At 48.2% G+C, this 71844-nt stretch overlaps 2 protein-coding genes across 3 annotated transcripts in view; both read right to left on the reverse strand.

Moving 5' to 3' along the window:
- Nucleotides 1–28744: 28744 nt before the first annotated feature.
- slitrk6 (SLIT and NTRK-like family, member 6) lies at nt 28745–45663 on the reverse strand. The gene is made up of 2 exons (XM_076051320.1): nt 45040–45663; nt 28745–33111 (listed from the first exon to the last, which is right to left on the reverse strand). Exon 2 carries the CDS (start codon nt 33094–33096, stop codon nt 30562–30564), a length of 2535 nt encoding a protein of 844 aa, XP_075907435.1. The 5' UTR covers nt 33097–33111; nt 45040–45663; the 3' UTR covers nt 28745–30561.
- Nucleotides 45664–66881: 21218 nt separating this feature from the next.
- The window catches only part of LOC142904876 (interleukin-1 receptor accessory protein-like 1), a 130870-nt gene continuing 125907 nt past the window's right edge, over nt 66882–71844 (reverse strand). Inside the window, exons 11-12 of one of the 2 annotated variants that reach the window (XM_076051249.1) lie at nt 70932–70976; nt 66882–69095 (exon numbers count right to left, since the gene is read on the reverse strand). In XM_076051249.1, the coding sequence (XP_075907364.1) occupies nt 68299–69095; nt 70932–70976 (842 nt within the window). In that variant the 3' untranslated portion in view covers nt 66882–68298. The remainder of the gene's footprint in view (nt 69096–70931; nt 70977–71844) is intronic. The other variant, XM_076051250.1, reaches the window with a different exon arrangement.

A 71844-nucleotide genomic window follows, 5' to 3' on the forward strand; every position in this document is an offset into this window, starting at 1 on the left:
TGAGTTGCAGACGGCCGGGACGAGCAGTTCAAGGACTCTCGGCGGTGTCGGAGAATAAATGAAAAGCCTCGTCCCATATTCACACATCCATCGGAGACCAGATGGGTCGATAAAGGCGAGGGGAGGGAGGGGCGCAGCCCAGAGATTCAGCACTTTGATGCTTCTTTGAAAAATGGAGGACGGCGCCAACGTTTCTGTGTTTCTCCAGGCCACGTTATGACTTTGCCAATACCGCCGCACTGCAAGTGAGCTATGAACACAAAGACTGAGGGAAGGGGGCGGGGTGGGTATTTTCTTGACGCGTGAAAGTCACCAATAAGAACGCAATACGGAAAACACACTTTTCTTTGGACAATCCGATGATATTTTACATAAAGCTCAGAGACAGTTGGTGCATCATGTTCACCACGTGGCTGATTGTGAGATGAGGCTGAAACTCTGCCGTGGACTTACAGCTAGTGGCAATGTCTAAAACAGTGGGACGTTGGGCACAGCATCCTAAAAAAGGCCCAGCAGGTGCATGGGGATGAGTTTTTTGAGTATTTGGCCAATTTTTGTCTGAGCATTCAAGGGACCAAGCCCAGAGTAGTTCCACCTCAAGGCCGCCATGGCCGAGGGGGTGGAGATCGGTTATTCCAAAGGTCAAAAAGTGACAGAAGTTGACTTTGTGTGTCCCAAAATATACTCAAACCACATTATCCCCCGGAACGTTACCTCGCAAAACCCAACATTCAACCATAACAATTTAAAATACAAACTGCTTCCTCAAGAGCAGGACTGAGGAGTGAGAGAGTGTTGTTAGTTGACCCTCCGCTCCCTTTAAATCCACTGTTTATGCTTATGAGAGATAAAAAAGAAAGCCGTTACCTTCCAATGACTTTTTTGCTTTGGTCTTATTTAGACTGTCCGTGACTGCGTACCTGAGCTATCTGGGCCACAGTAAACCTTTCAAGGGGACCCTCCCTTTCCGTTTACTCCCTTGGCTCCACTAACAATCACAAGACGAGGAGAAATGAATTCATCCTCCCCACAGCTGAGCTGCAAACAGGACATGCTTGCTCGGAGCGTCTCGGTTTGTATTTAAGGCTCCGCAAACAAGCCATACTGGGTGGACAGCACGCCATCAAACACACACACACACACACAAACGCGGGTGTCTAATTCCACCCCCCCGCCAATCTTATTACTGAAGCTGCACCGTATTACTAGGGGGGGAAATTATCATAAGAATTAGGATCTGTCTTTTTGCAGGTAAGCCCATTTCCTGTGGCTTCGTTTACATTTTGTCAGGGTGCAATCAAGAGAGATTTGACTCGCGGTCGGGACAAAATGTTCCCCCGTCCTTGATGATGTTGTTGTTGTTCTTGTTATTCAATGAGGCTACATTTATACAAAAGCGAGCACTGTGTGCTTATCGCCAATAATAAATGCCTTAAAGTAAAAATACTTATGTAAACACTTTTGCAACAAGGTCGTCACCCTTCGCTTCCAAATGCGCAACAGTCAACAGCCTCCTTACTAAATTAAATTTTATAAGTGTTACTTGGTAGCTTTTTCTTTTTTTTTTTCAAACTTCTGCAACTTTGTTTTTCCTCTTTTTTGCTGTCTTGACACTTGGTAACCTTGTGCAGCCAGCGGAGCAGCGAATGATTTCACACTTCTTCAAGGCCCTTTTCTAAAGCTGCATGCCGCTGTGGCCCATTTGCTCACCTCTGCAGGCTACTTTTTCAAGTGTAGGAGTCTCTTTGTAAGGGGCTTACGTTGCGTCACTTGAGCCCACAATACACTGAAGTTATATAATGGGCTCTACGTACATTAATTTTTGAACTCTCCCTGAACTGAGCCAAGCAATTGGGGCTAAACCTAAACAAACTTTACGTTCTTTGCACATAAGATGCCATTCGTGCCACAACGGTCTGTTTGAGTGGCTACATCCGCACGCCACACTCCAGTTCAACCGATAAAAACATGTTGACATTCACGTGTGGCGTGGGCCTCGCGGACCTTATTTGACTTCAAGTGATAATCACTTAAGAAAATAAAAGCCGAAAAACTACTCCAGAAACTACCCCTTGCACGGAATGGCGGTTGGTCGCTGCCAAGAGTTGACGCGATGAGCAACAGGGAGCGTTTTCCAGTTGCTCTGCGCGCCTGAAAAAAAAGGTAGAAGAAACGAGTCAAAGGAGGATTGTTATCTACAACAAGGCCGGATTTAAAACTCCAAGACGCAGAAGATGTCTGATAGCAAGAGACGCAAGCCAAGATCTTCTTGGGCATGGCGAGGTAGTCTCACTGTGATAGGTCAAGGAGAGAACAAATTGTGGATAGAAACCAACCATTATTTAACTCTCAAACTGTGACGCGCACTCATCACTCACACTGACTTGTTGACTTCAGCCCTCCGCGGGCACTTAAACACCAATGGCTTTGGCTGTGCATTAACCTCAGGTGACGGTACCTGCCCACTATTGATTCCAAAGGGGCTGCCTGGACCTCCTTTGCAGGCGGCCATACTGATGAGAAAGTGGCTGAAGACGCAGGTGTGATTAATAAAAAAATGTTTGGGGATAGTTTCTGTTAAGTCTGAAAAGACTTTGGAGTCAGGCAGCAGGTCTTTTGAAAACAAGGAGTACGGCACGCTAGGCTAGCCTGAAAGAGCACCATCATGTAAATAAGCACTTGTGTCAGGAGGGGATATTAGGTCAGGTGTTGCAATGAAACTGTTGTCGTCTTTGATTCTGGCACTTTAAGCTGCGTGATAACATTGTTGCTTCCCTCATTACCTCAGCTGGCCACATATCACTCACAATTACCTACACTGTCAATTCCCTCATGACCCAGATTGAGCTGCAAAGTGGTTTCAAGGGGCTAATATTTCACCAACCACTCAACAAGTAACTTGCGGGACCTTTTGCTATGTATACAATCATTTGCATGATTATTTATACTGGGAATATGCAACACATGCACACAGCAGGTGACAATCTCCTGGGAAGAGAAAAAAAAATAAAGGATTTGAATAGCAAATAGGTTCTGGTGTTGTCGCCGCCCGGGGAGGAGGTGATGTTTTGACAAGAGTCAAAAGGAATGACAAGTGAAGGCAGCACGGAAGCGAAGGAGACGAGGCAGCAGGGTGGAGGGAGAGCGAGGTGGTCACGAACTGCAGGGGGAACGGAACAATGGGGAGGACTGTAAACGTATGTGCTGATGCAGGGGGAGCGAGGGGAGAAACGAAAGATGGCGAAATGCACTTTTTCTGGCTCCGAAAGAGAGCGGCGGGACAAACTAATGACTGCTCCACAGCGGGGGCGGGGGAGGGGTGGGAGGAGGAGGAGGGCAAAACAAAGACAAAACTGTATGTGGGAGAAAAGATAAAAAAGCAATACCAACAAGGAGAGAGGAGTGGTCTTGGGAGATCGGACAGTGATTAAGAGACGACGAGGGACAAAGGGGAAGAGACAGAGCTCGCCTTGCCGGCTCGCTGGCACTGCCTGCAGGTCCCTGATGTCCAGAGGTAATTGTGCTAAGGGATTGCTCTGCAGACGTCGGAGGGGGGGGGGCAGTATTCTTTTGCGTAGGGCTGGCGCACCAGCTTCCAAATAATCCAAACACAAGAGCCCTCGCGTAATCCCATCGGATGTGTCGCTTGGAGCGCGTAACCAGGAATCAAACTGGACTCAAGGACACCTCCAAAGTGGAGCTCGTCAAAAAGGAGAAGAGGGCACTGTGCTTCCCTCCGGAATCTCCCATAAGTCATTGACAACTGTTTGGAAGGGAGTCCAACACGGTGGTGTAGTGGTTAGCACTGCCGTCTCACGGAAGGAAGGTTGTGGGTCCGATTCCCGGGGTCTCCTGGGGGCCTTTCTCTTGGACGTTCTCCATGTATCTGCTGGGTTCTCTCCATGTTCTCCCGCTTCCTCCTACTCTCCAAAAACACGCATGTGAGGTGAATTGGAAACTCTGAATTGACTGTAGGTATGTGTGTGAGAGCCCTTTGCCTTCACCCTATGACAGCTGGGAGAGGCTCCAGCAGACCCCCGCAATGATGAGTGCAGGAGCAAGAGAGTGTTGAAAATGGATGGATGGGTGGATGGGTGGATGGATGGATGGATGGATGGATGGATGGATGGATGAATGAAAGGGAGTCCATTCGAAAACCAGTTGCCCGACTGAAGCAGAAGTGTGCTAATGCCTAACGGGATTACAGACAAGCATGGATGTCATCTCTCTCTCTCAAATTGGCGAGTAAAAGATGTAAAACATACATACTTGTCTCCTCCAGGCATGGGCTTTGTTTACAAGCCCGGGGGCAGAATCCATTCGAGACATTGAACCTGACGGCTTGAAGTCTGTCTAAACCTTGAAAAATGTCTCAACCCCTGCAGTCAAACTTGGGAAGAAGCATCATGGATGCGACCAACTCCTTGCATGTACGTTTTGGCGTGTCTATCGCCAAACCTGCACGTCACGCCTCAGCTCCTGCAACTCCTCCGCGCGATCATAACTGATGTGTTCCATTAAGCTGGACCGCTACCTGCAGCCCTGTAATTAAAATTTTAATCAAGGACAGAACAATTAGTTGGGCATGTAGAGCTCGCCCCGTGCAAAGATGCCAGGGAAGTTTCCATCAAGGGCACTGTGGACAATCCAATGCACTGCAGAAATTGATGATGCAGGTTTTAAAAATAAACCAAGAAAGACAAGAGACGTTCTTGTTTTCAAACTTCTGCCATGAGATGTTTTTGCATCTTATTACTCAACTCGCCTCCTTCTGCTTCTCTCTGAACTTGAGGACCTCTCGACGTTGCTGCCATTACTCACTCACGTCTCCCTATTTTTACACAATGGGCCTGGAATAGTTCTAGGAAAAGCCGGTTGCATGCGGAGATTTTCTTGTCACGCTGGCACCGTGAGATCAGTTATGCTGATGTCAGAGAGCGGCTGTACCCGGGCTTCTGAGGTGAGTAAACAAAAAAAAAACGAACAAATGAACAAACCTCCAATTGGCCTTGCGGGCTGCATTTTGAAAACTGATGCCTTCCAAGGCGGTAGGTGCAAAGTGATAATCGCTACAGGCTGCTAAACACACAGGCAGTCTGTTTGGGCAGCCGTGTGCCATGTTCAGCCTCCCAGGAAGCCAAGCGACAGTAGGTGGCTGCCAGACAATACCAGCTGCCTGACAGGGAGCGAGAGCCGCACAGGGCCAGTCTGTCGGACGCTCCGAGGATTCAGCCTCGCATGCGGTCAAGAACAGCAGATTGCCTTTAGAGTGCCATATGCCTGCGTGACAACAGAGCGAAATTGAAAAATATATACCTACTATAGGGACAGGTTATTGAGTTATCTCTTATTTCCTGGCGCCGCGTCTCTGCTGAGAGGCTGGAGTGGCTTTTGTCGTTCCTCTGCTGCACTGCCGCCAGTAGGCTGCGGATCTGCTCAGTATGCAAAGATTTTACAGACACAGAAATCTTTAGTTGTGCTGCGCCTTGCGTGGAAAAGAGGAGTAAATATAGCCGCTGAAACATCAGCGAATGATGCAAAGAGCGATGGATTTGGAAACCTGGGGTCATTTCCCAATAATCTGTGTAAAGTGCCGAGTTCCGTTTGGTATGGTGGTCCCAGTTGCTGCGACCCTTTCACTCCTAATCACACATCGAATGGATTCAGGTCACTTCTGACTGTTTTCAAAAACATTTTCAGGATGTGGTTTTACATTGGGCAAATCCTTCAACCACTTCAAGCTCGGCGAAATCGAGCCTCTTTGAAGACGGCCACGGCTGATGCGCTCAGATGAAGATAAGCGGTGGAAACAAATATTAGGGTCCAAGAAATCCCCTCGCATTCGCCGTGGTTGACATTCAATTAGCGGCACCAACAGATGGGCCACTGTGTTTTTAAAGCGAACTGGGACAAGACACACATTGGAGGGGAGGAGTTGCGCTTTACCTGGTAAAGAATTTGGAAAAATGTCCAACCGTAGAGGCGTGTAATCCCTTCATTCTGGGAAACTCGGGAAACGTCAACAGAGCTCATCAACATAAAACAGCTCAACTCAACCGGTGGGTCGCTGCCCAAAAGTGGGTCACAGCGCGGTTTTAATTGGACAAATTACATTTTGACACAAGGGGGAGAGAAGCTAATGAGCCATAAATGCATAAAAAATGTAATCTCATTTAAAAAAAAACGATGCGACGCATTGATTAAAAGTGCCTCGCGCACGAGTTCTCCTTGGTTTGAGGTTCAGCAGAAGATGGTCAGAGGCAAAGGGTCGCAGCGCGGGGCAAACAACATTCCACTTCCTGCAGTCAAGTTAGGACTTCCTCCATCGTGTCCGGACGCGCAACGGCGCTAGCTCGTATTTGTGCTGAGCAGTGCACTGCAGCTCGCCATTCATCGGGAATAGCAACGTTATTCTTGAGAAGACAAGGCCGACAGTGGAGGATGTTCAGGACACCCAGGCAATCTCCCCCCAATCTGCCCCCCCCCCCCTCCCCCCCGTCGCGTCAAGGCACTGATGCAAGGAGAGTTATTGAAACCAGTAGAGGGGCTCTCGCCCCGTTTTAGCTTTCACTTTTTTTCTTCCCCCGGCACTTCCCAGTCACACTTCTATCTGTGGCAATCTACCAGGAAAAACGTCCAAATCCTGTCTTGATGGCCGCGTCAATTTTTTTTCTTTTTTTTTTTTTCCTGTTGAAACACTGTCATCCCTTCAAACATCCATCTCCTGTCGATGGTTAAATCCTTTTATTTTTTTGCCGCTGAGTGCCGCTTCAAACCATCTCTCTCTGAGAGAGTGGACACAAGGAAATGACCTCGTGGATTTCAAGACTGGGACAGGCAGGCACGGGAGCAGTCAGTCTTTTAGTTTTTTTTTTTGGTCAATGAAAAAAAACACAACAACATGAAAAATATCGTCAGTCTGGCTCAAGCTAGCAGATTTGCATCAGTGTGAAAACCCCAGGAAAAAGAAGAAAAAAAAACATCCCAATCCTTTTCCAGCCTGGTGGACTAGAGCTGCAAGGACACGGCTCCTTGTGAGCGGGACAAAACAACCACAGACAGACAGACCGTGTAACTTTAAGGTTGCCTGCAGGAAGTTGCCAGGTTCAGCGGGGTGACTCCTCCCGGAGGGAAGTGGACTTGCGGGGAGGGCAGCTGTGGAAAGTCATGTGAAAGAGCTTCACCACAAAGACAACAAACAAGAGCAAAAAAAAAAAAAATTAATTACTTGGATCTTATCTCCGTACATGCATTAAGCCGACCAGATTACATCTGACCTGCGGTGAGGAAGGGGAGACGTACAGTGTCCCGCTATCCGCCAAATCCCCCGTCGAGGTCGCTTCAATATCAGTGGAGCCTAATTGGGCATAAATATTTTAATCAGGCAGAGTCGAGCCGATGGAAAGGAGAACATTTTTGACGCTGCGTGCTGACTTCCAAGGCTGCTTCTGGGGGAATCTCACCCATTCCGCAGCGGCCGTCCTGCCCGCGACTGTCAGCCCACCGACCAGCGGCAGGAATGCGACGCCGAGCTCGGCAGAACGACTCCCCGGCGACGACACATGCACAACTATTTACTTTCAGTGTCCGCCATGAATGATTAAAGCATCCTGGAACTTTGTCGCGCGGGCGCGTTTCCAGCGCGGCATTGTAGCAGACGCTAATGCGAGGCGAACCCTCACCTCCACCTGGGGGGGGAGTAGCGGGCGGAGGGGGGAGGAGGACGCCATCCTGAAATATTTAATGTATTCCTTCCTTTTTGTTTCCCGCGGCCTCGGCTTTATGCGAAGGGACAGGGAGCTTCGCTCGCACTTCCACACAGGAAGGAAGTCCGGCGCGACCGAACCCGAGGGGAGAGAGAGAGAGGGAGGGAGGTGACGTGGTAGAGGTGGGGTGAGGGTGGCGGGGGGGAGAAGAGCCCAAAGGTACAGCAGTGCGTGTAAGAGTCTGCGTTGGATTATACACATTCGGACCTGGGAGCGGTCCCAGTGGCTGCGACTCTTGCGGCGAAGGAGCAGCGGAGGAGGGCGAAGCAGTGGTGGTGGTGGTGGTGGTGGAGGGGAAACAAATTTATGTACCAGCTTTGATCTGAGGCACATTTAGTGGGAGGATGTGTCACCCAGAACGCATTTCATTTCATTTTATTTTTTTTTATTTTTTTTACATTAACTTTCGGGCCGGCGCTCGCTTGCATGATCAAGCAGCCACATCAAAGGCAGCACAGAGGGCGACTGAAATCCCTTCTTTTTCACTCAACCTCCCCCCAACACACACACACACACACACACACACACACTTCTGTAAGGCTGTGATTTTTACGGTCTGGGGCTCCGACAGTGACCATCGTTCCAATTTGGACCCGCAGGGTGACAAAAACCCTGAAAACCCTGAACACCCTGAACACCCTGAACACCCTGAACACCCCGCCGCCGCCTGTGGCGCGACAGGAGGAAATAAAGTGAAGAGGGGAAGAGCGGCAACGTCCTCCTTCCTTTTTGTCTCCTCCTCCTCCTCCTCCTCCTCCTCCTGGCTCTTGACCAGCGGAGCAGGAAATAGATCCCACGGAGGGAGGAGTGATGTAACGCCGTTATCTAATGGCCAAATTGAGGAGCGGTTCCTTTTTGCACCCCCCCCCCCCAACACACACACACACACACACACACACACCCCTCCCCTCTCCGTGTAAATGACCTTCTTTAGGGGCGCCATCGCTGCCGCCGTCCCCGCAATCCTGCCGGCAGCCAACCGGCTTCTGCCGTGTCACATCGATATGGCTCGTGACGCCAATGCATCTGAGGGTGTCACACACACACACACACACTGACCCGCTCTCTGGGCATGTTGTGATACGGCGTCGAGACATCGCGGCTCGTACGCTATGGCGCCACGGTCCTTCGGGGACGGCCAGGGTGGCTGAAGGAAAAAACAAAAAAAAAAGAAGAAATGATCGAAATATAAAACTGTCACCGACTTTTGCGCTCGTGCGACTTTTCGCCGAGAGTGAGAGACAATGGCTTGCGGACCGTGACAGATATAACCCGTGGCAGCCATGTAGCGACACACAAGGTCATTAGTTTCCAAAATACAGGCTAATGACAGCCGGACGTGGACGCAGAGCTGGAGTGAGGATCGTAATGAGCTCCTTTTGAGGGCGTCATTTCACCACCGCCAGAGCGTTTTCCCTCCCTGCGCTCTGAAAAGTCATACATCCTGAGTCATTAGCCGCCCGCCGCCGACGATGGCTCGGCGCATTTTCGCTCTGATCATCCTTGACTCGGATGAAAACCCGGCCCCTCGGTGTCGGAGCTCGAAAAGTCGGAGCGGGGGGGGGCGTCAAAACAAAAAGAAGGGGGAGGGTGCAAGACGGAGGAACCTCTCCACCGCCTGGCGGTTTACGTTGCATCAGCAGTTGTTTGGGTTCCCTCAGAGACGGAGAGTTATTATTCCCCTTGCTTAATTCCGCGGCTGGGAAGCCTCTCGCAGCGGAAGGCTTCCTTCAGCCCAGACTGACTCATTAAAGAGCGCTCCTTGACCATTTATCTTCTTTTTTTGTGTGTGCATATATTTCCATGACATAAATGGTTAAGATGATAGCAGAAGCCCTGAGTGGGCTCGGATGCAAAACACTCCTTCGCGGGTTCTTTTCCACCAACATTTGCGGGAAATTTATCGACCCGGACGAACCACGAGAAAAGAAAAAAAGGATTTAGTTCCTTCACGGTTGGCTAAAATAAAAGCTGTGCGCTCATTATAATTTGTTTGTGGTGTGTATGAGTCTGTGTGTGTGTGTGTGTGCGTGCGTGTGTGTGTGTGCCAAGCCAGAGTCTGTGTTGCTCTTGGCCGCGCTCTCCTCGGCACAAGTGTGCGAATCACATGGTGAATGGTTTTCGGGGACACAATCCCTGCAATTTATCGTTCCTGCATATAATGAGCCTGTTTGGAAGGTGACACATCACGGTGAGACTCTCCCTCGCTTGCTGAACACACACACACACACACACACACACACACACACACAAGCATGTACGTCATTCTGCAGGCACCTCTGAATCACACGGCCTTGGGTTTATCTCTTTCTTTTTTGGCAGGGACATCCTTAAAAGTGCCCTTTTTTTCAGAATCCTTAATTTTTGTGATGCTTTTGAAATATTATTATGTTCCAAAAAGGTAACGCTCGCCAAACAGAGTCGGACAAATGTACTACTGCCCTTCGGTCAACACTGACGCGGGAACCTCAGAGACCAGGCTGGGCAAAGTGAAGGGGAAAACAAATGGAGCAACATTTCAAAACACGATTTGTACAAAGTCACGTCCAAAAACGTAAGTGTCTAGGTGGGACCACTCAACTGATCAACAACTAGCGATCGGCGTTTCCACAAAAACCTGCACTGTGCAGCAAGTCGCCTTTCAATTTGCCACTCTGCAACCCGGAACGCCAGGAAGCCGAAGCGGAGAATTCAAGCGTTTACAGCGAAACCCGTCCTGGTGTAAACCGGACCTTAAGGCTTGTTTACTGTTCTGCAACAGTGTGTTCACACCTCCAGAGAAGCTTACTCCTGTTTACACTCCTCCCTTCCCCTCTCGCCACCTCTGAATGCAAAATCGCAGCTTCGCCGTTCTTCGGTTTTCGGCGCGATTCCGCCGACGTTATTCCAACGGTGCAGACTTTCTCCGCATTGCAGTCTGAAGTAGTCACATCCCCCTTTGTTTTCACGTTTGTGTGGATTTATCGCAAAAATTTGCATCTTATTAGCCACCCGCTACTATGGAGGTGCAGCTATCAAATCAACGGGAGGGTGTATGTAAGCGTCGTGAAACAACCGACGAATGTGCTGCGGTAATGAGGTTGAAAGTCACTCTCACAGTGCTTCATCTCTTGTGAACGGTGCGGCAGACGGAGTTCAAAAAACCCTACGGAACGCCAGAACGGCATTATCTGCGGCAGACATCTGTGGGCGAAAAACAAAGGCGGCCTTGCGCGGCGAGGGTGTTTACGCATCCCTCCTCGCGGAATGCACCTGTGGAGTGACGCCTCGAGGAGGGAGAGCTCCGTGTCGGGCCTCGGTATCGGCGGATCTGGTCCGAGTCACGAACCTCCTCCAGGAAGACACAGAGCTCAGCGGCTCAGACAGATTATCCGTCGGCGTGAAAGGGAGGGCGGTGACGTCGGCGTCCTCTGAGAAATCTCTCTCACCTCCGAGGGGCCTCTCAGATAAATCTGGAGTAGGGGACTAATCTTCTCTTGTGGCGGCGAGAGGCCGTCATGGCTGGTAAGCCTGCTGATTCAAGGGAGGCTCCCGAGCACCTCAGCGTGCTTTTGATTTAAACGGTAATTGCCGCCCCGCCGCCGCCGCCTTTGTTTATTCCCCCCACGCGCCAGTTAACCCTTTGAGGATTCCATCAGGTGCTTGAAAGGGCTTCCGAGGCCTCATTATTTCTTTCAAAGGCTGCGGCTCTTCGGGATTAGGACGGCGACTGCCGCCGCCGGACAGCGGCTCTCTGAAGACGTCCTCTCATCTCGGAATTGGGAAATGAGAGGGCGTCCATCTTGCGGAATTCACCAGCGCGTTTGAAACTGGTAAGAGGTCAAGGAGCCCCTTCGTGGGTCCCAGTTCCCCTCGGCTTTTGAACAGCAGCCCGGGCTTGGTAATCCATAGTGGGGACCACAAAGCCCCCAATTTGTTTTTTTGTCAGATCCATGTTCAGTCGTCTTTTCACTCCGCCATAACTCAGGCGTCGTCACATCAACGCTGCATTATTTTAACTTGGCTTGCTGCCAATCACCGGTAAGTCTCCCGATGGGGATAATCCATGCGAGGGAAATTCTGTGACATGAGGTGAGAAGGTGGCACAAATTCAGGATTGAGGGCAGGCAGTAGAAATGGAGAATAAGTCTATGGAGGAAACTGTTCAGAATGTTTGGATTTAGAGGCCATGTCAAGAGGTCAAACCCCCCCGTTAGTGAGCTAACACAGCTCTGTTGAAGCGATTGCTGCGGACATTAGCTGACTACGCGTCTTCCGACTCAGACGTCGGAGTTGAAATCCACTGCTCTGTGAGCTTTTTACACTTCGCACCTTTGGAACTCCCGAAAAAGATACCCTTTTCTTTTCCTCGGCTGGAGCTATTGGAGCAGCCGTAAACTACGCAAAAAGGTGTCATCATTTTTCTATACGACCCTCAGCAACCGACCATCCATCTGAGCCGCGTGGCGCCACATGAAAACAAGCTATTGAGGCGGCCGTCACGCCGAGCCTTCACCAATTAGGCCACCCAACCGGCACCCTGGGGCGCTAAGCTAGTTTTCAGCCCAACTGTGTGCCCTTGCGCCACGGAGCAGCGGTGACGCCGCGCTGCGGAGGAGAGCGAGTGCATCAGGAGTCCCCGCTGCACCTCCTTTGGTGGCGACGTGTCTAATTGTTGTTTACAGTTATTTTGGGGTTCAATTTCGCTCGCGGACTGACTCCTTGATTGGTACTAAACGGCTTGTCACGGTGACGCTGATTGAAGGTCGTATTTAGAATCCCATCCGCCCAAAGTCACAGTGGCTGTCATCAATCACAGACATGCTTTTCTTTTTTCTTTTTTTTTTTTTTTTTTTTTTAAATAACAACAACTATACAACGGTACTTATTCCCTCTTAAACAGTATTGACGGTAATGAAAGCAGTGTGGCAGTCTACACGGTCGGTATCGACCTAATAGATGGAAAAGCAGCATCATTTTGTATTGCGTCTATTGCGACGGACAAGACGCACTGCACAACTCAAAGACTGCGGCTGCGACCACGCTCCAGTGCATTTAAACACCGACGTGTGAGCAAGACTGCGTTACGCCGCTAAACAAGGGGAATATAAATAGATAGTGAGGACAGTCGCTGTGGCAGAAGCTAGGACGGAGCGGCTACAGGGGCATCCGCTTATGAGAGAAACGGTGCAGCTTCTGTCAAAACCGCCGAGCTAAACCAGGGCGCCGCGTCTCAGTCACTTCCTGGTGTCCGTCGTGTCGTCCATTACATGTTTTGCACCACTTGGTGACATCGGATAAATGTAAATTTTAAAAGGTTACAGCTGGCAAAGTCCGCCGCCTTGGCCTCAGATAGGACTCATGGACTGTGCACGCGGCGAGAATAACCCCCGAAAAAAGCGATATGCAATTAATTTCCGCCCTAATTGACACTTGACATTAGGGGGCAGCGGTGCCAACTTTTGCAGACTTTGAAAGACGAATCCGAGTTTTGCCTCAAAAGAGGTCTTGCAGCTTCCTGCGGAGCCCAAACAAAGTAAAAGCTCCACAGGCGGCACGGGGTAATCGTATTCACAACTTTGCGGCGCTTTATTTTGACACAAGGGGGGGGGGGGGTGCTCATCACTGTGGTCCACACAGCGTCCATGTAAAGCAAGGAGCTGCCCCCCCCGAAATCGCACCAAGTCATCCATGCTTTTCGGTCCTGCTGCGAGTTGTTGACTTGTGTAATCTTTTGCCTCAGCGCTGTGTTGCCCTAGAAAACAGCAGAATAATAACAGCTTCTGCGTTCATTGTGACAAACTGTTCTTTAGCACGACGCGACAAAGCGCGTGGCGGTCGAGGCGGGTGACGGGAGGGGGGTCGGGGAAGCGGGCGAGAGCTAGCTTGTTTTCACAAATCGTGAGACGCACGTGGAGGGGAAAAAAAAAAAAGCCATTAAGGGAGCATCTGTACAATCCTCGCAGCCTTTAGCGGCTCCCCCCTCCTCAGGCGAAATCTCGGCCATGGGGGTGCAATGTTGGCCGTGCTTATGAGCTCATCCATCACTCTAGTCCAGAAATTCAACCAGATTCAAAGAAGAGGGCAAAAAGCAACGGAGGGATCGCTCTCTTGATGAGTTGTTATTAGCTTTAATGCTGATTTGTCGGGTTGATTGCACAGGGGGATAAAACAAAAAAAAACTTGAGCTTATACAAAGAAATATCCTGCTAAACCAGCTAGCCAAGTGCTGCACATAACTGGAGCATTTCTAGCAGTTACAAGTTATGTGAAGGTCTGTTCTGGTGCTGTTGAAGTCAAACACAGGTTCATGTGGCATTACTGGCTTTTCCGTGGCCTCTAAGATGTTGACTTAAAATGTCTACATTTGTTGACAATGGAACTTGTTCCTTGTTCCCAAGTATCCCTACAGCTGGACCTCGACCATGACAGGTTTGTTATTCACCTTGTTTTGTCAGCCAGTGCGCTTACTTAAGGGATTTTAATACATTACTGATAGTTGAGCGACTCTCATGACGGAACACGCCTCCAGCGGCGTCAAACTTGTTGGATTTCATGTTTTGGAGAGTAAACAAAGTTTGGTTGGCCGCAGCACCTTTCGACAGAGTGCCAAAAGCATTTTAAAATTGTGGCATTTCGCATTTCTCACCACGTGGCCCACGCTGCTGTGTAGACAGCCAGTGGATTTTGCTTTCACCTTAAATTCACCGGTGAAGGCCGCCGGTAAATTGTGTAGTAAAAAGGAAGGTGCCCCAAAAAAAACCCCAACTAGAAATCACAATTCTGCGGGGCTGTGGAACAGCTAGGAAAGGTCATCCTCTCCTCAGGTGTTGGCACTCCTGAGATGGATGTTAAGAGCAACCTTATTCAAGGGGGAAATTAAACTAAAACAAAACAAAAAAAAAAAAACAGGTACAAGGAAGAAGAGAAAGCGTTTGAGGGGGGAAAAAAAAGGGAAAGTCGCCCTCTGGGTAAAGAAGTAAACAGCGACTTGAACAGCGACTGACAGCGACGAGAGACGAGAGCAAAGTTTAAACGGCCGAGTGACTTGAGAGTCTGAATGCACCAGCGGGGAGGAAAAACCTGAAGCAGAGACGGCGAGCTGGAGAACAAAGAGAGCACCAAAGTCACATTCGTATTATCTCCTTGAGGATTCGGCGTTGGAGGGTGCCGGGGTTGGGGTGGGGGGTGGGGGGGGCCGGCGGGGGGGGGCTGTTCTCGTACACGAGGCCCGGTGTATCAAAGAGATTAGATCTTTGGAGATTTGCTCCCCCTGATCCAACTTTCCGAGTGCGACGCAGGGCTGCATAATCACATTCTTGCTAAGTTGGAGGAGCCTGTTGGCTCGTTGCCGTGGCTGCGGCTAAAAATAGCTCGGAGGGCGATGAAGGAAACGGATCTGTGGGGCCGCGCGCGCGCGTGCGGACGGGGAGGGATGGAAGGATGGACGGGAGGAAGGATGGGAGGCGGTGGCAGCACGGCCAGCGTGAGAGGCTGAGAAAAGGCAGAGAGCAGAGGAGGAGGAGGAGGAGGAGGAGGAGGAAGGAGAAACTGAACTCCAGAGGCCCCACGGCCTCTTCTCAGCAAACTGACAGCAAGGCTGGAGCCCCTGCAGTGCTAAAGTGTGTGTATCCAGTTACACAAATCCCCTTATGCTTGTGTACCTTCTCAGATGTGTGTGTGTGTGTCTCTTGAGTGCGTGCCGCGCGTGGAGCCGGAAGCCTTTATTATCGTCGTACTTTTCAGATCAACGGAATTCAGAGTGCAACTCTGCCAGGTGCGAAAACGACACAATCAACGGTAGAACGCAACGCATCATTTGGAATGCAGCAAGGGGCGACGCGGTGAATCCATGGACGCAATGCGACAGTTTAAACTGCAGGACTCAAAGTGCAGAACATCCAGGTGCTCGCGTGCAAGAGGGCGTCAAGTTCGCGTTGACTCAACTCAGTTGTGGCGTGTGGGGTTTGTGAGTCTGGAAGTTGTGGATTTGATGGACCTGTAGCGCCTGGCAGAGGGTCGCAGTTCAAACAGATGATGATCGGAGTTTGTGATGACCGTAACAATGTTTTTGGCTCTTGAGAGAATGCTGCTGTTTGCAATGTCTGACAGAGACTAGACGGGGGGGGGGCAAGCGATGACTTCTTTTTTTCAGCCATTTTAACGATGCTTTAAAGAGCTTTTGGGTCTGCAACAGAAGACTGAAGGCTGCCAGCGAGCTCACAGCGTCTGCTAGCGCCAACCGCGATGACCAACCGAAGACTGAACCACGTCGGTTTCCCCCCTCCTCTTCCGGGACGGGGGAGACTCGCTCACGACTCCGTTCCTGCGCAAACTACGCAGAGAGGGAATTCTCTTCGGCGGTGCGTCACTCGGCTCGTCCGAGTCGGCGTCCGCGACCTTCTTCCGTTTTGCAACTTTAGAGAAGCCGGGCGCTAACGCGTGCGCAAAGTTCCACGTGCGCCTGGCGGAGGCAGAAGTTCGCGCCGTGCGCGCCGGGAATCGATCCGGTGGCTCGAGTTCAGCGTGGAGGGGAGGGAAAAAAAGAACTCATCAATCAGATGATGCACACTGATTCACCCAGTGCGCGTTTAGCTTGTTCTCAACGTGGGCGTGCGGACGCGCGCGATGCTGCCGTCAGGAGCGAGTGGACTCGGGCGGCTGGGAGTTTGTTTTTTTTTTGTGGTGGGTGGCATCACTAAAGCGCTTGTCGGAGCGTGGAGACGCCAGGCAACTGTTCACGCACACACACACACACACACACACACACACACACACACACACACACACATGCACGCACAAGCAGACCTCCGTCCCTGCACTTGCACATGCAGCCATGTGTACTGGGCCATGTAGCGTCAAGTCTTTGGCAATCACTGTAGAACAAGCTGGGGCGTGTGTGTGTGTGTGTGTGTGTGTGTCTTTCACATGCATCGTGCACTTTGCAAATGGCCACTGTGGGTTCAGAAGAGCAACATGAGCCAAACAAGTGACCATGTGACCTCATCGCATTCTTTTGTGCGCGTCTCCCCCGCCCGTCACCGTGCTGCAGCTCTGCCAAAAGCTACGGCTAATTAGCTACTTTCTCTTTTCGGCGTCACTTGTTGCACACTTACAAAAAAAATATGTTGACGTTTGTTACGCGATTACCTCCGACTATTACTGCAGAATATTTAATGGGAAAAATGGGAAAAACCTGTTTTGCCCAAAGCAGCTCTGCTAAAAGCTAGGGCTAATTGGCAATTGAAAAAAAAAAAAAAAAACGCAATTTGAAGCTGACACGCGTTACACGTGCAGCTAAATATTGCCGCTGCATAAATCACCGTGTTCAATTAAACTGATGAGTATATATTTTTTTTAAAAAGTGGTATTTGCATTGCAGCCCTGCTAAAAGCGACATCAAAGCAGCGATTCCTCAACCGAGGAACAGATTTTAACAGTCGCAATAGATATTTAACATTTCCTTATCTTTAAAAAAAAACAGAGAGATTAAAAAGGCTCAAAAGTGAGTTTGTGTGTGCCCTCCAAATCCCCCCAAAATGTGTGTGTTTGCGCGTCCAAATGTGTCCTCTCAGCTCTTGCAGCCTCCATACAGCGAAGGCCCATGGCTGAGGAGTGACTTAATTGCTCTGACTTCCCACGTCACAAATACAGGGAGGGGGCGAGGACGTGCACGAGGCCCAGAGCCAGTCACGCTCACATCTTCTCCTTGGAATTTAAAATGTTGTGGGGGGCGAGCAAAGGCAGATTATGAACTCTTAAATTGCAGTTTTAACACTCTCAAGTTTTGGGCCAAGCGGGTTCACAGCGGGCTCGCAATTAACGTGGTATGCACAAAAGAGTGTGACGCAGAAAAAATGGGAAGTATTACATTTTTGGAGTACGTGAGCCGGCAGTGCTGGGAACGCGGCGTTTGAACATATTTTTCTGTCTTATTTCTGAAGGACTCTCGAGCACTGAAGCAACTGACCCGACTGCCACGTGCACCCTTTCAATTAATGTTGTTTTCCCCGTTTCTTCGACAGCAGTGGGTTTCTCCTAAATCCACCAGATTAGGGATTGACTTTAAGTCCGAATAAGGAGCTTCGGAAATCCACATAAGAGCCTCCGGAGACTTAGTGGTCTCACCCGTTGGGGGCGATGCTACTAAGCCCCAGAAGACACTTGAAGTGGGTCTGTGGGTCTTAGAGAGCGGAGGCTGCCGGCCAAGAGGGATTTGACCTGTAACTGGTTGTGTTTGAGATGCATTTTGGGGCCAGATCTGTTGATGAGGACGCATTTAGGTCAACACAGAGCAGAGACGCTGGCTGACACTCGGCCTTGAGCGCACTCCTTGATGAATTATTATCCAAGCTTTCATCCATCGAGCACAAAATGAAAGTTACTTGTCTGCGTGCAGACACGCCAGGCGAGGACGCACGCGGCGCTGCGGCTTTTACTCGGAGGCTCCGCGCCGAGGAAGGAGGTCATACGCCTTTGACGACTTCTTGCGAAATCTCACTGATGATGCCTCCGTTGCCCCGGCAACCGAGATGCTGTGCAAAACGGGATGCTGACGGTGGTGCACGAGCCCTCCCAGAGCCCACATCCGGCGCACCGCCTGCCGGTTTGCACGTCTCCTGTGCAACACTGGCGCTGCACACTTCCAGCGGGACTTGCAGATCACTCCTCTGGAGACATTCTGACGTTGGACAAAACAACACCAAAGCAATGGATCAATCAATCAATCTTTTAATTAGGGAGGCACTAATACCACTTTTTTACAGAACTAGTAGAGTTCTCCGTTACCAGTACCGAGTACTTAAGGCCATTATAGACACATTATAGAATTGCATATCGACGCGGTATGGGTATCGGTAACCGATACCCGACACTGCTATCGGTATCGGCGAATCCCTGCTTTAATTCTTTTTTCTAAACATACAAATGAAACGGAGAGCAGCCGCTCTGTCCGCGTTTATTTTACACCGGGGGGCAAAAGCTGAACAAAATTCTGACCAAATGGATCGGCGTTGCGTGCGGCCCGAGTCAGGGGCTGAGTCACGCGGAGTTCAACAGGATCCTCGCATCGCCGACGCGTCATTCATCAAAGCAGAGCCAAACAGCCAGGACGGAGGACGGAGGACGGAGGACAAACGGGGCTTTCCGCCACTCAAAGGGAGGGAAGCTTCTATTGAGGGAGCGTCCCCATAAACACAGATGCGTTTACAGTGAGGTCAGGCACACGGATGACTCAGTTTCAGGGAAAAAAGAAAAAGAAAAGACTGGATTTATACATAAAAAAAAAAAACAGTGACTGTAGAACAGTAAAAGTGGGGCATGCTAAGCTGCAGTGTGAATGCAGCCTTTGATTTATTAATTTTCAGATCTCTGGAGCGAACCCCGCAAAAACAGCCAGTTGTGTCTGCTGGCGCCTCGGGCCGCTCTTCACACACAGGAACCAGTGAACCTCGTGCACAATACTGCAGTTCACTGCTGCCAAATGCCACCGCGCTCTGGACTCATTCACAGGCCCCCTCTCAGAATTTCCAAAGTGTCTCGTCATCTCAAATGCGCCTTACAAAGCGCATATGGTGTCTGGCGTTGGAATCAGATATTTGACATCATGCATCATATCATATTATGCTATTATATTGGTAACATTACAGTTATATGTTGGAATTATTACATTGAGTTGAATGTATAAATGTATTGAATGTTGCTATATGTAGTGCTTTGGTTAATATATTTGACGATCATGACCAGTGCCCTGGGGGTCGTTGAAAACCTTGCGAGCAAAGACTGTGTAACGCATTAAGTCTCATAAACAGTGACCTGGGGGGGGGGGGCCAGAGAGTGGTCAGCTGAAGGAATTGCCTTCGCGACCCTCATAAAGTTTGCGACCCATCCAGTCACAGCGATGGGAACTTGTGGCCTGAGCTCGTCTTGCCTCAAAATGGTTTCAACAGGTCACACCGGAAGGAAGGATGGACCATTTGGCTCACAGCCAAATAAGGACCTGCTTCCTCATTCACAAACAATGTCATTAACACCCAGCAACTAAAGGGAGACTTGATTCTTTTTTTTTTTTATTAAAGGGAGAATGGACAGCCAATCAGGGGACGACACGTGAGAAGACATTCAGATCAGGAGTGAGATTGTTTGTCTTTGCATTTAAGGACTTTCTTGGGAGAAAGTTGTCAGTCTGATAGCAGCTAATATATGAACTGTTCTAAAGGTAGGAAATAGCTTTCAATGTACTGTGAGTATACACTTTTATTGATGTGTGTATTCGTGGGCAGCATGTTTAGCTTCTACCAATGCAAAACTTAGAAATGAAGCCAAATTTTACACACTGGACCTTTAAAAGAATCAATGTAACTGATATAATTGATCTCAATGTTGTAGCGAGTTCAGCGACAGCCACACGTCCAGCTCGATGTGTAAACGCGTAAAGATCATCGCTAAGGACAGCTAGCCTTCTCTGCGCCTCACTGGCCGACGCTGCAGCTACAGCTAGCTAGCTGACTGTTTCTCACACGAGCGCCCGGGGGTCGGGGGTGGGGGGGTGGGGGGGGCTTGATGTAGAACACCAAAGACACAACATATGGCGGGGCAGCAGTTCAGACCGCGCCTGTCACTCACAGCCCTCGTGCTGCACGTCACAGCCATAAAGTTGCGCGCTGGGCCGCAGTCGTCACACTGGTTCAGGATCCCAGTGGTGAAACTGGATGATACAGTCCAGTGCAGTGCAGTGCAGTGCAGTACAGTGCAAAGCCGGAGTGATTCCCGAATTCCCTGCGTGTGTCGACGGTGTTTGCCTTGGAAGGAACATTTTACGATCAAAACCACTTTCAAAAAAAAAATAAAAAGAGGTGCAAACAGTAGAAAGCTGTTTGTTGAATCACCAAGACCGTAAGTTCGAGTTCTGACCATTTTGTGCCTGGGTCTCGGTTTCATCATGCTTTATTACCGCTCTATTACTGCAACTGCAACGCTGTGGCCCCCCTCCTAACCCTCGTCCCCTGCCATACACGATATCCTTCTTCTGATCAGGGCGCCATCATCCCTCTGCCGCCTCTAATCTTACAGTTCCTCAGGAGGAACAAAGGAGAACATTGCCTCCCCACATTCCTGCAGATCCTGGCCTGCCTGTGCAATATTCACAACAAAAAAGGAAGGCAAATCATTTCATTTCTGAGGTGACGACGTCTCGGTTGCAGATGGATGCTCAGTTCCCTGACGAAGAGCTCACGGTGGAAGGAGAGGAGAAGAGAGGAGAGGAGAGGAGAGGAGAGGAGAGGAGAGGAGCTCGTCTCCTTCATCACCTCCTCCGAGCCGCCGAGTCGATCGGCAGCAGCGGCCCGACAGTCTGATGCCGCCGCACGGCGTGACATTTGATAGCGCCGTGGTGCTGCTCAGTGTCTTCTGCGGCCCGGAGAGCTCCATCAATGGCTCCCGTTCAATCTTCCGGAGCCACGATCCTGATTCTACCCCCTTTTCAGTGCCTCAACCCCCCCCTCCCCCCAACATCCCTTGCACTCCTGATAAGGATCATTATCTGCTGATATTATTAGAAACCCTCATACTTCCGCAGTGCCATCACATGAGGAAATCTGCCAGAATGCCGGGAGAGCACAAGTGCAACTTGTGACTCTCCGACTCCAAGGGTATAAGCCCCCCCCCTCCCACACGCATGCACGCACGCACACGCACGCACACACACCCGCTCCTATCACAGACGGCGGCTTCACTTTGCGCCTTGTTCCTCGCATGGACCATATAAGAGAATCCTCTCGCGGGACGTTGCGAGGCAGGATGCATTGATCACGCTTGCATGAGCCGGCTGCCCCCCCACACCCCAACCCCCACCCCCCACCCCCTCCAATTCCCCACCTCGCCGCGTGCTGCTGCGTTCTCATGGAGCTATAGGCAACGCCGTGGCATCGTACAACCAGGGGTCGTTCGCAAGCACTCCCAGGAGAGAGAGAAAAAAAACAAAAAACAAAAAACAAAGACGAAACGCACCTGAAGCGGTCGCCCGCCATCCAAATGACGAATGCTCTCGGGAGGAATTGGACTGCGGTCACGCCGACGGCTGGGACAGGAAACAAAGTCTCAGGACTTGCCACGAAATGTACAAGCACATGGAGTGCGTGTGTGTGTGTGTGTGTGTGTGTTGGGGCGGTTGAGAAGAGGTCTTGTGCAATAGAGTGCACAAGGCGACTGAGGAGGGAAGGGAGGACTCGGGGATCCACTGTGAGCAGGCTGCCTAAGGGCAGACTGAGGGGAAACAACACGACGTGATTCTTCTCTCCAACTGTGGGAAGTTTCCACCGAGCGATTGGCTTCACTTTAAATACAAGGAGAGGAGGGGGAAAAATGAGCATCTAATGATTGAATTGAGCTTTGGTGGCGCTGCAGCCTCTGGCTGACTTCACTAAACTCTTCATTTTCCTTTTTTTTTTTTTTTTTTTCTTTTTTTTTTTATCCTAGGTGCAAATTGGGTGCCATTTACCCTTCAGTTTTCTCATGTCCTCGAAGCTCATGGATGAATTTGTGTCTTCATTTTCAAATAGTTCTCAGTGGGATCGGAAGGGACGGCATGAGAAAAATGTGGGTTTTCCGCGCAAATTTCTTCCAGTCAGAACACGTTGCCCATGAGCACACACTAAAAAGACACACACACACACACACACACACACACACAGAGAGAGAGAGCGAGAGAGAGAGAGAGGTCAAGCTAATATACACTGATGAAATTGGGGTGCAAATTGTGCTGTGCCTGCGGCTAGGTATCTAACTTCAATACATTTGTAACACCACGATGCCAAACATTCTAAAGTGGCTCCACTTCACTCAAGTGGGTCAAAATAAAGCAAAATGCAACATTTGTGCCAAGAGTGCCGTTGCAAAGGACTGGAATGCAACAAACTGGATTTGGAAGAAATCCTGATCGGAATCACCAGTAAAATGGAAACTGCAAATTGGAGTAAGTTATTGAACAGTAAATAAATATCACTATTGCATGAAAACAGATACAACAGTAAGCCGAATCATACTTAATTGTACTTAATTGTATCGTGACAATGAAGGAATTCACTTCAATTTAAATTCAAATATTTTTAGCCGTAACACCAACTTTTTCAGTCGCACCAAAAGCCAAGACACCGCGAGTCGCGTTCAAAACTTCCAGCTTCTGATGCACCTCCGCAGTCACAGCAAGTCTGATAAAAAAAAAAAAAAAAAAGACATGAAAAAGATCTCAGGTCGAAGGCCACGTTTCCAAAACCAGAGATTTGATTAGTTCCTCTTCGTGTGTCAGATCTTTTTAAAAACAGGACCTGCTTGTTTCTGAGTACATGTTGCACTGGCGGAGACGGGTGACGCATTACGACTTCCTCTGCACAATCTGCTGCTTTGTCTCAGCTTTTAGCCGTCGCTTCCCCCGGAGAATGTGAGAGCCTCCATTATGCACCATCGAGTCACACCTCGCCGTAGCGTGTGCGCTAACGAATAAAAGGTCTGCGCGAATTCCATTAACAAGGGACAGCCTCTCCCGACGGTGATGAAGCGACGTGGTTCCCTGATGGGGGACCAACTTTTTTTTTGCGCCATCATCTTTTAGCTCCGCAGTCAATATGGGATTTTCTCGGCCGCTACGGGAAAGAGCGCTCGGCTGCTTCAAACACTGATGAATCCATCAAGTTCAGTTAACGGCAAGAGTGATTTGACACACGCGGCTCCCTCTGTGCAAAAAAAAAAAAATATATATATATATATATAAAAAAAAACCTAAATGAAGCGGAAGGCTATTTGTGGACCCGAACATCAGAAAATCCGCAGCCGTTAAAAAAACACAATGCTGAACAAGATTGCTCACAAACAAAACCGATTCGGAAAATTACCCAAATATGCTCTTGAGCGAAGGATTTCATCGCGGATGTTACAGGGGATTTTTCTTCCCTTCTCCTCACTAGATTTCAGGGGGCTTTTTGGTTATTTTTAAATGGGCAATATCTGACAGGCGGCGGTGGCAAGAAAAACAATTCAAACAGCACAGCCGTGACTAAAAGCTCCTGATGGTCAGATTTACCAAAGAAAAGAGAGTTGCCCACCTTCTGAATCAAATGCCAGAGGAACAACACCATTGCTTTGCTTTCAAGCTAAAAAAAAATCACACAATTTCCCCAATGGCCATCAGGTTGTATTCATTGCTAGATGATTTCTCATTTTTCAGATTCTGTTCAATTTTATGATGTTTTTTAAAGCTAAAATATAATTATTGTTGCAATCCATGAAATTCAAATTTAATTGATTTTTTTTAAAAAGTAATCAATAAACCACCTTGTTTTTTATTAAAATGCAAAATTCAAATTATTTCCTTGCACTCCTGATCAGAAAAAAACAGAACTGAACGTTGCTACAAGGCTGCTGCCCGTGGTGCTGATCTTCACAGTGAAAACAACCACAATAAAAAAAAAAAACCTAACTTCTGTTGCTTCATGAAAACAGGAAAGAAGCACTTCACTCAAAGCCAGTGTCCATGTTAGTTGTCACGGTGGTCAACTGGTCAGACCCTCCCACATTGTAAAGGATGATGGGCAACTTGTCCATTGCGCAGGCTGCGCTCGCCGAGCGGCCGCTTCACCGCAGGTACCAGGGTGTGAGGCTGAGAGGAGGCTCGTCAAATTGGCGAGGGCGGGGTGGGCGTTTCATTTTAATGATGTGAATACATTGTGTTTGAACTCCAGCACAAGCTGACTGAGTTAAAAGTGTCAAACAATAACTTTTCAACACAACTTTTAGGGGTGCTGAGTTTATGTTGGGGTGCTGAAGCAGCGCCCCCTAGTGTTGCCCATGGTTTGTGGAAATAAAAAATAAAAAATGCAAATGGGGATGATCTGTCAGGTCTTCAGCATTTCTTTTTTCATTTTTTTTTAATTTTTTTTTTATATATATATGTAGCATTGGTGTCCAGTGAGCAGGAGAGGCTTCTTATTACAGCAGTGGTTCTCAATTGGTGGAGTCTCAGAACCATCATCATTGTTTTCTCATCATGAAGTCACTGCCTATATTCATTCCACAACAACACTAGGCCACATTCTATCATGTATGTAAGTCAGACATGTATGTAAGACATGTATCATGTCTAGTAAGTCAATGATAAATGATTTGAATTGTGTGGCCTGCAAAATAAATGCCCAACACTGACGAAATATAAATGTTTTTTTTTTTATTCTTTTTGAAAAACAAGAAAGAAAAAATAGGAAACTGCCCACAAAGCCGAGATCCAATCAAAACAGCTCCATGACCCACTTTTGGGTGGCGAGCCACCAGTTGAGAAACACTGTATATGACGGATGGATGTTTGCCTGTTGCATGCTGGGACGGGGCTCGGGCCTCCTCGGTGACCCTGGCGAGGCAACACGCCGGGATGGAAGGAGTGATTGTCGTTCAGATTGATGGATGGATGGCCGCTTGGTTCTGGATCACGCCTCATCAATTTCACTGACCACAGGAGCGACTCTAACTGATAAAGGCGTGGAGGAGAGGATTGGAATGCAGCGCGTCAGCGCTGGGACGTCTAGGGAGGAGATGGCCAAGGAAATCAGACCCCACCGTGTTGGGTGTGAGGCTCCAACACACACTGACAAACCCATGCACAGCTTGTTTTTCTCATTGTGTCTCACTATCCTCAGCCTTGTTTTGACAAGTTCAACGAGTCAAAGTGAAACTGACATCCGCGACGATCATTCCGACTAGTGTGAAGCCTGACTTCCTGTCTTGAAAACGCATCAAAAATTCACCCAAATCGTCTTTTTTGTTTTGCATAATGTAATCATAAGCCCCCTCCCCTTTTTTTTTTTTAATATAAATATATATTGGTAAAAGCTTCACATACTGCCCATAAATACATGAATACAAGTGTGTTATGGCAGTACGATAAAAGTGATTTGGTTTTCCCTACCCCTAGAATGATTCTCATATGCATAAGAATATACACAGTGCGATAACGGCACATGACATGATAACAGGGGCCTTACACTTTGTGATTGGTTTTCATTTCAAATAAGGAGGGGAAAAAATAAGCATCTGATGATTAAAAGGAGCTTGGGTGGTGCTGCAGTGGGCAGCTGAGCCTCTGGCTGACTTGAAAAGCAGGACATTTAACAGCTAAACTCTCAATTTTCCCTTTTTTCGATGTTTGATGCAAATGAGGTTGGCCATTTACCATTCAGTTTTCTCATGTCCTGAAACCTCATGTGTGAATATATTTATTCATTTTCAAGTAGTTGTCAGTGTGATTGGAAGGGACTGCGTTTTTCAGACTGAGATGAGAAAAATGTGGGGTTTTCCTTGCAAAATCTTTCCAGTTAGAACACGTTGGGCCATGAGCACAAAAAAAAAAAAAAACCCACACATACACACACAAGCTACAATACACTGACATAATTGGGGTGTAAATTGTGCCAGCTCTGCAGAAATGCAAAATGCTGCAATCCGCTGGAACGCTGCAAAATGAATCATCTTTCTGTGCCAAATTCCGATTTGGAAGGGAAAATGAATCTCAAGGTCTAAAGTCACCAGCGATTGGCTCTCACCTCAGAAGGGCCAGACTTCAGCGAGGGTCTCGCTCCTACCGGGCTGCCATCTTGTGCCGCCATGTTTTAAGGAAGCCCATTGGAATACGTGTAGCCCTGAATACGATTTGCGCTGTCGAGCAGCATCCTTAAATACTGGGATTACGCTGGACCTTTATGTCTACAGGGGAACCAAAGGAGCCTTGGCTGCAAACCAAAAATATGCCAGCTTTCCCTGCTGCCAGCGTCTCAAGACCTTCTGAGTGTTTACACACACAGGATCCTTGCAAAAGCACACCTAAGCAAGGCAAACACCAGGGTGCGTTCGCCCCGGAGGGTTGAACACCAGGCGTCTGGCCGCATGCAAGGAGCCAAGACCTTTGGGGGTTGAGAGGCCAGAGGCCTTCGACATCACAACAACCGGTCCAGTCGCTCCAACTTTGGCCTTCTACTCTAAAAAAAATGTGGTCGCTGAGTTGCATCAACACAAATCTGTGGAGGCCGACTGCAGCTGAATCTGCCAACAACTGCTGGACGACAAAGAGAGATCGATAACATTTGCCTGGAAGAAATGTTGCTGCTGTTGCTGCGGTTAGATATGAATATTAATGACCGGTGGGTTTTATTTTGGAGGGGGGGGATCCAGACGAGAGGGGGCCACCCCCACCCCCCGAAAGCCAGTTTATCACCCGCTCAGTGGCAAACGAGAGTTGCGGACGCCGCAATCAGTCTGCTCGCATTAGTGCACTCAGCGCAAACAGCGCTACTGCAATAATCCGCTGCGTTCTTTGCAAGGATAAAGGCCATTATTTCTGCGCTGGTGCCGCCGGGTCGCTCATGTGTGAAAATAGACCTTACAGTCGCAGCGTTTATCTAATTACATTTCAGGTCACAAGGCATGATTTGTGTTTGGCGCCGGTCCAAGACAAACACACCGCCGCGTTCAAAATGCAAATATAGTCGTATTTGGCTACTGGTGTCCCCCCCCCCCCCCCCCGTCCGTCACACCACCCCCGCCCCTGGGCACGGACAATATGTTCGCATCTACCTTCCCCTGCCTTTTTTCATTGCGCTCCATTTAGCCTCATTTCTCATCCTCGCATAGGATGCAGTTGCACGTGAGCCGCGGCAGTTCTTGTTTTCTCTTTTTTTTCCCCCCTGAAAAACATTAATATCCACCACGTGAGCCAGTCGGCTTCAAACGCACCGCCGGCTGGCGGCGCGGCCGTGCCGACGCATCCGGCAAAAGCGCATGAGGAAGCGTTGGCGTGCAACTCCGGCCTTCCTCCACCGTGCTTGTGGCGCTCGCTCGCACGCACCTCCTTCCATTCTTCCACTTATTGAAAGAAGCCAGTGCCGTATTCCCCGGGGATTTAATTCAACTTTTTTTTTTTTTTTTTTTTTTTTTTTTTTTTAACGAGGGAGAGACACCGTTCCCGCTCCTGGCGCCGCCCATCCACACCAGCGCGCCACCTTCCGAACCCCTGACACTCTCCTCCAAACTCCTTCTTCCTTTCCTGTTGTTCTCCTGCTCTCCGCCTGTTTGCTCACCGAGACACATTCGCGCTTTTTCTGCTGCGAGGTGGGAGCCGCGGCGAGCGCTCGGTTCATAAGCGATTCCCGTTTATTTTAAGTCGGCCCCCGAAGTCAAACAAAATATCTCCCCGACACAGTTCTGCACTTTGCTAATGTCTCACCTTAACGCCTTGCATAATTCGTTGGGCTCTCTCAGGATCGATTTACACAGGATGCCGCATGTTGCTGCTGCTGACTGTGTGTGTGTGTGTTTGTGAGTGTGTGTTCGGGAGGCGGTGGAGGGGGCCTGGGGTGGGGGGGGTTGTTACACGCTGGTCCGTCGCCGCATTTGCATATCTTAAATGATGCTCTTCCCCATACAAATTTATCAACATTTATTCACTCGTGCTGGCGCGGCATCTTTATTCTGCGGGGCCCATTTGCATCCGTTCGCCGGAACGGCGGGGGGGAGGGGGGAGGGGGGAGGGTAGAGGCGCTGGCGGTTGCCTCAGATGCATCAATTATGTCTGAGAATGGAGGAATTAGAGAGGGTCCCCCCCGCCTCCCCTCCAGAGGAAGGGAGGAAATGAAAGGCGTGCAGAGGCGAAGGGAGAGCGGCCAGTGGAGGGGGGGCTCTGTTAGCCATTGTTGTGTGATTAAGGGCTGGGTTTTTTTTTTTGAGCCACGTGGAGATTTGGGGGGGGGTTGAATTATTCACAAAGTGGGGCGGCGACCAAATGGTGTTTACAGCGGCAGCGCGGCGCTGGTGCATGCAGACTGCTGCAGGAGGCTGGCGGCACGATCGGGCCGACCATGTTGTGGGTTGGTGGCGGCGCCGCCGGAGCCCAGCGGGCCGGACGAGTGTCAATAACCTGCTGCTGACGCCCTTGAGCCGTCACGATAAGAGCCAGCGCGTTCTGTTTTCTTTTCCAATATTGCAACTCTTTATTTCCTCTTTAATCGGTACAACTTCTGTTTATATTCTGTACAGCACTGAAGGCACAACAAAAAAAAAACAAAACAAAGGAGAGAGAAAAACATAACACAGGTATTTACAAAATATACAGAATAAATAAATCTGGTTGAGTAGAAAAGCTACAGAGCGTGTGCTTACGTGAACCGTTTGTCTCAAGGATAAAATGACGTATTATAATTATTATTATTATTGATGTTTTTCCAAAACTGGTAAATAGTGCTGATTGTGAGCGTATGCTGCGGATCCTGACGCCCGCACTGTAAAAATGTCAGTCAGCAGTAGTAGTTCTTTACAATGACAACTGAGGAATCGAGAACAACAACAACAACTACAAAAAAAGAAAAAAAAGAAAAAGGAAAAGTTCCCGCAGAGCCTGATATTTGGGTGAGGTCGCTCCGCCCGGGACCTTTTCATGTGCTAATAAAGATTTCTATCTTTTTTTTTTAAAAAAAAATTTGTTTGCTAAGTTTGTTTGTTTTTTGTTTTTTTCTCTTCACCAGCTCACAAAACAGTTCCCAGACCAGCGAGACGAAGGACGCCGAAAGAGTTCCTGAATGCTGCTTTGAATATTTCCGGACATAAATTAATGAACATGACACACAATCTCACAATCTGCTTGCGCGCAGGCACAGACTCACTTCAAAAAACAACAACAAAAAAAAAAACTATGACAAAAAGGGGTCGCACTGTGGCTCGTCTTTTTTTTCTTTCCCCCGGCAGAACTAATAAAAGCAAAGGAAACATGGACATAAAGTAACATTTCAGCAGGATCGCGTTGATTGTCATGCACCATCTTATGGCATTGGATTAGTGCAATGCATTTGTACAAGAAAACAGTGGTGTGTGTGTGTTTGTGTGTGTGTGTGTGTGTGTGTGCGTGTGTGTGTACTGTAGTTTAAGTGCTGTATACTCGCTGAAAGAAGGACACAGGCCCTTTTGCAAGAGTTCACCAGTTCATATAAAAATAAATAAAGGTTCAGTAGCTGCGACTGTGCGGCGGTCGCGTCGCTCACGCTGTTTTCCAATACGCGGTTGGCATTTGTATGAGCTTTTCTTTTTCTTTTTTACGGCACAATGAGCATTCTGTTGACGGCACTCCAGATGGATTATGTTGTCGGGGTGGCTGCGGTGTAATCAGGTCATACCCCGACTCAGGATAGACTGATTAAACAGCAGTTCTGGGTCATGTGGTGATTGAGATGCACTCGCTTCTTTCCAAACATCTGCCTCATCCTATAGGGACCTCATATGGAGGACAGGGGGTGTGCGTGTGTGTGTGTGTGTGTGCGTTTGTGTGTGTGCGTGTGTGTGTGTGCGTGCGTGTGTCTGAGCGGATCAATCACTCGATGGCCGTGAGCCACTGAAATGTAATGGGTCATGAAGCGGTGATCTGGTGGATTTCGCAGAGAGTTAAAGCCCCCTCGGAACCCCACCGGCCAGCTCCACCCACTGCCGCAGCGGCTTGCTTGAAGTTCTATTTGGCCAAACATACTTCACCTTCCACCAGCTACATAACATGGCTCTCGTTACATAAAACAGGTAACACGTATTGGATAAAAAACAAAAAAAACAACAAAACAAACAGTTTACATTCTGTGCTACAATTAAACTTAAAAGTGGTGTGCCCGCGATATATATTTCACACTGTGGAAAAAAAATAAAGTATGAGAGGGCAAACAGGACAAGGCACTTAGTTCGGAACACGATCTATACGTGGATACATGTATTCATTTGTCTTTTTTTTTTGTCTTTCCTTCTTTGATTAGTTGAACGCGGTCTGATGCTCCAGAACCTCCAAGTAGTCCGGCTCGGTGTGCAGGTTCGCCTTCAGCTCAAAGTACTCGTTCTTAGTTTGCTCCAGCATGACCTTGCGCGGCCGCGAGTACATTATCGTCTCCATGAGCTTCAGCTCCTCCTGGTGAGCCGGCGCCTGCATGTCGACGGCGGGCTGCAGCTGGGGCATGTTCTTGCGGAGGTATTCCGTTATCCCCAGCTGCTGGAGCTCCTTCTCCCGCTCCAGAATGTTCCGGTAGAGCGAGTTGGGGTTCGCCAGGGTGACGAACTCGGCCGAGCACTCCCCGGCCGTCGGCCGGTACTTGGAGCTGCCCGTGAGCGGCGACGTGTTCTCCTTCTCCATGATGCTCCGGCAGACGTGGCGCTTGCCGCCCGACTCGTCCAGGCCGTAGTCCAGGTCGGCGTCGTGCTCGTGCTTGTGCTGCGAGCAGTAGGTGGGGTTGCGGCAGATCTGCACGATGGGGCTGTGCGAGCGCTCCTCGTACAGGGCGGCCGGGCCCGTCCGCTGCGTCAGCGTGTGGTGCGTGGTCTTCTGCCCGTACATGCTGTAGTGCAGGTGGATGGGGCTGCTGCTGGTGTTCTCGCGGGGCTGCTCTTCCGCCGCCTTCCTCTTGGCCCGCCGGCGCCGCCGGTGCACCATGAACACCACCAAGCCCGCCGAGCAGAAGATGAGCATGAGCACGAAGACGAGCAGGCTGAGGATGAGCACGGAGAGCGGCACCGTCTCCGTGATGGAGCCCAGCAGACTCTTGCCGGGGCCGTGGGGCCCCAGTGTGGCCGTCACGCTCTCGTCGCCCCCCGGGGACAAGGGATAGAAAGTCCCCAAGCCGGGACACAGCACGTCGTGGTGGAGGCTCCTCAGCTCGGCCTGCACCGCCTTCTTGGGGGTGTGGCAAAGGATGCTCCCCACCACGGTGTCCTTCCGGAGCTTCTCCACCCACTGTTTGAGACTGAGCAAGTCACAGCTGCAGTCCCAAGGGTTGTCTTCCAAATAAATCTGCTCCAGCGAGTCCAGCTGATCGAGCACGTTGCTCACCGGCAGGTGCATGAGGAGGTTCTTCCTCAGGTTGAGCTTGGAGAGCGGCACGTTGCGGAAGATCTGTGCCGGCAGCGAGCCGAGCAGGTTGTTGTTCAACGACAGCAGCTTCAGGTTCGGCAGGGGGTTGAACGTGCCCGGGGCGATCTCCTTGATGAGGTTGTATTCCAGATACAGGTACTCAAGGTTGTGGAGACCCACGAACATGGTGGAGAAGAGCTTCTCCAGCCTGTTCCCGTTCAAATACAGCTTCTTCAAGCTGCCCAGGCTGAGGAACGTCTCGTTGTCGATGTTCTCGATCCTGTTGTTGGCCAGGTTGAGCAATTCCAAGCTGTCGAAGGTGACAAAGTCGTACTTGAAGAGTTTCTGGATCATATTCCCCGTCATGACCAGTTTGGTGGGGCTCTGCTGGAGTATTCCAATATCTGACACCTTCTGGATTCCTCTGTCCTGACAGTGCATCAGAAAGCCTGCCACGGGGTGATTGTGACAGGAGCACTGCTCCACGCAGGGGCTGCCCGGAAGGTGAGACGGCGTCGGTGCCTTGGCGTCGTCTTTGGCATTGACCAACTTGGGAAGCTGAGACACTTTGGACGAGGGCGTTACCACCATATCCAGCGACTTGGACGGCTCCTCCAGGATGATTTCAAGATGGGTCGGGCAGAGGACGTCGCGCTTGACTTTGGCCAGGATAATTCCCTTGAGGTGACTGGGCGTGCTGCAGACCACGTCCCCGATGGCCGACTGGGCCCTCATGTTCTCCATCCAGATCTTCAAATGTAAAATGTCGCAGTCACACAGCCAGTCGTTGTCCTCCAGCAGGAGCTCCATAATCCGCCCAATGTGCTCCAGGAAGCCCACGTAGGGCAGCGTCTTCAGTTTGTTGCCACGCAAGTCCAGGTGGGTTAAGGGCACAAAGCGGAAAATGTTAGTGGGTAAAAACTGGATGGAATTATCGTTGAGGATGAGGACCTTGAGGCGGATCAGTTTGTTAAACGCCCCCGGCTCGATAACCCGAATGAAATTAGTGTCGGCTTGAAGAAACTCCAAATTCACCAGGCCTTGAAAAGTGTCCTCCTTCAAAGTGACGAGGAAATTGCTATTTATGTGGAGCTTCTTCAGCGAACCCAGACTGCTAAAGACCCCGGGTTCCAGCTCTTGTATGCTGTTGCCCCCGATGTGCAGCGACAGAGCGTTCTTAAGCCCATCCATTTCCTCGGCGCGGAGCTCCACCAGGTCATTCTTGTAGAGGTTCAGGTGGAAGGGCACGCCCGGCGGGATTTTGATTTGGGAGATTTTGCTGATGTTCCTCTGCTCGCAGTTGAGATGAAGGACGCCGTCTTTCCCCTCGCAGGAGCACAGGGAGTCACAAGACTCGCTGAGGGAGGACGGCGCCTCGGAGGGATGGGTGTCTTGGGATCGCGCCGCAGCCAGGAGCAGGGCGATAAATGCGACGCAGGGCAGCATGTCGGTCTGTGATATCTGCAAAGGAAAAGCACAGAGGCACAGTCAGAGAGTGAGGGGAAAGGGCAGAATAGGAAGTTCAAGTGTGCACCGTCAAGTCACATGCACAGCTCGGAGACATTTCATCGGCACAATGAAATTCCACCCAATGTGACACGAATGCCGTACAAGTTTGAAAGCGCTGCCGTGCCTGAACCCGTGGCCGTGTAAATGCGTGAAAATGACATTGTGGGTCGATCATATGCATGAAAGGAAGTTACAGTAGTCTACGGAAGAAAAAGAGAGAAAGAAAAAAAAAAGTGTTTTGTAGTGAGGAGGTGTATTTTTAGATTATAAATAATCAAAATGTCTCACAGGAAAAGAAAAAAAAATGTAGCGGAAGCCCTTCCGATCTCCGTGTCAGTCTTTGGAAATTGTGACCAGAATAAGCAGCGAGTTGAAGGCGGGGAAAGAGCCGCAATCACACATACAATACAGAGTCAGCGGGAACTGTGGGGAACATCATTTCAGCAACTCGCAGCAGGATAATGGCACGTTTAAAGACACGACACCGTCATCTGACTGACTTATTCAGCCTCATCTGAATAAAGCGCCTCGTCAGTGTGACTCAAGAGCGGCAGCCACTCCAGCCGAGTCCGCATCAAAGTCACACTCCTAACGAGCAACCTAAAGAAGAACCGAGAGCCGGGGTCGAGTTTTTTAATAGTACAATCAATTCAGCATCGCATGAATGGAGACGTAAAAACCAGACCCCTTGTTTTTTTTTTTTCTCTTTGTTTTTTTTTTTGTTGTTTTTTTAGCCTCCCCTTTTTCATTCGAGTGGAGGTGAGTGCACTGCGCGGCCGTGCAGAGAGCAGAAAGCACCTGGAGGGCCTTCAGGCAGCACTCGCAATTAGTGGCAGGGCTCAGCGCAGAGAGAATTCAGCGCAACGAGCAGCGCTCGGCCTGAGCGGCGGACGCAGGCAGAGGCATCAGTGTGGGTTTAATGCCAGCGCCTTCACCGATCTGAAAGATCACTCCCAGCACAGATGGACCAGGCCTCCAGACCGAGGACCCGCCCCCCCCGGTTCGGGAGTATGTACGTAGCTGGGAGAATACGTTAGCTCAGCCGCTGTGGTTTGTGAAGAGTCATATGTTGCCGCTCACGATCCGCACAGAATAAAAGCCACTTGGTCAGAAAGAAACACTCTACTGAAAGTCAATGAGATGTACAGGGCCTATTTTCATGGAGCTAAGGGGTGTATGCTGCGGGTATAAAGAGGTGAACTGGGAGACTGCCACTTGGCCCATGACAGTGTTAGTGTTAGCTTTTTTTTTACAATAGCAGTTTTTAAAGAAAAAACAAGTGTGTTTTAACGATTCGCCGAGACCAGAGGGAGGGATTTGTTCAAGTTAATATTTCCCTTTTGCCATTTCGCTCTGTAAGAATGTTGACGAGAAACTCGGGGAACTGGCCCTGCGCAACGTAGCCGCTTATTAAAGGCCGGCGGTCTCGCGGAGATGAATCGTTACGCGGAATGTGACACTATCAATCCGCAGCGAGAAACGCACACGAGCACCAGTAAATAGCGAAAATACTGCCTTTTGTCTGCCGGTCCCCAAGGGGCCGCCGTTGGCACCTGCGAGTCAGCCAACAACAATAAGCAAGGCCGTGTCGGAAAATCCATCAAAATGACAAGCGAGGACCATTATGGTGCATTTCCAACTGAAGTGGCTAAAGGTCAGTTTTAAATGCCAAGAAGCGCTACTTGGATAGCTATTGTGCGATCTAAGGAGATACCGGTAATGTCATCTTGACGCTCCTGCAAGATTTTCAAGATATTAAAACCTCTTGATACATGTTTGAGGCCCTAAAAGGTCAAAAATGCAAACAAACAAAATCTATATAAACATAATATATTTATATATATATATATATATATACATATATATACATATATGTATATATATGTATATATATGTATATATCTTTTGTTTGTTTGTTTGTTTGACCTTTTAGGATCTCAAACATGTCTGGTCTCTATTAAAAGAAACGAGGGAAGTTGCAAACCCCATGATATGAGTCATCAAGTTCCAATTATCCATGCCATTTGGTGGATAATAACAGATGGGGGAAATTTGATCAACACAGAATCAGACAAACTAGAAAGGCATTATTAGGACAGGACAACAACACGACTCCAGAGCCCTGCCAGCCGAAGCATCTGGGCCACATTTCCTTTTCATTTGCCCCCCCTCTGGACTTCAGCGACAGCTTTTAGTTTGCGCGTCCACCTCTGTGACCCTGACGGTCGCAGAGGCGGCGGCGACGTGAAATGAAACAGACCATTGACAGATGCTATCAGATGCCGCGCGATAGCGTCGCCCGCGGGGAGGTGGGGGAGATATGGGAAGGCATTAGCGCGCCGCCTCGCTCCGCGTTTCAAACAGACTTCGCCAAAAGCGGAAATCCGTTTCTCGGCCAATCGACGGCTCAGAAGAAGGCGGCGTGATGGGGCGGCAGTCCTCAGGAGGAATCGCTGCCCCGGCCGTTCCGCTCGCGGAGTCTGTTGGATCGCCGACGACGGGCGCCGCCGGATCCGCCGTCATGCGTGTGCATTTTGCAGGGGTGGGGGCCGAGCGCCGGCGTCAAGGAGAGAGCGGCGAATAAACTCCTATGATTGAATATTTATCGCGCGGCGAGCCGCTCTGCAGTCACACCGCCGCGTGCACAACAGGCGCTAGCGCCCGTCCCGCAGGGCCATAAATAGCAACGCTCGCCACGCCACTCGTGCCAAAACCTACAAATTGTATTGTTGCAGCGCGGCGAGGGGTTGGGTTGCGCTCCCGTGGGGATAATGCCGCATCAGTGAGTGATGAGTCGTCCTGCGTCCGTGCCATTTCTTGCGCGGAGTCATGAATGCACCCCGCGAGAGACGAGGCGCCCCGGCGCCGCTCTGAAAGAAAACTGCCGCCTTTCTGATTGCAATCGGGCTTAATTACGCTCGCCGCCAACGATCGCACAATAAACTCCACTCTCTCATTGTTGGGGAGAGAGGGGGGGGCGGGGGGTGAAATGACAGGCCAAGTGAGTGAGCAGAACAATGCGTCTCGGCACAAGACAGATGCATAAATTACTGATATTGATAGGAGCATTCTTAAGAAATGGTATTTAGACGCAGTTGTTCCAAACAGAGCTTCCTTTTGTATCCGTATCTTTTGTGTCCGTGTCCATGAGCGAGTTTTTCTGATCTACTATCAAGTGATCCATGTATAGCGGGCCGCTAGGACTGCACGATTCTAGAGATCGTCATTCTCTGACGATTTTTTTTTTCTTCCCCAAAACAAATATTTACCACCCTTTGTCTTTACAGCTTCGTCAAAATGTCCTCTGTGGTGGCGTTTCAGGCGGTTGCATATATTTGTTGCGCTTCCTTGCCGTGCTGCGATGAAGTCAAACACTCACTGCCTGTAACGTTCTTTTGAAACACTTCCAGGCCACGGAATGTGATCCCATCTTCAGTACAAGGACAGTGGGGGGTTTATTTTGTTCTCACCGCGGATCATTCATCGAGCGAAATTCATTGTGCCGGCTTCTTTTCCTTTAGTTGGTACCATGAATAATAAAAAAAAAGGTCACGGAATTGTAATTGGAAACGAGATCGCTGCAAGTAAGAATCGAGATTTTCACCTCAATGAATCGCGTAGCCGCTGATTTCTCCCATCGTGGCATTGATCAATAAACCACACTCCCGAAAGACCAGCGAAACATCACGCTAGCCAGGTTCAGCAGGACCCCCGGCCGAGAACGTCGGAGGAAGGAAACACGCATTCTGGCCATCTGCGGTCGCACGGGGGGTGGGGGGGGGGCGAAACCATAAACAAAAACATTGTTTCCGCTGAATAAAAAAATGCGGCTCCGTTCACACTTTTGCACCGACGCCACGACTGTGCCTTGGCGTTTTTTTTTTCCTCACCCGCTAGCGCGACCCACTGATCCGTGTGACAGCTCTTTAGAAGCCATGAATAAGTTGCGCCGCGACCAACCGGTGGAACCTGGGCCGAGACCGGCGTGCCGCGTCGCCCGCTCAACGGTTCGGGACATTATTTTTAGACAATGCCAACGCGGCTGTAGTCATGTTCTGTCCCCGTCACTGTCGCGGCAAGCGAGGCAGCGCCGCAGCTGCAAGCAGCCCATAAGGCACCAATCTAATTCCACTTCTTCTATCTCTTTCGCGAGTACGAGAACGCTTGTTATCTCCGGTGGCTCCCGACTCGCCGAGGATAAAAGTCAGCTCATATTTGCGAAAATTTGAGAGGATGACTTATAAGTAGAATTGTCGCCATTTCAGTGGCAATGGACCAAAGACCCTCAGTTTTTGTTGTTGTTGTTGTTGTTGTTGTTTTTTTCCCCCCCCCGCTGCTGTCACAGTGATTTATGGACGCTCCGAAACAAATGGGTCCAGGGAATGAATTTAAATTTTGTCCAAGCGCCTTATGGCTTGCTGGAATCAAGTAAACAAGTTAGCCCTCAAGTAAACCGCACTCCAAAGCAGTGTGCAGCGCTTCAGCGCACGCTCTGCAAAAACGTCTGTCACAACAAAAAGTCAGCGGCCGCGATGGAAGACTCTAATCAGAAGGCGTCAAAATGAAGCCTGCCGCCCAGAGCTTCACTCAGCCCAGAACAAACTACACCAGCCCTGGAACGCCGGGAGTTTGTTGGTTCGTTCATCCGCCGTCCGTCGAGGAATCTCTGCCTCCTGTTCAAATAAAGGTATCGGCTGCAATAACATATAAAAAAAAAAAAAAAAAAAAAAAAAAAAGAAAAAATCAATACCCACGGAGAGCAATTTGAAGCCTGAGGAAACTCAAGGAGACAAACTTGTCTGAATGGAGCCCCAAACATCCACAAGGATCGTGTTCACTTTCGCTGGCAGCGACGTTGGCACGGTCGGGTCTCGTACCTTCACTGCTGCTCGCACCGCTGCTCTCATCACAGCACGTCGACGGCCGCGACTCACTGGAAGCTGACGCAACGGCGATCTGAGCGAGCGATCGACTCGCAACGCAGCACGCTGGCAGAGGCACACAGGCACAAAGGCCGAGCTTGCTAGAAGAAGGTCAGGAAGGTCGACCCTTCACTTCCTTCGCTGTCTTCACCCATTCAAAAATCTGAATTATATGCAATTATGTAATGTAATTATATATATACATATATATATATATATATGTAATATTTATATTTTATATCATATACTATATATTACATTTCAAAAATGAGGTAACTACTTATACTATATTGATTATTATGTACATCATATTATATTGCACATATAACGCGGGCCGTTTAAACGTTATTATCTTGAACTTATCACTCGTCAGCTGTGCTCTCTCCCGCCGTGCAGCGCGGCTACAACAGCTGGCACGCCATCACACGGAAAGATATAAGCGGCCGTCTGCAAAAGCAGCCGCCGCATGTGGACGCAAAGAGACGCAATTAAGGAGGGTGGAAAAAAAACAAAACCAAGCAGAAATTAAGATATGTATAAAACAGAAACTCTTGTGCATGGCGGCGCCTCTTGCCCATTGTCCCTCTGCCAGCAGGGGTCCAGAAGAAACGTTCCGACAGCAAACGTATGAACGGTGGAACTAATAATAGCAGCACCAAAAAAGAAAGGTAGGGGAGGGGCTGCAGGCCTGCATTTGAAATGGTCTGTTTAACTAATGCGCAGTAATTAGTTCTCCAGAAGTGAGCAGGCGGATTACACCAGCATCAAGGTGCATTTGGCGGGCGGGGTGGGGTGGGGGTGGTGGGGTGGGGCATCTGTGTTGGTGCAGATCCATCCGTGCTGGGCCAATTACGGCCCGCGGGGCACATCAGGGCCGTGGTGCGTCACCGTCCGGCCCGCGTGAGGCCAAGCATAGAGTAGAACTTGGAGGCTATTTAAAAATATTTATGCAGCGAACGCGACGCAACTCTGTTGCTTTTAATTTAGAAACGCGTTGCGTTGGTCTTACTCCCGTACCGACGCACTTGCGAGTGCTAGCCTCGTTAGCTTCAAGGTGTCAGCAGCTCACGCCAAGAGAAGAAAAGTCGATATCAATATCGATAATAAAAAAAACAGTTCCTGATGGCAGGTTCAAGCAGGAGTGGAATTATTGGACTCTGTTGCACTGATATGGCCGGGGGGGGGGGAGAAGAAGGGAACATTGGAGACGGTTCCACTCTGCCGAGTTGAGGACATCAGTGGAAACTCTGAAGAACAGAGCGGCTAGTTTTCTCCAAGAACGTGACACCACGCACATCGCGACTCTCTTCTTCTGACGTGGGTTAGCTGCGGAGGAGCTAGCAGCCATGCGGTCAATGCAAAGGTAAATATTCTTCTGACGTGGGTTAGCTGCGGAGGAGCTAGCAGCCATGCGGTCAATGCAAAGGTAAATACACGTTTGGACACGTTAGCACTGAAATGGGACAAGCTGGCAGGTTGCTTGTCCAAATCTGGCTGGAAAAATGTTGGACTTTGATTGAGGAAATTAAGTTTTTCTTGTTTGCTCGTTTGTGGAGACTAACAAGTTCAAAATAAATAGCTCTGGTTGCATCGAATGTTTTTATGACTTCCTTTGGACTATTTTCTTGTTTCACTACAATTTCACGTGGCCTATTTATATAAATATTTACAGATTACTTTTATTCCAACACCAGTTGCAGCTATTCAAGATATATTAGTGGATTTTACAATTAGGATATTTTAAACTTTATTAGAAAGTAAAGTAATATTAGAAAGTGGAGCAAAATTAGGTTTCTCGCGTGGCCCCTTGAAGAAATGAATCTCCCACCATCGTGCTGAAGAGTCAACAAACGCCTCGCACGCGTGTTTGCGGAGAGTCACCAGAAAAAAAGGAATATGCGAAACAAACAATTTCAGGCGACTCGCTCTGGGCTGCCGGAAAGAATATTCCAGTTCTAACAACTCGAAATGTGGCCCTTCTTCTTCTCCTCCTTCACCCGTATCAGTGCACATGTTCCCTTCCACTCTCCAGCGAGAGTGTCCCACACACGGGGACGGACCTCAGCTGGAGGGGAACGGAGGGGAAGCCTCCACCTTTGGTTGGGTGGGAAAAAGGGGAAGAAGAAGAAGAAGAAGAAGAAGAAGAAGAAGAAGAAGAAGAAGAAGCAGTAGGAAAAAAAAATAAAGGCCACAGGCCACTAATAATGACAGTCTCATGACTCACTCCATAAATAGGAGCTGCTCTCTGGGACAACAGAGCTCAGTCAGGCCGACGTCGTTACGTCTTCTGATTGGCCGTCGTGCGCGCGGAGGTGCGTCGATGGTGCGTTTGGTCCTCCGAGAAAAAGAGAAAAAAACGGCGGGTCCGATCTCGGACAGAGCTTCGCGCATTTTTCAAAATTGTTCTTTTTGTTTTCCTCGGCCGACAGGTGGCGCTGCACAGCCGGTGGCGTCGCTCGGTTGGACACACCGCTTTGTAAACAAACAGGGAAACGTGGGGGTGGATTAGCTTTGAAAGCTGAATTTAAGCTCTGCTTTCACCACGGGGAGAAAGGGAGCTGCGGGCCAGAGGGTGAGAAACTGGCTGGAGGGAGGAGAACATGCACGGACACGGAGGGGAGGAACAAACGCACCCGCCCTGGATTCTCCTTCTCCTTCAGCTCCGCACTGTTTCACGTCTATCTGACTTGATGTGGACAAATACGTCAACGATGTCGCAGTGGACCAATTAGAAATTAGCAAGAATTTAGCCAGCGTGCTAATATTCGACAACAGTCCATAAGCGGCTTTTAAACGCAGATTTTTTTTCCCGGAGTGATATCGCCACCTGCTGCCTTGGCATGGGAATTACCATTGCTTGATGTTGCGGTTTCACGTGGACAGAGACATTTGGCGTGGACGGCGTTTTTTGGCGGGAACCAGAGACAGTCGAGGTCTCTCGTGTTGTTCACGTGTTGCGTGTTGTTCACACTTGGCATGCCATCGTTTTCAGTGAAATTATTTCTAGTTAATTCATTTTTTTTTTATTTTATGAAGCAAAGTTGTTCAACTTATGTAGAAGCAAACATGAATTAATAAAAAGGTGCCGGTCATTTGTTCTGTTTTTTTGTTCAGTCTTGGTCTGGTCCGGATCTCAATGCTCTCCAGTCTTGACATCATCTTGGTCTCGGCTTGTGCCGTCTGGACCACAACACTCTCTCAAGCTAATCGAGTGACGAGGCTCTGGAGCTGAGCGGCAGCGCCACCCCAACACCTCCCACCCCCCGCCCCGCCCCCCTCCCTCCGCAGGACCTTTCAAAGCCAATTAAGCAGGAATGTCACAGCGGCAATTAAAGGAGCCACTCGGCAACTTCCAGGAGCCTGTTAAAACCTGTTCAGTGGGGAGAAGCTCAGAAAGGGGGGGGGGGTGCGGGGGTGGGGGGGTTGGGGAGGGTGATTTGGTGGGCTTAGGGTCAGAAGGCGATGACATCCCTGACAACACAGGACAGACACCCAGAGATAATAGAATGGATTTATCGACGCACAACCACGGACAGCGAAAGGAACGGCGCGTGACGCGCATCCAGCAGGAGGCAGCGTTGTGTTTCGGAGGCAGTCTCAGAGCCAGGCAAGGCGCTCGCTGTCCTAAATAATCTGCTGGGCGAGCGGCTCCCCTCCTACTTGATGTGCTACTTTCCCAAACAGCGCGTTCTCCAAAATTTATGGCGCACTCAGCAGGACCAGACAGCCTGCACCTGCCATCCGGAACCAGGAGGGGGGGCTGTTGGGGGTGGGAGGGGTGGTGGGTGGTGGCACAACACACACACACACACACTCACTCGCTTTGATAGTGATGTAAGACGTGAGTTTCGGAGCATTTATCGCAACAATACGAGTGGTGCTCGTGCAGTGTTGGGCAGCAACAGCAGGTCCTGGCAGGGAAATAACTGCACTTTGAAATGATGCTAATGGAGGCTGAGGTTCATTCAGGAGCTGAAATAGTCTTTGACTCGCTGCTCCTGGGCCAGTCGGCTCTGCTGCACTAGATGGAGCTTTATTTAAAAAAATATTATTACTATTATTATTCAGCGAGTCAACGTGGGAGTGTTCGTGGTCGGCGTCGTCTTTGGAAAACTAACTAACGAGCGACAGAGAGCTTCTCCTGCCGTTAGCTGGAGAAGCTAACATGGGGCTGACGAAGCAGCAGCGGTCCAAATATCGATAACGTCAATACCGATGTTGGGATCGGGATTGATCAATATTAGCGCAATCAGATCGATATTTTCAATTTGTATGTATGTATTGCATTTGTATACATTGATTATGTTTAAACCACGACAGGGTTACCTATTCATTATTACCTATTAAAATGTTTTGGGTTCTTTGGTTGTTTTTTCATTTTGTCCAGCCTGCTATGACTGTGACAATCATTCCAAGCGGGAATTGACTGAATGGAGGCAAACAGGCAGCTTTTTCTGAAGACTTCTGCTCTCAAGCTGCAAAGGCATTGAACAGTGTGGACAAATATTTTCTATTGCACTAAAATGCCCAAACTGTTTTATTTATAATCCTCAAGAGGGGGGAAAAAAAATAAAAAAAAATCAGAAAAACCCATTAAATTCATGAAAATTGATTCTGATTGAGCAATTTGTTGACACATGTGCCATGATTAGAAAGTGCCAGTGTGGTACGGGTATTGGTGATCAGGAAGCTGTATTTAATTGCAGGGTATTGCACTACTGAGCAGGAACAGGCCCGGCTTTGAACAACTCCGCGACGCAACGCCTTGGCAATTCGCACTGCCTTTTATTTGGGAGGAGCCGGTGATTTCGCCTCCTTCACACTCGAGCGTCCAGTGTGAAGAACCCCCCCCGGCGGCCCCCGGCCCCGCTCCCCCCTCCACAGCCGGCCAGCATTCTCTTCCATTCTGGCCGGAGGTCTTTGAATGCAGCCTGAGATGGAAACTGAGACTGAGGGGCCGCCGACTTGTTGCAGCCGGAGGAGGAGGAGGAGGAGGAGGGGGGGGGGGGGTTGTTTCATTTCAGCCTGACACGGGAGAGCAGATTACAAAACTACCCCCCCCCCACCACCACCAACACACACACACACACACACACACACACACACACTGCGTGCATTGTTTACGGCACACATGAGATCCCTGCCCATCTAACAGCCCCCCCCCCCTCCTCGCCCTTCCTTCCCAGGCACCAATTACAGAGGGCCACATCCACCCCCCCCCCCCCCCTTGAACGCCCACGCGTCATGCCAAGGTTGCTGCCCACGCCCCCCCCCCCCCCCCCCCCAATCCCAACCGGGGGTGATTGACTAAAGGCCTTACACTTCCACACTGCAGCATCTCCAGTCATATCTATGTCGAGTGACGCGCGGTAACCTCTCATATTAACATGACGATGCTTGGCCCGGATTCTGTTCTTGCTGGGTACAAGACGCCCAAAGAAGAAATGCAATGTAATGCAACTCTAATGTGAGGACGGCAGGAACGAGCTGAAATAGGCCCGCTATTAATATTTAACACTGGCGAAGGTTTCCTGTCCTCTAAATCAGAGGAACGACAGCAGCCAACTGTGATAAAGCCACCACGAAAACATTTAATGAATGCAGAAAACTACAGCAACAATTAGAAAGATAATAACAGGTGTGTAATTTCAGGCGTCTCCCTATTGGCCCTTTGTCAGTCGTGATTCCACCCCCCTCGCCCCCCCCCCAGTAAAATCATCTGCCAGCGCTGCTGCTTAAACAACGCCGTTCTTAATCATTTTCGAGCCCTTTAATCTATAATGAATCTGCAGCTACGTGGACCCGCTGGGCCCGAGGAGCTACGATAAGGAGACACCAGAGATTATTAACCCTTGATTCATCCGCGGAAATAAAAAAAAAACAAAAAAACAAAAAAACACAGTGATCCAAACTCAATTACGCCATTAACGACTGCTGAGCTCAATTAGCAGCTCCCTGCTGTAGTCGTTAAAGACCTGGATGGAAAAAAGAAACCGGCAGCACAAGACACAGTGCAAATGAATGAAATAAATCCCAATTACTGTTGGGCCTAATTGAAATAGCTGAGGGGGGGTTACAGTAGCTACCTGGGCTGGTTCACCTGAGAGAGAGACACTCACTCGCTTGTTTTTCTTTTAAAATGGAATTCAGACGCGACAAAGACATTACGTGGATTTTCGGTTCTTTGCTGTGTGTAGTTAGTCAGTGTTTTAGTTAGTTAGTTAGTTAGTTAGTTAGTTAGTGCAGCAGCAGTATGGGGCATCCCCCCCGCTCTCCCCCAGGGTACACACAGCCAGGTGTGCTGTTGGCACCTCAGGCCGGTGGTCCATTCTCTCTACGTGATACGCAGCTGTACGCCATCTAACCACTAGAAAAGGTCCTGAATGACCGTAGAACCGCTACAAAATGCTGCAAAAATACGAATCAGTCGGTTTTTAAGACACTCTCTCAACTTTCCCGTTTAAAAATGTGATTAAAATGATGACTTATGTTCTGACCTGTTTGAGAATCAGCCGTTGCTTTCGTGTCGCTTTAGAGAATTTATTGGCGTGTTTGCACCACTTTTTGCACTCGATTGCTGACTATTTATTGAAGTGTGTGAATGATTTATTTATGTTTTAATTATTTTTAACAGATTCGTCTTGCGACTGCTGCTTCAGTGTCGTTTTGAAGCCGCTGCTGATGGACAGACGTGTTGGAGGCTATCAGAGGGTAGAACTAGAATAAACTAGACCCCCCCACTGCTTTGCTGTCAGTGAGGAGCAGCATCGTTCACCAGCCGGTACAGTCCAGGCTGGTTCACTGTCATGCTTGAGCTAGTTGGAACGTGTCCCACCTGGGCGGGGGGTGGGGTGGGCACCTGGATTCCTTCGGCCGCAGGGGGCAGAAAGCAGAGCAGCCACCCCCCCGTCTTCAGTGTTAATTTCAATAGAAGAAGAAGAGAAGCAGCAGCACTCACCGGTAGGAGGTGATGACGGCACTTCTCCAACTGTCACCGCGCGGCGTCCATCGGAAGGTGGCGGTGGCGGTGGTGGTGGGTGACGCAAGGCAGAAGGAAGAGGAGGAGGAGGAGGAGGAGGAGGAGGAGGAGGAAGAGGAGAGGCTGGTGGACACTTTGTCTGCACTTCTTCACTGGGAGCAGAGCGCAAACTCACTGCTGGGAGAGTCCAGTCAACTGACTGACTGGGAGGATGGAGGGAGAGTCCAGTCCTCCCAGTCCGGATCTCTGACTGTCAGCTGGCCAGCCAAGAAAAGAAGGAGTTATTCCCGCTGAGGTTCCAGCACCAGTCCCGGCCGGGATGACGAGTCGGAGAGAGAGAGAGAGAGAGAGAGAGAGAGAGAGAGAGAGAGAGAGAGAGAGAGAGAGAGAGAGAATATATATACTTCAAAAAAATAAAAAACAGTAAAAGCGTTTGAAGTTGCAGGTTCTAACTCCTCCCGGTTTTCTCTCTTTTCTTGTTACAATAGAAATGGAACGCGGCCCCGATACAGTCCAGCCGCGCGCACTGCGTCCTGCTACTCCCGCCGCCAGCACGCCGCGCGCTCCGCGTGCCGTTCACCAATAATGTTCGCCGCGGACAGAACTGCGCCGCTATTTGCACACCGCCGAGGAGGCGGAGGGAGAGACAGACAGAGAAAGAGAGAGAGAGAGAGAGAGGGAAAGAGAGAGAGAGAGAGAGAGAGAGAGAGAGAGAGAGAGAGAGAGAGAGAGAGAGAGAGACGCAAGGCGGCAGGTCAGCCGTGTTGACGCGCATCCACTTCCTGTTGTGCCTTTCATAATAAAAGCGCGGCTGGTGGCGCTCCAAACCACAGGGAGGTTCGCTGTTATTCACATTCACTCGTGGCTTCATTTAGACTGTGTTCATATTTGCATTCATGCAACTGCACTTTTTCCATCCGTTAACATTCAAATGTATTCAACGTGTTGTATTATTATGATTATTATTATTATTATTATTATTATTATTATTATTATTATTATTATTATTATCATTATTATTATTATTATTATTGTTGTTATTATTATTCATTTATTTATTTATTTTTAAAAGCGGGGGACTTAGTATAAATGAACATATAAATAATAATTGCTATACGTTTATCATTGACATCATTCCTACTTTTCATCAAACAGATTTTAATTTGAAGGGGCAAAGAGCCGCAACTTCCGCTATTGCCTGCATCTTTTTCCTTCACAGCTGAGCTCTAGGGCTCGAGGACTGAGCTCCTCCTCCTCCTTTACCTCCTCATTGGGGCTGCCAACTATAGAAATTGGACAGACAGAAACAAAAAAAAAAAACCACACAAACCAACCCCCCCGCATTTCTGGGCTTTAACAGCCTGGCAGCAGCTCCAGCCTCAGGGGGGAGTCTAGCACAATAAAAGAGGGGGACACCGCTACTGTCTGCTCAGGTGCTAAAGGAACGAGAGGTTATTTAGAGGCTGACACCCAGCAGCAGCAGCAGTGCACCTCCTGCATGGGTCTCAGTGCTCCATCAAGATCATGACTTCCAGCCAGCTACGACCTCTGACCTTGCAGGGGAACACACTCCAGGCATGAGTCCATGTGACCACTTCAAACACACACACACACACACACACACACACACACAGAGAGAGAAGCAGCAGCAGCAAGCTGATTCAATCAGCCCTCTACATCAGACAGCAGTCATTCATCGCAGGCTGAGCCCTGCAGCAGCAGCAGCAGCAGAGATTCCTGTGCAGCTGAACTGGTGGATCTCTGTCAAACCACCAACCCACTCAACTTTCTTTTTCTTTGTTGTTTTTTTTATTTTGTTTTGTGGCGCGCGCTGGGTATGGAAGAGCAACGCTGCCACACTAGGGGAAAAAAACTTGCAGAGTGTGACGTTATTTCGCGAAAGTTCCTCGTTTTTACGTGGTAGCTTTCGCGTCACCATGTAAAAACGTGATAGTTTCACATCATGACGTGACACTGAGCCCTGTTTTCTTCTGTCTAGTGTGGCAGCGATGCTCTTCCTACACCTGACACTCTGGTCACTGGGGTTAGCTTGAACCCAACTGCCGTGTTGTGGCGAGATCGAGCAAAGGAACCGGAAGTGATTGAGTGTGAGGCAAACCGGGGTGACAAAATTACAAGTTGGGGCGAAATTGTTTTTTGAATAAAAATAACTAATAAAAAAATTGAAATTAAAAATTAAAAATTAAAAAAATGAAATTAAAAATTAAACAAAAAAAACACGGCAGTTGACTGAGTGGAGGGTAAGAAGACCCGAGCGGCGAGCTGATGAACGGCCGACTAATTGGTCTGCAAAACATGAGATCACGCGCCGTCTGACTGCGAGGCACATTTGCGCAGCCTTGGATAAATATTGAATGAGCAGGTATTAAACAAGCTGGGTGAAATGCTCCAGCGCTAATAGATCTGGAGAGCTCGCAGGGAATAAGTGCGTGTTTTTTTTTTTTTTTGGCGGGGGGCGGGGCGGTTAGTGGTGGTGAGCGGGAGACAAACATCCCACCGTGGGCGACTCTCTAGCGGTGACACATGTGGAAAGCGTGTCCAACTTCATGTTTGTCACGGTTTGGCGGCGTGACTGGGTCTCCCTCCGTCTCGGCCTCAGCGGCAGCGCGCCCGCGCTTCTCCCCCCCCACCCCCCCCACCCGGAGTCTCAGAGGGGTTTTAATGTGCGCTGCTGGTTCAAGACCGGGCACTTTGTCACATGCTTTTAAAACAAACAGGAGCAGAGGTATACATACGCGACGGCTGGATATATTTTTCATGCCATATAAGTCCCGGTGCGCTGTGTATTTGTGTTGTCGTAACTTAAACAGAGGCAGTGAGCGCTGGTTATTTATTCATTCGTGTCCCAGAAGGGGCATTTGATGCGTCGCAATATTTCCATGGCGAGTCTCGAAAGAGGAGCTGCGTCTCCGTGTTAATGAGCTTTGAGCTCTGGATGGTGAACCGGTGCCGTCGTCGCACAGAGCACGCGCTGTTTGTTCTGATGTCCTGGAAAGAGAGCTGTTTTTCCTCCTCGGGTGTCGTCAAACAAACAAAACAGGTGGAGAGCATCACGGTGGACCATGGACAGTGTTGGCGAGTAATCCATTACTAAGTAATCCACTACTAGTAATCAAACTGCTTCTTTTGTACCGGAGTAATGTAACAGTATTGCCGTGGGAAAACTGGTAACTATATCGTCATTACTTTATCAAGAAAGGATTCCATTACTTTTCCGAAATACTGCTAAAAATGTCTTGTTATCCACAAAAATGTCTGAAATTTAGAAAAACAACCGCAAACGACGCACCAAAACAAGCATGGCGGTGACAAAAGAAAAAAAAAAAAAAAAAAAAAACATTGATTGCGTTTCTAGCTGGAAATACAAACATTATCTTGAGTTCATCTCGTCTAAATCAAAGAATATTTTTGGTTCGTTGTGCAGGAACCAAGACGTTCTCAACTTTTTTTTTTTAACTAAAGTAATTAGCAAATAGCAATTGAGTACTTATGAAACAAAGTAGTTAAAGGAGTAATTGGATTACTTTTGAAACAAGGATCGGTAATCTGTAGTTGGATTACTTTAATAGAGTAATCCCAACAACACTGACCATGGACCTGGAGCAGGAGGAGGGAGCTGCTCGGAGGCTGGAGGTTCCACCACTCCGCTCCCGCTGCTTCTCACACCGCTGAAGGGTCCGGGACCGCGAGCTGCACACAGCCAGCAGATGGTCTGTCTGTGTGGACGCAGTCGCAGAGACACAGCCACGCAGCTAGATGGCGCTGACGTAGATAAACACAAGCACCTCACTGTTTGTCACTTGTGAAATCATCTGTTATGGGGGGTGGGGGGGGGGGTGAGGTTTTACTGGGGCGTCACTGTGCATACAGCACATCTGAGTATTGTTGCAGCAGATGCACAGCAGCCACTCACTCAGCAGCATGTTGGAACCGACTGGCGCAGCAGAAACAGTTTGGAACGCTGCCGCACAACTAATCATCCTCACGGTTGTTTGTTGGTGTCATTTCTGTTGTTGTTTTGCTTCAGAGGTTCACTTCACGACACCTGCTTGATTTCCTTCTTCCGCTCCAGTTCAGACAGTTGGCCAACAAAACGTGCAGTTCTCCCAATCAGCCCTGTGTGTCTTTTAGCTCCAAACAGTGCTGAGATGTTTTCACTCTGTTGCTCTTGCTGAGAGTTTGGAGACGTCGTTGTAAAGCGTCTCTGCTCGTCTTTGATATGAATGAATCTGGGCCGACTGGCTGAATCGAGGCTTCAGTCCTTCCGCAATCTGAAAACAAGGACAGCCGGGAATCTTTAGAACAGCGGCCGCCAACCTTTTCTGCACCACGGCCCAGTTTAATTTGAGACAGGATTTTCAGTATTTTTTACGGACCGGCATGAAAACTGTGTTATTTTCTAAATATGAAATTAAACGAGAATCCACTGTGTACTCGTTTGGAACTTTATTTAGCAGCGTCCTCTGAACATGGCGACAACAACACAACATGAGTAACATATAATAATACACTTTTTTTCTTTCTCAATACTCCAAAGGCTGCTGGTCTTTTAATGCAGGGTGCTTGGTCTCTGCGTGGCCAAGCAGTTTTGAAGGCTTCACTGCCTCATTAGAGAGCCTGCTAAGCAGAGTGGGCTTGTTGCGTAGGAATCTTCTGTCCAGATAAAGTTAGCGGTAGGACTCCTGGTATTGTCTGTTCAACGCTGCTTTCTTTTCCTTGGAAGTCGTGGGCTCTTCTGTCTCCTCACTGGACCTTTTCCTCTTTCCAAAAGGCGTTTGTTTTTGTGGTACTCACAAAAATGGGTCAACCACAATTAGTGTTTAAACACTGGCAATATGTTAAATTGTTTTGTTTATTTTCATTCATTGGTTTGTTTATAATTTTATACAAATTATTTGAGTGTTTGGGTGGCATTTATGTGTAAAGTACGAGAGGGGGGAACTTCTGTGTTGGGGCGAGTTGCGCTGGGGACAGGTAAAGGGGGCGGCGCCTTCCCTGTTTCCTCAGATGCATTCTGGAAAAAAATCCAAAGCACCAACTGTGTCTCCGCCTCTCCATTCAACCGGCTTTATACAGGTACAGTATTTGTTATTGTGGTCCTCCATCCTGGGGACCCGTAACATTTTCACTCATGTTGCTAGCTAGCTTGCTGGCTAGTGGTTGGTTGAGTCTAGCGGAAACGTATCACGGGACCGAGACAAGCGCCTTGACACGTGTCAAATAGAGTTGTTCAGATTTAGATAATAAATAAAAGCAGAATTATTTTAACGCAAGTTAATTATTATTTCTGTGCGGCCCGGTACCAAATGACCCATGGACTGATACTGGTCCGAGGCCCAGGGGTTGGGGACCGCTGCTTTAGAGCACCCAACCTGACCCCCCCGCCCACCCACGATACCCCCCTACGACCCGGTTGAAAAAAATAAGCAAATGAGCTGAGCAGTAGGGTGACTCACACGGAGGCGCAGCCTTGTTGGCAAACAGACAGTCAGTATCATCCTATTTTTATCATCCTACAGTTATGGCAAAAGAAAAAAATAATAAATGAAAAGAAATGTATGGCGCGATTCCCTGCTGGACTCCGCCGTGACGCAACGTTACCTCTGCTTTACCTTTGTGTATAGACAGACGGAATGTGTGTGTTGTGAGTACAAGCAGGGAGGAAGACAGCGGAATTTTTTTTTTTTTTTTTTTTTTTTTTTCGAGGGCAGCGCAGTTGTTGCCAAGCACAAAAAAATACCAACCAGAGTATTTCAGTCTGCTCGCACTCACACGTGGGCTGAAAAACCTGCCTGGTTCAACAGCAGCCAGCAAACAAACAGAATGTGTGTGTGCGTGTGTGTGTGTGTGTGTGTGTGCGTGTGTGTGTGTGTGTGTGTGTGCGTGTTATCTGGAGGTTGTTCAGTCGCCGGCTGAGCACTTCTTTGCAAGGCTCCATTGTTGGTTGAGCATCTGATTGTCATCTTCACAGCAGCTGTGGCTGCGTCATGGAAGAGCTCTCCAGCCGACGCTCCTCACAAGGCCTCCAGCGCTTCCTAATAACTCTCACATAATGGAGGAAAAGTGGAGTGGCTCCTGAAAAAGAGAGAGAGAGAGAGAGAGAGAGAGAGAGAGAGAGAGAGAGAAAAAAAAAAGTGTGATTGCCGCGGACGCATTTCTGCAGCTGTTTGCCTGCTGCCTTTGGAAGACATAAAAAAATGTTCAAAACTCCCTCCGTCAGTCAAGGTCAGCGTCTCTGCTGCACTTCAGGAATCAAACATCTTGCAGCTGACGTCTTACCCACTGTCATTTTTTTCTTCATCTCCTTTTTTTTTTTTTTTTTTTTGGCAAACCTGAAGGCGCAACAGCCCACTTCCAAACTTGCGATGTCACCATTGCTCATCCTCATCGCAGGAGTCACGGCACGTTTTCACCCCCGTGAAGGCGGGAGGAGCGAAGAACGAGTGCAGAGTGACGACATCTGGGAGTCCAGGCAACTTCTTTTTTTTTTTTTTTCAAGAACTATATAAATATTTATCTTTTTTTTCCCTTTTTAGTTACATCTGCCCAAATAATGAAAGCGCCCCTCGCATTTGTGTGTGTGTGTGTGTGTGTGCATGTGTGTGTGTTGTTCACCCATTGGCCTGAGGAGCTGCCGGCCCACGAAGTGCAACACGTCAGTAGAGAGAGAGACGTCTCACTGGGATTCTCATGGAAGATATGTATATATCTATATATATATAGATATATCTATATATATCTATATATATATATATATATGCGCTCTGGCTCCTCATCCTGTCAGAAGCTTTCCGACACCGACTGGAAGATCCCAGACTGGAAGATCCTAGACTGGAAGAACCCAGATTCGAAGAGCCCTGGCTTCCTCTCATGAAGTCACTGCTGGGAAAACAGAACATTTCAAGTGAGAGCTGCAGTTGAAGCAAAGTTGTATTATACAAGCAAGGGTCAGACCGGCTGAGAATAAACCTCGTGAAAAGTGCAGAGGAGGAGTGACCTAAAAATTAATCTGTTTTTGCACTTTTACCCCATAAATTGAAATAATGTTTGACTGCGGAGCAAAACATTCTGATCCAAAAATGAAAAAGCTCTTGTTTTGAAGCTGCTCCCAGGTCAAACAGAGAAACTTCCACCGTGTGGCGTTCAGGGGCTGCAGGCCGGACGCGTTTGCACGAGGCCTGTCTCATAACTAATGCATGACTTTTGATGAATCGCTCAGTGTTGGGTTTCGCCCATTGATCGCGACACCACCAGCGCCAGATGAGCACATTGTAGTCGCTGTCGTGTGATGTTTTCATTGCATTCATTCCACCCCCCCAAGTCATGTATCTCAGATGATAGGTCACGTGAAACCGCCAGTGTTGTAGACAAGACCGCACACATCAAGAGCAAGACCTGATCCAGACTAGAGAGTATCAAGAACCAGACCAGACCAAGACACTGGGAGGTCGAGAGCGAGACCGGACCAAGACTCTGGATATCAAAAAATCACAACAAAACAGAACAAATTACCTTCTTTTATTTTATTTATTTTTTTATTTCAAGTTTGCTTCTACAAAAGTTGAACAGCTACATTTTTTTTTTCTGGAAGGTGTATTTTAATCATTTTCTTTAACATTTTGCTGCTTTGCCAGATATTTTTGAACCATTAAAAAATAGCCTCATAAAATTGGAAAATAAGTTAACGAGGAATAATTTAACTGAACATGATGGCCTGCCAAGTCTGAAAAAAACGCCTAAACACCTTGAACGTCTCAACTCGAAAAGTAAAAATACACTCATCTCGCTCATGGTGGTGGTGAAAGACTTCAAAGTTCTGCACGGCTCTGAGGATGAGGAGGTGAAACAAAAGCTTTTCTGTTATTATCATATCATTGAAGTGTTGGCTGAGTCTCCACTGGTTTTGATCAAATATCCCCCAGTCCTCCCAGTCCAGTCCGAGACCGGACCCCGTCAAAAACCCTCAGAGTCCGAGACCGAAACCAACCTAGAACCCTAGAACCATCGAAACCGGCGCGCGCGTCCCTGCGGCTAAAGAGAAGAACCTAGATTTCACCTCAGGGAAAAATCAACATCCGGAAAGGTGCAAAACTCGTTTTGGGGCAAGTTTTGTTTGGGGTGGATTCCAGGACTCCTTCTCCAGAACCCGAAGGCGGCCCGACTCGAGTCGCCCTCGACTGAAGGCACGGCGAGCTAGCTAGTTAGCGTGACTGCTGCGGCGGCGGCAGTTTCACCAGAGCAGCTGTTATTCTCAGTGTCGGAGGGCGGAAGAACAAAGAGCGGCTCTGAAGGCTCCAGGTTTGTTGCTTTACTCCTGCGCAGCTTTTTGGCAAAAACCCTCGCCTGAAAACACGGCAGGTGATCAGAGCTGAACCTGCAGCGCTGCTCGCAGCAGTTAAAGAGCCTCAGACTGACGACGTCTGGAGAAAAACATCTCATTCGTGGTGGATGGAAGGCTGTGGTGAGGCTTGATTCCTGCGGGACATTTCCCCTCCTTCCCTGCTAATGCTAAAAACCTCTGGGCTCATCATTTACATAGCTCACTGTCAATGTCGACATTTTTTTTCTTTTTGCACCGAAAACAGTCTTCAACAATCTTCTCCTTGGGAATTTGCATTAAGGCGCCAGCCTGCATAGGAAATGAGGTGTGCAGGTGCTCGGTATCGTATTCCCTCATCGACACTCAAGCACCTGCTCGCGACTCTGCGCATGGAATATTTACAGCGGCGAACGATGGCATTTCCATTTCCAACATATGCACGTCTGCAAATGACTAACATATGCGGCCGCTTCCTTCCAGCAGCACAGCAGAAAACACACAAACACACACTCAGACTCGTGGGCTGCGTCGATGGCTAACTACCTGCTAATGTCCGCTAAAACTGAAATAAAAATGTCGACCTCTTGCCCCAAAATCAAGGATTTATCATCTTCACTCCGACCAGGTGAACTTGCCGTCGGGGCCCTTTGCAGTTTACATGTCGGCCACATTTCAGCCAGTTTCCTCAGGACCTTCCACTTCTCCTGGGGGACTATAGCCACCGGGCTCGGCGCTCTTTCTGTTAAGTGCTCTTGTGGCGCCTCTGATTCAATTAGGCCAAACCCGCTGCGTGAAACACGGGACGAGTCGATTCAAACGACTCCTGGTACTGCAGTAACGGGGAAAAGAATCGGTGACGGATTTCCAACAAGAGTGAAATGGACTGAAAAGGCGAAGGTCACTTGACAGAGGGAGCTAGAACCACGTAGCAGCCGGTGAATCTCCAGATCGGCGTTTTTCAACTGGTGGGTCGGACAGCTGTGTTGATTGGTTTGCAGCTTCATGGGCAGTTTGCCCCCCCCCCCCCTTTTTTTTAAGGGATATGATAATTGATTGACTTAACATGAAGGAGAGTCGGCTGGCATTTTTATTTTTGTGGAATAAATTTGAGTGCCGACTTCATGATTAGGAAAATAATGTGGCTCCTGAGACACCACCAGTGGAGAACCACTGCACTAAATCAATCGCCTGACACTTAAAAAAAAAATCAAAAGGCCGTCAGATTGGTTCAGTGAAGAAAGGGTGGGGGGGGAGTCATCAGATTATACATCAAATGTTGAGCTGAGGCTATAAAAAAAAATCTAATTGTTTGACATTTACATTGTGGACGCACACAGCTGTCTGTCAGTAACACTTGAAGCCTGGGAACACCAAAGCAAACACACAAGCAGCCTGGTTTATATTTGCTGATGCCTCTCAAAGCTCCGAGCCGACGAGGGCGCCTGTCAACGCCGCCGACTTCCACCTCGAGCTCCAGCCCCACAACAAGCGGGCGCAGCCGCACAACAAGCGGACGCAGCCGCACAACAAGCGGACGCAGCCGCACAACAAGCAGGCGCAGCCTCCTCACTGGTCGACCTCTTCCATAAAAACACTGTGCGAGTGCAACAACTCAGCCACGCAGGCCTGGACTTGCATCCGCAATCTGGCAGCCAAACCCGTCCTTTACTGCATTTGGCAGCAGAGATGTTTTTGCACAACTCTGTAGTGTGTGTGTGTGTGTGTGTGTGTGTGTGTGTGTGTGTGTGTGTGTGTGTGTGTGTGTGTGTGTGCGCGTGGGGGGAGTCGAGGGGTGCAAGATGTTGACGCTCAAAAATGAAAAAAGACAAGTTTCAGAAAGGGCTCGCGGCAAATACACAACTCCGGCTAATGAAGTGCGGCGCTCGCAGCTCGCCGGCAGTCGCTCACTTGCTTCAAAGGCGCCAGCGTGTCAAATTCTTATTACAACCTGCTTGGTGATTTTGTTCCCCTACAAATGTTTTTAAAACCTCTTCAACGTGATTGGGGGCACTGCCACTCTTTTTTCTGCTCATCATGGATGTTGGCACAATCCATCTGCTGTATGGTGGCTTCAGTTCATCTGCATGTTTAAGAGGCTTCAGTAGCTCCTGCCAGCCAGTGTGTGTTTTCCAAAGTAGCACTTAGCATTCTGACCACTGATACCATGCCATCATTGGGGACTAACAACTTACATGTCATTATGTCTTTTAATTACAAAAATAAAGAAACTGCAATCAGTTACATTACTCAAAAAAAATGTCATTAAATTGCAGTTATAAAGTACTAAATTATTCATGATTACAATTTTAATTGCATCTCACTGTTTCATCCAAAAATCTTTGCAAAAATGTGATTGATTTTGCTGATTTCAAAGATAGTAGGTTGTGCGTCCCTGTTTCTGGATCTCAGAATGACATCACAGTAAACATGAAAAAGGTAGTAAAAGGTACTGAAGTTTGTCCTTGTCATGGCAGTTTGTTGTTGTTATTGTGTTACTGCTGGAAGCTCAACACTGTCCGGTCTAACCAGTTGAGAACATTGATTCAAAAATGTAATTATTTACATTACTTTGATTAAGTAATTGAAATAGTCATACTACTTTTACATTGTAACCAAATACATTTGCAAAGTAATCTCCCAATCGGCACTGTACAATGCATGAAGAATGTTGCAATGTTGCATCAAAAATATTGGGAAATGAAAATAAAATGCAGGCTTGTAATTCAACGCTTTAAAAGGCTGAAACAATCACAAAAAGCAAAACACTCTGACTGAAGCCACTGTGACTTGACAGATTGCATAATTCCCCCCTGTTTTTTCTTTTGGAGTCGCAATTCATGCTACAACATGTTTTCCTTCCTCTGCTCAAGCTGTTTTTTCGTCCTCCTTCTTCGCTTCCCTTGAGCTTTGGCAAAGATTTGTGATTCGTACTGAAACAGTTTGGAGCTGATTTTTCATTAGTATCTACAAATGCTTAACAAAAAAAAAATTCTCTGCAGGGAGGCTGCAATCATTGTGTGTTTTCTGTGAGCGTCCTGGCTCCACGGTGTGACTCAGCACAAACTAGTTTCACTCAGCGGCTTTGATGGTCAACAATCTGGGCTGGGTTCTTTTCTTTTCACTCGAAGCGTCCTTGTGACGAGAGGCCGAGGGTGGATAAGTGGCAGAAACAATCCCCCGTCAGCACGCAACAACGTCATTGGAGGGTTGGAGGAGAAAGGAGGAGGAGAAACTGTTGCGTTGCCGGCTGGATCGGTTCGAGACGTCTTGGAGGGTTCACACTTTGATCACCAAAATGATAAATCACGGCTGTCGCAGGACATACCAGCACATTGTGCACGCACGCATGCTTTCAAGTCAAACGTGTGCCAGTTTGCCAAACCCTTCTGCCTAACGATTCAGCGCAGATTGGGGACGTTTGTGCTGTCTGTGCCCCGCAAAGGCTCGTGGGAAATGGAGTTCACCGTCTTGAAAAAGCCACAAACACGCACAAGGAGTCGGGAGCAGGTTGAGTAGCTGGTGTGACACTGACTCACGACTGAGGCTTGCGTAATTATTGCCCAATCACGGACCCCAGATAGATGAGCTCATCCAATCCAATCATATGTTGGAAAGCGCTCTGTTTTTTTGGCCAGTGATTGAAGCCCCGCCCACCACCCTTCCGTCGCCACCTGACACATTCCTGCTGGGCGCCGTCATCAAGACTGCTGTCACCACTGAGCTTTCACCTCGCCGCCACTGAGAATCCGGGCGAGGCCCCGGCAACACCTCCAGGCGGTGATACCTGCCACTTGCCCCCAGGCCTCTGTCAGGATCCGACTCCAACCCCAACACGCAACTAGAGAAAAGCGTCACAATGATTGTGTTTCATTTTGCCACAACAAGCTGAGGGATCCCCACTTGACTAATACTGCTTTCATCCTGGGAAATTTTCAAAAATCGGCCATGAGACGATTTCAACGAATGTCACCCAGCTTCCAGCTCAAGTGTCCACCTGTGAGCTCCACCTTTCAATTTATAGTTTGGGATTTCATTCCTTCAATTTTTAGATTTGCCTCATTGTTTGACAAGCACATATGGGACTAGTGAGTGGGAGTCAATCCCAGCTGTGTCTGCTGTTTCACTGCCTGCAACCCCTCCCCCGTCCCCCCGCCCCACTGATCAACTACCAAGCTAAAAATCTTAGAAGCAATCCAGTCCCATTTGTCACCCGCTGCCCTTCCCAGCCGCTCTCTGTTCCCTCTGTGAGTCACAGTTTGTCAAGGTGAACCCGACCCGACGGCGCCGCTGTCGCACCTTCCCAACCTATATGCTCTTTATGGGAGACTCGACGCCGCCTTTCCGGCCGTCCGGTGTGGGACCCCGTCTCTCCCGCGCAAACAAAAGGACAACTAGTTAGCCAATATCCTGCTCATTGTCCACTTGCGGCCTCTTTTAATTAAAGACCAACAACTGCTTTTGTGTTTCCCACAATGACATTGTCATGGAGCGGGAACCGCCGCCACCTCCCTTTGTGCGAGGACAGGTCGGCCACCTCGTCCTTTATTGAGGGGTGGGGGGTCGGTGAGTCACATCCAGGTGAGCCAGCGAGGCCTGACGGAGACCTGTGGTGAAAGAGGACAGCTTGTGCTGCTCACCACAGTGACTTTCAGAGAGATCACACTGGGCCCAGGGCAGCCAGGCCACATGCTCCCTCCTTCTATCACTCCCTCCTTCCATCACTCCCTCATTTAGTTTTTGGTTCTAGTTTTTGTTTTTGACCCGCAGCACCTGTCACTCCACATATTTTGCCCCCCAAATCCTTTCTCACTCTGTCTGTCTGTTCGCTCGACAGCAGGCCAGAGTGACATGTGGGGTGATGTTGGGCCAAAAAGCACAGATACACAAAGGACAAGTGCACAACACCAGGACTACTGATGCCCCATGCTGTTGCTCCTATTATCACAGACATGGAGGCACAGAGGGTGGATTCGTTGCTGGAAATGCAACATGACAGCTCAGAGATGAACAAAGCCAACTTTCACTGTCTCGGGGATTGGTGGCTGATTATCAGCTCACCTTAAAGCTCCACTTAATTACATTAAGCCGCGCCAGTCGCTAAAGGACAGCAGCAGTAGTGTGCCTCCATCTAGTGGCGATTTGAAGCAATAACACTCTATACTGCCAATCTACTAATCCAAATTCAAAACAATATATATATATATATATATATATATATATATATATATATATATATATATATATATATATATATATATATATATATATATATATATTATAAGTAATATTCACGCAAGCAGCCTAAAACCGAAGACATAATGTGAAGGAAACAATGAGGAACACAAACAAATCAGCATTCACTCAACTACAAAAGTTGTTCCAATGTGGGGACAGATTAGAACCCGCAACTGCGGACTGGAAGTGGCAGTGTTGACATGTATGTCCCCTTACTGCTCTCTGGTGGACATTTGGTGCGAGTGCAGTTCTGGCGCGGAGTTAAAGGGTGGATCGAGAGGAGGTCGTCCAGTGATGGGCGGACATGTGGTTCGAATCCCGACACCAACTGTCCACGTGTCCTTGGGAAAATTTATGTATATGTTTTTTTCTTCAAATTTTCAAAAGTTATATTTTTAAACTAAACTAATCATGCGTGTGGCAAGAAACAAGGTGAGTTTCTGTGTTTCCTGTAGATAAAGTGTGTGTTCTGGGGTTCCACCTTTGAAGTAAAGCTCGTGTCCTGCTCCTGGAACCACGTTACAGTTTCTGAATTAAAAACACTCATGCGGCGGCCGTTGATTCACAGACAGGCGAAGCTGCGCGGGTCTCTCAAGAACCCAATGTCAAACACAACATGCAAACCAAACTGCCGCAAATGAAACTCAACCAAGCAAACATTGCAAAATCAGCTCTTACTGTACTTCCGCAAACCGCCTCAACTCGCTCCAGTACCTTTAATAATAAGCACCCAAAACAAATCTAAAGAAGGGGAAGAAACACAGTGAACACAATAATTCGACATAATTGTTGTTGTTGTTGTTGTTGTTGTTGTTGTTTGTTTTGTTTTTTTTGTCTTAAAACGGCGAGTTCACTTCACTTCCAACTCCAGAACAGACAGTCTATAGGCACTGGGGTCTGGGGTACAGTCAAATTAAACATCATATTTAGCTTGTGAGGTGCCTTATTATCAACACTTTATCATAATAATGACCATACTCCTCACACAAGGAGGGGAAGGACAGAAAAGCAATGACGATCTGATGGTGGACAGAGACGGAGAAGAGGACTGCTCTTTCTCCTCAACATGCACCCTTTCAAAGGAGGAAAGAAGAGACATTTTCAGCTGAGCCCTGAGTGTTTAGCGGCAACAACCTCCCAAAGCATTTGCATTGTATGGCTTTGATCCTCTCCTCGCCGTGTCTCAGCGCCGCTAAGCTTCCCTCAGATCACCATTGTTCCTGCGGCAGGATCCCAAACACAGTTTCAGCACAAACACTCAGCAGATCCACCTGTGAGCAGAAAACACCACCACTGTAAAACCTGTCGATAATAAATTCACCTAAAATCTTGTTGAAATGTTTATGCTTTCCATGACTTTCTATTGAAACCTCTATTTAGAGGTGATTGTTTCCACATTCTGCTTTGGTGTGTGCTGCTGATGTTCATGGCTTTATGAACATGAGGCCCACAGAGATTCCACTGGTCCTGGTAGTCTGACATGAATTCTCTTCTTTCCTACACTTGATAAAATATTTTCCAACCACTTGCATTCCATAAAGGTGCAATAAAACACTGATTTATACATCACTGTGAAATAACTTGTAAATCCTCTAACTGTCCATAGATGTAAATATCTTCTTTATTTTCCTTTCTTACTCTGTACATTTTTAATATATTTCTTAATAATGAAAATATTTTTTCTTCTCCTTGCATCATATTATTGCTGTAATGATGCATATTTCCTCAGTACGGGATTACTAAATGCATTCCATTCCATTCCATTCCATTCAAAGTGGCTCAGACAAATTTTATTCTGACAGGAAGATGCACCAAAGCTGGCGTGCTCCCTAGCGCCCCCTTGGTCAGTCCCCCACCTCGCTGCTCAAGTGCTGGAGGAGGAGGATTACAGATGCAGAACCACGAGATGGCGCCTGCGTTCCATCCCATTGTCGCACTTTTGTAGTCTTTATTCTTTTTTTTAATTTGTTGTCATTGTCTTAAAGTATATTAACATAACGCTTTACATCATCCCTGTTTGTTCCTGCTGCGAGCTTAATGACACACGCAATCTTTTTTTAGTAGCTTTACATAAGAATTTTAAAAGACGCACGACACGTGCCACTCAGTATACATTGTTATATGCAAATAAATTAAGCTTATTATCCATAATGCTAGGACATTTTGGGGCATAATGACGTAAAACTAATTCAAGACAATTCAATTAAAATAATACGTTTTTCATTTACGAGAGAGAGAATTAAAAAAAAAAAAAATCAACAGCAACAAAACATTTGCATAGAGGCTGAGCATTGTGTTTTAGCTAAGATAGTAATCTTCTCTAAAATGTTTAGCTGTCTAACATGTTGCAAGACTCTTTCGTGTCATTAACATGAATATGAGTACAGTTTCTTAAGTGAAATGTCATATTTTGATGCTGAAATTTCACAAGGGTTATTGATTTAAATTACGTATGTATATATACAACACATACAATACACACACACACACACACACACACACACACACACACACACACACACACACAATATAAAAAATATGAGGATAGAGAATTGATGTCACTTCCGCTTTCGGTGATTGCTGAGACGCAGCACCTGGCGACGTTGCAGCAGAGACGGAGCAGATGAGAAGAGAATTGGGAGGAACGAGCGGCGACCAATTAAGCAAATTTGACGGTTAAAAAGTGGATTTTGATTCAGGAAAAAGCATCTACCTGTTCGGGAACCGACAGGTATCATTACGAAACTAAAACAACGTTGGTTTCGGTGAGTTTTGTGTTTGTTTCATTGTATTTTACCGTGTCATGTTTTACTCTTTTTCTTTCATGACAAAGGGTAACACGTAGCTGTCTGCGGTTGAATTATTTGTTGCACACTGTTATCAAGTTATTTTGTTGTTTATGACTGAGTGATACTGTGAATATCGCATGAATGTTGTGTATTATGTAGTTTTGTCTGAGACGGAGCGAGTTGGAGGAGATCGCTCCGCCGCCAAGTTGAGCTAAAAAAAAAAAAAAAAAAAAAAAAAAATCCTGTAGCTAGTTTTAGTCTAAAGCAGAGGCACATAGTTAAAGACATTTATCTATATACTTTGAAGATTTATTGACGTTTATTTATTTTTTTTTTCTTGGTCGGGAACTTGGATTTTGGACGTGACGAGAAGCAGCATCGGTGTGCAGGCGTGCACACACATGAAATGGACAAGATGGCGAGCCAGACCCAAGATTTCACTTGGTAACTTCTTACCAAAGGGGGTAGGAGTACCAGACTTTTGAGCTGAACCGGGAACAGAGATTTTTTTTTTTTTTTTTTTTTTTTTTTTTTATCGAACTGAGAACTTTGAATTTTGACTTTGAATTTTGACTAGTTGCAACATTCTTTTTTTATTTTCCTTGAACCAAATCGGACTGAGTTTTTTTTTTTTATTGAACTGTTGAACCTACGTTTTCAGTTGAGCAATTGATTTAAGGTGGAAAACCTTTCTTTACTTTTGTTCATCTCTGAGTGTACTTTGAATTGTAGTGGTCCACTGTTATTTTCCTTTTAGATTTAAAATCCTTTACCGTGCAGGGAAATAAATTAAATTTAACTACTAAATATAATAAATAGAAATAAAATAGGAGTCCTAAATAGTTCTAATCTAGAAAGGTCAAACAACCTAATTTACTTTAAATTAGTTCCCAAAATAGCTAAAAAGAGGGACAGTGACTAAAATACTTTCTTTTTTCTGCTTTGTGTCTTATTACTTTTCTTTTTTTTTTATATAGAACCTGCAGGAAATGTTCTTTGTGTAATGTGGTTTTTCCATGCTTAATTTTTCTGTAGTAAACAGCCGGCTTTTATATAAAGTGAATGTCCCTGAGTCGTCAATCTTACTCCTACTCCTCCGACCCTAGAACTGGTCCAGTAGCATAGACAGTGTTGCAACACTTGGGCTACACACACATATGTATATATATATATATCAGAACCACTCTTCTTAAACAGATTAACAGTTTTGTCAATGTTCAGACACCATATTAGCAACAAGCCGTGTTCTAAACTGTATATTCAGTGCGTGAGCTCGGGAAGAAATGGGTATGAAAAATGGATGGATAGATGGATTGATACCAAACCCTGGCACGTCCCTGCTTATCTGATGGCGCCGCTTGACAGGAAGATGCACACTGTCTTCCTGTCAAGCGGCAATGTAATTGTAGACACAATTATGATTTCAATGGCGCAAACACTCAGCAATTTGAAGGAATCATCTTTTGTGTGTGTGTGTGTGTTCACTAACAACTGTCCTTAGCAATCTGCACATCACCCTTGTCTTCACCATAATTATTCAGCAATTACGAGCAGCGGCACTTGCAGGCTCCTGGCTGGGGAGGCTGCGGTATGAAGCTCGTCCAGCAGGTGGCACCGTTTCACTTTGGACTTTCCGTGGCGGCGGCGCTTCCATTCTTCAGTTGTTGTTTTTTTCCCCTTCCTACTTCAGTGGGTGGAGGGGGACGGACTGTGACTCAGTTGTGCGACATCACGATGCTATCCGGTGCCGCTCATTAATAAAAGGTAAAGGTTCCCCAGTCACATCAATGGAAGAGCCTCCCAGAGAACGACGTCATCCAGCCTCTGCAAGACCTCACTGGAGGGCTGCTGAGGAGCCAGTGAACCATGACTTACATCTCTCTCTCTCTCTCTCTCTCTCACTCTCACACACACCGAGTCAATTACGCTGTGCTGAGCCATGGTGAGTTCAGAATGACTCCAAAACTGGGTTAACAGCTGCCTGTATCCAATGCTTTCAGCGGCCTTCTCTCTCTCTCTCTCACATACACACACGCATGCACGGCCTCCATACTGCTGCCTATCTGTGCAGACAATTGGCCTGATTCTTCCAGCAGAAGACATACGACACGGGGCACAGAGCACCGAGTAACAAGGCCCAGTGGGACACTGGGTGGGTGGGTGGGGGTGGAGGGCATGGTTTACCTGCCACAGTGAGTAATATTCTTCGCCACAGCCTGTGTGTATGTGTGTGTGTGCACGCAAGAGAATGGAACACGTCCTCCCCAAATGTCCAGGCGGGTGGCCTGATCTGCTGCTGCTGCTGCAGGACCGTTTCCTAATATTTCTTTTTGTTTGTTTTTGTTTGTTGTTGTTGTTGTTGCTGCTCAGGGAGCTCATTTTGCGCATTTAGCAGTCAGACTCCGGGTGTCCAACTGCTTCGAGCTTCGAACTCTGACTTCAGTCGGACTAACGCGTTTCCATGCACTCCAGTTGTCCAGTCGGACCAAGGCGAAAAATTAGCTTTTCTCCAGTGTCATGTAAACGATGTCAATATCGACGTTTATGCGACGTCTCAGCCGAAAAATATAAAACCCCGCCTTGGACGTCACAGTCGCATCATTTTCCTGAGTCATTTCACGTGTCAGCACTCCTGCTGCACTGGGCCTGGATCTGCGTGGCTGCGCCTTCTCCCTCCACAGACAGGTGTCACCGCTCATGCTTGACATTGCCTCGGCACTCCGTAGCCGAGCCGCTGCTCCGAGTTTGCTGATGGCCAACAGCAGCACTTTATTTTTCGTTTATTTATGAATTTTCCAGGGTAAAAAACAAGCCCCCCCTTCCCCAATAATTAAAATAAGTCTTTTCCACTCATGTAATGGGATTAATGTGGGAGTCCCCGCCACCCCCAGCCGCCACCCCAAATTATGCAATTATGCAGATTTAGTTGGCAGCAGCTCCAAACGAGCCTCGGCTACAGGACTCATTTGCTGACTGCAACACTTGATTTGTGTGAAAAGCAAACATCTGTTCACTCCGCCTGCGTCCCAGCTACAACAATTACTGAGACGGAGGAGATGTTCCGAGCTCCACTGTCACACGTTTGCTTCTATTATTTATTTATTTATTTTTTCTATTATTTCTTACAATTTGGATAATTTTTGCCAGCTTCATCCTTGCTGCTGGAGCATATTGAGGCTAATTAACAGCCTGGCGGAGATTCCTCCCCGACTTGCTCTCCCTCCCTCCCTCCCTCTCTCACTCTCTCTTTTCATTTTCCCTCCAATGCTTTGATCACAGCAACATAAGCAACTGGCTGCCTCGTGCTCTGGGGGTGGGGTGGTGGTGGAGGGGAACAGGGGGTGCAGATAAGGATTGTTTATCTGCCCCCGAGCGTGCGGCAAATAAAAGGATCCCGTTGTTTTAGAGACACTGCGTGAGACAGCACAAGCTGCAGCAAACCACAACACACGTTGCAGTGGTGCAAATCCCCACAACTCTCAGCTCATCCGAGTCCTTCAGCCTCGTGATCTCAACACGGGCTTGAACATTTAAAAAAAAAAATATCATTAAGAGGTAAATATCCTCATGCACTGAAGCAGCAAAACACTAGTCCATTAGAAGATTGGCCGATTTCTAAGTCCAAATTTAGTCCTGAGCACCTGCGAGATGTTTCAAGATTTACCATAGTGAAAAGATAATAGTGATAATAGTGATAAAAAAAACATTTAGTGAAAGAGAGAATGTAACTGCCAGAATCAAAAGCACACAAACGCCACATCATGAAAACTGATGGTCCAGGATTTCTAGTAAACTGTGGTGCCAAGGTGAAGTGACCAAACCCTGGGCAGTCCTTCATGGAATTCAGAAAAAAAAGTCATGACCAGCGAAGAAGAACGAAACTCCAGTTCACTTGATGCCAACAGATCCCAGTTAATGTTTCACATCAGGCCTTTTGTTTTTGTACTGTGCGAGTGTGACACTAATGATCTCAGTTAATGGGCAATGTGCGTCCTCTCATCTGCGGTTCTTTCAGAATTTTTAAACATCGGCACAATTTGCATCATCTTGTAACGTCTTGTGAAGTGACAATTGTTCTCCCTGCTGGGTTTGTCGAACTGCGCCAGCTGTTTGTGCCACTCAGATCAAAAAACAATCAGGACGCGGTTAGCTGTGTGTGTGTGTGTGTGTGTGTGTGTGTGTGTGTGTGTGTGTGTGTGGGTGGGCGGGCGGGGGGGTGTTGAGTCTTCCTCGATGACTCTACTCCGGATGAGTTAGTTAGCAGTGACGATGGATATGTGAGGACACATATCCATCGTTGTTTCATTGGTTTTCACATGGAGACGGCAGAGTTACAAGCGAATAAAACACTTTTCCACACACACTCTTACACACGCACACACATATACACACACAACAACAGGGCCACAGCGTCACGATTTCGTAAATGTGGTTTTATTAATAATAATAACAGTATCTCTTTTTAATGAACATTGCAGATACATAATAGAAAATAAACCAGAAAGAAGAGACTCGGTCTCCAGAGTCGTGAAAGTGCCTGGGATAATTCTGTGCTATATATCGTCGTCGCTATTCGCCCAGCAATGTCATAATCATAATCATCATCATCATCATCATCATCATTATCATCATCATCGTCATTGTCTTGGCGGTTGTTGCCATCCGAGGTGCCAGAAAAGTTTGATTCCTTGTGAAATAATAAAATAAAAACAAAAAAAAAGAGGTGAAGTGCTTAGAAAACGCAAATATCTGCCTCACACGGAGCACCAAACCCGTCTGTCCATTTTCCACTCGGGATTATTCCCCCCACACCCCAGGATGATGGACGTTGGTATTTCATGAAAATGGCTCGATTGTCTTCATCTTGGTCAGGTTATGGTCTCAACTGTGCGCACAGAGCCAGGCGCTCAGCTCCACACAACTCTCAGCTTCCACTAAGGGGAAAAAATAAATAAAAAATAAGTAAACAAAGTCTGATGAATTGAAAATGACTCGTTGTCACCAATTGGTTGAAAAATCCCCTCACCACAAATCTGAAGAGGCCTGTACGAAAATAGTCTGTGGAAGTAGATTTAAAAGGACATAAATTGCAAAAAGGGTCAGTATTAATTTATTATTTCCCATAAAGTTCTTTATTTTGAAAATTGAGCTTAGACCTCTGTTTGCTCCGCCACCCTTGGAGTGATATCAGTGGCTGGTTGGAGTCGCTCTGGGTTTTCAAAAAAATGGGACCAATCACGAGGGAGGATGGGTTTCTAGGAGCCTACCATCTTCCATCTTTGCGATGTCACTGCTGCTGGTAGGGGTGGGATGAGGGTTGGGAGGTGTGAGGGGGGCTTTTGGTCAGCAGGTCCATTACTTCCTCTATAACAGAATTCTTTCATTTGTTTTGTATTTTTTGATTAACAACTTAAAGCAGTCCTTGCTAATTCACAAGTAAGTAGTACTAGCAAGCGTCACGACCAGTACCAGGAAGTGAGAGGCCCCACAAAACAGAGTCGGCGCCAACTAGTGGCGAGAACAGAGCCGCTGCTTGAGAGGGGATGGGTGGGAGTGACGGGCGGGGGTTTGAATCAAGGCGGTACAGGCTCCGCCCATCTGCACTGACATCATTGTGAGTGAAGCTCCGCCCCCCTTAAACCAACCCTCACACGGCTGCCCAGACTCATCAGAGTGAAAGTAAAACTTTCAAAACAACTTTAAAAAAACAACAAGTAAATTAAATCATGTTAACAAAAAAAAACCAAGCATTTTGTTCAGGGTAAGACGTTTAGTGAACAACCTGTGGATTCCTGTGAGCGCTGCACTTCCACTCAACAAACAGCATTTATTTTCCACTTAAGTTTGGCCTCAACTCTGTCTTTCAGAAACTTTATCGGTATAACTTCTCGAAGCAAATATCCCTCAGTTACAAAAATAGACTTCTTTTTTTTTTCATAAAATAATACACATAATTAATTTCTCGGTGATATACTCATCTGTTAAGGTAAAGAGCAAGGCTATCTTTTTTTCCTTCTGCTTTTCTTCTTTTCAAATAAAATGTTACTGTGTGAGAAACAAGAGATGCGAAACCTAGCACCATTCATCATACCCCCCCCCCACCCCCCCGCCTCCCCTTTCACAGATATGACTTTCGTCTCTGCGCTCCCACACGTTCAGTTGGGAGAAAAGCCAACATTTAACTCCCAAGACAAAAAAACCCAAAAAACTAACCAAAACCCCTCAGGACTCTGAATTTTGCATATTCTGGTTGAGCCCAGATTCCCAACAACAAACATGGGAGCCGGAACCGCAGACCCATGCCGGTCCTCAACCCCCACACCCCCACCCCACCCGCGCCAAAAAAAATTCTCATAATACTACCCATAAGCTCCATAAACTACATCAGCCATCAAATGAAGAAAAAGAAAAAGAAAAACACCTCACGGGCCGACGCTTCCACTCTTTGTACAAACCGAACCTAAAGAAAGCATTAAAGAAAGCATTGAGCGAGTCCTGGAAAACCGAGGTTAAAACGTAAACCAGAGACGTGTCCCAAAACACTGATGCTACAAAGAATTAGAAAGAAAACAACAAACAAACATAAAAACCCCCCAAAAACATATGTACAGGACCCTGTAATCCTCGACTTCCTGGGGTGTCGCAGGTGTTGCAGGTGTTGGCTGGAGTGAGGCGACTGTTTCTACTGGAGCGCCCTCTTTGTTTCCTTCCTCCCCCATGTTGCTGCTGTTGTCCAGTTTCACTAAAAGCTCCTATCGAGCCCCTATCTGCAACTTCACCCGTCCGTCTGTCCGTCCGTCCGGTTGTCCACCTCTCCGCGGCCCCACCCTTGGTGTTTGGCGACGAGTTCAAGGTCTGCGGGACAGTGTGGCGTCACCAGATGACGCTGGAGATGCTGGTCTCCCGCGGCAGCAGCGGCAGCAGAGCGTTGTTGCCGTGTGCCTCGTCCAGGCTCTGCTGCCGCGCCGACTTGGCCAGCGGCAGCGGCTGCAGCGGCTGCAGCGTCTGCAGCGTCTGCAGTGTCTGCAGCGGCGGCGGCGGCGCCCCCCGCTGGCCGTTGAGGAGCGTCATGGGGATGTTGCAGTAGGTGTGCTGGCCCGGCGGCAGGTCGTAGTCGTAGCCGCGGTAGTAGTGTTTCTGCCTCAGCTGGGTGTGGCACGAGTTGTGGAAGGAGGCCGAGCGCAGGTCCGACTGCTGCTGCTGCTGCTGCTGCTGCTGCTGCGCCGCTGCCATGGCGCTGGAGGCGGCCGCCGCCACCGAGATGGCCGAGACGCTCTGCAGCTCGCCGAAGGCGCCCCGCTCGCTCACGTCCAGCACCTGCTCGTGCGAGAGGCCGCCCACCGCCGCGTGGGCCCGCTTGAAGGGCATCTCGTAGAGCAGCTGCTTCCAGAACTTGGAAGAGAGGCGGCTGCTGCGCGGCCCGCGCCACTTGACCACCGTCAGCGTCTTGATGGTGTGTTTGAGCGCCTCCACCTCCTGGTAGTTCATGGTGCCGCGCAGCTCTGCGCACTCGATCAGGATGACCTTGATCTCGCCCGTGGCCAGCATGCTGCGCAGCCGCGTCTCCAGCTCAAAGATGCTCCAGCCGCGCCGCACCACGTAGCTCGGCGTCATGACGATGATGAGCCGCTTGCTCTGGTCCACGCAGCGCGCCACGTCCTCGATGTACGCTGCACAGGGGAGGGCACACACACCACATTTAAAGCCCTGATTTAAACGTTTTACTTTGGAAAAAGCTTAATATACTCCCTGTAAATATGTTGATAAAAGTGCATACTAGCAGTACAATAAATGTCATTTAGTTTTCCTACCATTAGAATGGTACTTATTTATATATAAGAATATACACAGAACAAGGGTCTTGCTCCCTGTCTCGCTCCAATATTTCTAAGGAAGCCTGGTGTGGACAATCCACACTCCGTATTTAGGGTGAACGCTGGTGTCCTCAAACAAACCAACGAAGAAGAAGATGGACCAGGCCACCGTAGCTCACTGGCAAGCTCAGGAGAGGGAGGGGGAGTGAAAGAGCACTGCAATCTAAAATGTAACCTCTTGATGTCGCTGTTTCTTATCAAAACCTACAAATGTTACACACTGAAGCATTTAGACGCAGCCGAGGTGGAGACGCTTCTCTCTGTCTGCGCCTGTTTCAAGTCCGGCCATTTTAGTTGCGTGCGATAGTGCAAAGATAAATGGAAGCCGCTAGCTGCTAGCCTTCCCGTCAAAATGTATCCAAAGGTGGATAATTTTTTTCCCGCTATCCCACATAGTTTGTTTGAGAGGCCGAGGATCATGTGAAACACTCCAGAGAACGTGTGTGTGAGAGCTGAGCCGGTAGTGAGATTACAGCCAATCTCAAAGTGTCTGTCTGTCTGTGTGTGTGTAAATGTCACAAAGCTTTTAGCCTTTTATCTGCAGACTGGAAGAGGCGGCTAGACGGAATTAACTGGACTTCTTTTCGCAGCCAAAGCTTACGATCCTTCCTGGTGTCTCCTCACAACCTCCTCCTCTTTCTGTGTTTCACGACAGCGGCGGCGCTGTCCGAAGCCAAACATAAATAAATTAAGGAAAATATGAAATGTGGAGGTCTTGAAAAGTTCCCCCTCCTCCTCCGTGTCCCTCTGAGAAGAAGGGTTCTGCTGCCAGGCTCCACCTGGGGCTTTTCGTGGGGTGGGCGGCTCCTTGGAGCTGATACTGCACCCTGGTGGGGCTCGGCAAAACTCAATTTGGGGTTAAATCAATCATTAAATCAAGAGAAAAATGCAATCTAATTTACTATAGGTGAGCTCTTCATCTATCTATCTATCTATCTATCTGTCTGTCTGTCTGTCTATCAAGTTTTGGTGTTGTGTAGTTCAAGGGACACATGGAAGGAACAGCGAAAACACAAAGATATTTCTCAAAATTTCAATGGAGAACAGGACAAATGCATCCGTAAATGTTTTGCAATAAAAAGGGAGTAGAAGGTTTGGTTCATTTATGGTAAGTCAAGAAGGATAAGTTAGTCAGGCAGTAGTTAGCGAAGATATAACGGAGCATGATGACTTTTTGTCATCTAACTAGAGTCGGAGTTACTCGCTGTGACACTTGGGTGAGTCACCGAAAAAATAAACTCTGGCCATCTTCTCTCCATATTTTATCTCTGACTTTCCGATGTGCCAACCAGATGGACACCACGACCTCCAACCGTCACGCAGCACAAATTAAAGTGACTCATCCGAAACTTTGCAAAGTCAAATACGACGGGAAGTTTACCGTTCAGATGGACACAGAAAGGACGTTATTTACGACCGTTTGTAACCTTAGGCTCTTCTGGCGCAAAGTTAATGTAGATTGTGGTATATTATATGTTGACTCATCACAAAACAACAAACAAAAACAACATGAAGTCATCACAGTTTTTCAGGCTTTGACCTAAACCACATCAATCATCAGCTGAATCACATCTTCTGAAGCAGAAACCTTCATCACTGCGGGGGGGAAAAATCCATGTAAAAAGGAAATACCTCTAAGTAGTCTTGTGTCATCCTGGAAATGATCATTGGTGAAACCTAAACATAGATATTAACATTTGCATTAAAAGGATTAGCAGAGAAGCATTTTGTTGCTGTTGTTTTTGTTGTTAGCAGCAAAAGTGGCAACACTCTTGTGTGAGTGCGGGGACACGACTCTGGCATAAACTGTGTTCTGACCCCAAAAGGTGCGGTTATCGCACCAACCCGTTTATTCCAGTTTTAATATGGGATTGACAGCATTAGACAGACAAGGCAGGCCTTTTATGAATTCATGTTTGAGTGCACAACCGATTTAGGAGGCACGTTTCGTCAGCAGCTCCTGAGGAGTCACATGGTGGGACCCCACATGACCTCACCGTGTTTCCCCAAAGTTGCTGCTGCTGATGACGACCATCTCACCCACTGATCACATGATGACTCAGGTCCTCATGGGAACTGGGATGTTTGCGCGCAGGTTGGTGTGCTAAACCACCATGGCGCTAGCATCTTTATCAATCCTTGCATTTTTTATGCCGTTTTTTTCCCATATTACAACAGTAACCTCCCCCCCCCCTCCCTCCATCTCCCACCCCACCTCCCAATGGATCACATAACCACACTGAGGGATTGGTCTTAGCGACGGCGCCGGGTGGGATGCATCATGCTCTACTGGAGGCTAACGGAGGCTAACGGCAGCGATCGAGTCACTCCAATTCGTCCGATGGCGACGGTGTTAGTGAGGGGGGGATTCCATCAGAAGCAGACATGCAACTCGGGGTTCCATGCATTGGCATACACCCATGCAGTGTGTGTGTGTTCGGGGGAGGGAAGGGGGGGGGGGGGGGGCTGATGGTGCTTTGTGCTAATTATGTGCTAATAAGCGTTGACGCCTCCCATCTGCGTGTGACACGTGCTAACAGTGAGG

This window comes from Nelusetta ayraudi, unplaced genomic scaffold (assembly GCF_046127955.1).
Source record: "Nelusetta ayraudi isolate G7.1 ecotype Tasmania unplaced genomic scaffold, CSIRO-AGI_Nayr_v1 ptg000134l, whole genome shotgun sequence".
NCBI lineage: Eukaryota > Metazoa > Chordata > Actinopteri > Tetraodontiformes > Monacanthidae > Nelusetta > Nelusetta ayraudi.

What these genes read in the sequence shown, in the direction of transcription:
- slitrk6 (XM_076051320.1), bottom strand. Translation starts at nt 33,096, where the DNA reads ATGCTGCCCTGCGTCGCATTTATCGCCCTGCTCCTGGCTGCGGCGCGA.